Source organism: Equus asinus, chromosome 9 (assembly GCF_041296235.1).
Source record: "Equus asinus isolate D_3611 breed Donkey chromosome 9, EquAss-T2T_v2, whole genome shotgun sequence".
NCBI classification, from domain to species: Eukaryota; Metazoa; Chordata; class Mammalia; order Perissodactyla; family Equidae; genus Equus; species Equus asinus.
The window spans coordinates 96,101,653-96,171,923 of NC_091798.1; the positions used below are offsets into that span (position 1 = coordinate 96,101,653).

General features: G+C 49.8%; 1 protein-coding gene across 5 annotated transcripts; it reads left to right on the forward strand.

The window, feature by feature from the left end:
* Positions 1 to 9,518: 9,518 nt before the first annotated feature.
* On the forward strand, positions 9,519 to 46,900 carry ZNF496 (zinc finger protein 496). 5 transcript variants are annotated; one of them, XM_070517997.1, is made up of 11 exons: positions 9,519 to 9,652; positions 9,908 to 10,097; positions 10,314 to 10,488; positions 11,419 to 11,535; positions 11,862 to 12,288; positions 12,675 to 12,858; positions 15,884 to 15,960; positions 30,964 to 31,096; positions 31,468 to 31,575; positions 32,527 to 32,640; positions 44,246 to 46,900. In XM_070517997.1, exons 5-11 carry the CDS (start codon positions 11,899 to 11,901, stop codon positions 44,998 to 45,000), a joined length of 1,761 nt encoding a protein of 586 aa, XP_070374098.1. In that variant the 5' UTR covers positions 9,519 to 9,652; positions 9,908 to 10,097; positions 10,314 to 10,488; positions 11,419 to 11,535; positions 11,862 to 11,898; the 3' UTR covers positions 45,001 to 46,900. The 5 variants fall into 5 exon arrangements, with proteins under 5 accessions (XP_070374098.1, XP_044634018.1, XP_014682179.1 ...); XM_044778083.2 differs by lacking the exon at positions 10,314 to 10,488; XM_014826693.3 differs by lacking the exon at positions 10,314 to 10,488 and having other exon boundaries at positions 30,985 to 31,096.
* The last annotated feature ends 23,371 nt before the right edge of the window (positions 46,901 to 70,271 follow it).

Here is a 70,271-nt window from a genome sequence, read left to right on the forward strand (position 1 = left end):
GGGGACTTATAGGCAAGGAGCACGTGGGGGTCAGTGGATGGAAAATTACCAAGAAGAAACCTCAGGGGTGAACATCTGGCTAATAAAGCCACCAGAGCTGAGGGGATTCCTGCCAGGCGACCAGACCTCCCCGGGGCAGGGGGGTCGGGGGACAGTGAGGAACCTGCTCAGACAGCTCAAGGGAGATTGGATATCTGGAGGGTGGGCGTTCTGACTCAGCAGGATTCTTGCTAAAACTGGACAATGCAGAGATGAACATGGAAGCCCCAAATCAGGTCTCATTGAAAAAACGCTCAGAAAAGCCTGAGTAGAGTTTGCTTGAGGAGATAATCTTTGCCAATAACAGCCCTGCCTTCCCCTAGCAGAACAGAGCAGGAATTCTCAGAGGCAATGGCCACGTGTGCGCCCTTCTCTGGGCTGCAGGCAAAAAAGCGTGAGCAACCCTGGCCCACAGAGCGAGGTCCAAATTCTTCAGCCTGCTGTGTGAGTGCCTCCAGCCTCATGTGTGGGTTTGCCACACGGTTCCTTCCAAATTGCAAGTGCTTCCAAGAGGCCTCGCCCGTGTGTAAGCCTCTAGGATGCCCTTCCCTCCCACTTTTAGGCTCGTGAACCCAAAAGACCTGAACCGGCCATAACCCATGCCACTGTGGAGCCATTCCAGGCTGACCTTGCCGGAGGCCCTGGGCCGCCCGCCTGCTGGCTGCCCAGTCAGTTCCCTTCCACATGCACAGGCCCTCCTTCACTGTGGGCCTCCCTCCTGGCGGTGAACACCTCTGCAGGGATGAGGCTTCTGCATACCTGTCCTCCAGTGGGGCCTCAGGGCCTCGCCTGGGACACATTTTGCTCCTCTCCCAGAAAGGGTGTTGCTTTCCTCTTTGCATAACAGTCCTTTGTTCACTTAATTCATCTTTGGTTGGGTCTATGAGGTTTCAGGTCTTCCAGAATAAGCACCGCCTGCTCACCCTTGAGCCAGGCTGCTCTGAGTGGACACCCAGTAAATGCTAAATTGAATTAACTCAAAGAGGAGAAAGACTAGGACAGCATCTGTTGGTAATTATCTCAGTACTCCAAGGAGACGACGCACCATAGACCAGCAGAATGCAAAGGAGGAGATGGGGGGACCTTGTCAATTTGACCAGTCAGGTGTGGCAGAGAAAGGGCAGGAAAAAGCTGGAGCTGACAAGTCCCAGTTCTCATTGAAGGGTCTCAAATTTATCTACAAGAGACTGAACAAGAGACTGGAAATAATCATTATAAAACAAGCAGAGAAGTAACGTTGCAATGTGTTTCCTAACATTCAGGCCAAGTTCGTGGTGGGTGTTCATGGGTGTTTCCAGGCCTGTGTTAGTCCAGGGGCTGCTGTAACAAATTGCCACAAACTGGGTGACCTGAAACAACAGGAGTTTATTCTCTCACAGTTCTGGGAGCCAGAGTCTGAAATCAAGGCATCAGCAGGACCAGGCTCTCTGAAGACTCCTGGGGAAAATCCTTCCTGCCTTCTCTTGGCTTCCGCTGATGGCCAGCAATTGCAGTGGTCCTGGCCTCGTAAACACATCATTCCAATCTCTGTCTCTGTAGCCACATGGCCTTCATCCTGCATGTCCATCTTCACATGGCCTGCTTACAAAGACACCCATCACTGGATTTCAGGCTCACGCTAATTCAGTATGACCTGGTCTTAACTTGTTTACGTCTGCAAAGACCCTATTTTCAAATAAGGTCACATTCCCAGGAATTAGAGATGAGGACTTAGACATATCTTTTGGGGGGCACATTTCTACCCATTCAGCACCCTCACTGCCCCCCCGATTTGCACATGAAGTAAACTGAGCTGAGGGAATGGGGGTGAAGGGAGATTGGAAAAATTGGAAGGACCAGTAGTTGGAGAGTGTCGGGAAATTCCTGGAATAGGTCATGTGATGTTTAAAAGATTTAGTGAAAGTACCTGGAGTGTTCGAGGAATGAGGAATAATTGAGAAGTCTTCATGTTTAGAGCAAAAATATGTGGTGGCATCCAGCGTTCGAAAGCAGAAAAGTACCTGAGATACACTAAAATAAGAGGTGTTAAACCCTAAAAAGTTTAAAAGCTCACCTGCAGCTAATTGAGGAGGAAAGGGACTGCAGAATCGTGCCTGTTGAGCATCTCTGGCTCTGTGCTGGGACCCTCAGGTGAGTTGTGTCTGACCCATGTGAGCCAGTCGTGTGTCACTGTATCATGCACAGAGAACCTTATGCACTGCCTCCAGCACCTGGGTAACTTACACAGCAAGGGGCAGAAATGAGACTTCATTGCTCTTGGGACCGACCGAAGGGAGCACCCCCGGTAGGGACTCCATGGTTGTAAGACAAACTGCACTGGAGCGGGCAGGCTGGATGGAGGTGGAGGGGCCAGGACAGGGCTGCTCTCTGAGGGGAGTTTCAGGACACAGATCAGGGTGTGGGACCCCGGAAGCAATCTGTGCTCTGAGGCGGGATCAGGAGACAGATCAGGGTGTGGGATCCAGGAGGGGATCTATACTCTGAGAAGAGGATCAGGACACAGATTAGAGTAGGGGATCCAGGACAGGGTCTGTGCTCTGAGATGGGATCAGGACACAAATCAGAGTATGAGATCCAGGACAGAGTCTGTGCTCTGAGATCAGATCAGGACACAGATCCAGGTGTGGGATCCAGGAAGGGATCTATACTCTGAGATGGGATGAGGACACAGATCAAAATGTGGGATCCAGGACAGGGTCTGTGCTCTGAGATGGGATCAGGACACAAATCAGAGTATGAGATCCAGGACAGAGTCTGTGCTCTGAGATCAGATCAGGACACAGATCCAGGTGTGGGATCCAGGAAGGGATCTATACTCTGAGATGGGATGAGGACACAGATCAAAATGTGGGATCCAGGACAGGGTCTGTGCTCTGAGATGGGATCAGGACACAGATCAGAGTGTGGGATCCAGGACAGAGTCTGTGCTCTGAGATGAGATCAGGACACAGATCCAGGTGTGGGATCCAGACAGGATCGGTACTCTGAGAAGAGGATCAGGACACAGAACAGACTGGGGGATCCAGGAAGGGATCTGTGCTCTGAGATAGGATCAGGACACAGATCAGGCTGTGGGATCCAGCATGCAGCGAGCCCCTCTTTCCTGCTGGACAGGTTCCAAACTCTTCAGTGGTTCTTGGGGCTCCAGCTTCTGGGGATTCTGGTGAGAATGAAGCAGTAAGTGCAGGTGGTAAGCCTGCACATGCTGAACATATTGTGTGTGATGTCTTCCTCCCCTGCCCTCACGCCTGCAGCACTGCGTCCTTGGCCAGCGTGCTCTCCCTGAGCCTCAGTTCCCATCCTGAAATTCCAGGATCCTAGGATTCACCTCACCTGAGAAGGAGACAGAAAGGAGGAAACTCACACAAATGGAAACATCCGAAGAACTGCAATGATCAGGGCGTTTCCCTCCTACAGAAGCTGAAACCTGTCCAGGAGTGAGAGCGTGAAAGTGGGCGAGGCCTGAGAAGAGAACAGGCAGGAAGGATGGACCCATTCGAGCAGCTTCCTGTTCACAAAAATGGTTTCCCCCGAGGTCTCTGACCACGGACGCCCTGATCCATTTACTCCAGGGCTGAGCCACCCTCACCTTGTGATGGCCCAGGACCCCCTTCTAAGGAGTGCTGGATGCGGAAGTGACCCCCACTTGCCGACACCCTCTCTCCTCCTCCCCCTCCTTCAGCTGGAATCAAACCTTTCAAAAGACGCCTCCCTCCTGCCTGTATCCAGCCTCGCGCAGCCTCCTTGGGGGCCCTCCCCACAGCATCAGCACAATTAATCCGACTGTTTCAGTTCGTCTGGATTTTTCATACTACAGGCTGCTCCCTGGTGGTCTGGCTGGGTTGGCGTTAAGACTCTGATGCTCATGGACAGCTCCCCAAAACTGATGTTTGGGGTCTTGGTTTTGTTTCCTTGACCACAGCGCCCAACACGTGACTTCAAGGAATGACACCTGTCTCTAGTGACAACTGGGCCGTTTTGGAGGGACTTTCATTGAAGCAGTAGGCCTGTGTACGGTTCTTCAAGTCTTTTAGTCTTCAGCGAAAGAAAAGAAAATAGACGAGTGTCGAGCAGCCCTCTTGTGCAGTAGAAGGCCTGCAGAGTGAGAAAGTCAACTAAGCCAAGTTCCTGCCTTCGTGGGTCCTCACTGAGCCCTCTTCACAGGCCATACACAACCTCTGCTGGAGGTCGGGGCGCCAGGTCAGTCCCTGCTCTCCCATCTTCCAGAGCCTGCGAACAAGTCACAGGCATACTGGCAATGATATTATTCCCAGGACTGCCAGTAATGCCAGTTTACTGAGCATCTCTATGCCCAGAGCCAAGCTGACCCCTTTACAGCAGAGCTCAACACAGAGCCGGGGCCTGGTCACGTGCAGGCTGCGCTGGGGGCCCGAGGCTCCTGTTTCTAGTGAGGTGTCACACCTTCTCCTGCTGTCACGCCCCTTCCCCCTTCTCCTCCTCCTCAGCTGAGGGCCTGGGGTATCACTTAGGGTTCTCCAGAAAAACAGAGCCAATAGGATGCGTGTGTGTGTGTGTGTGTGTGTGTGTGTGTGTGTGTGTGGAGAGAGAGAGACAGCAAGATTTAATTTAAGGGATCGGCTCGTGCAGTTGTGGAGGCCGGCAAAGCCCCAGAGAAGAGCTGATGCGGCAGCTCAGGACTGAAGGCAGCTTGCAGGCAGGCTCCTCCTTTTGGGGGGAGGGCAGGTGGGGGCACCTCAGTCTTTACTCTCAAGGCTTTTGACTGACTTGATGAGGCCCAACCACTATGGAGGGCAATCAGTTTTACTCAAATCCACTGCTTTTAATATTAATCTCACCTAAAAAATATCTTCACAGCACATCTGGATTTGTGTTTGACCACACATCTGGGCACCCTGGCCTAGCCAGGCTGACACATCCGATGAACCAGCACACCCTGCAGCTTTTTTTCCCAGTGTCAGCGCATTCCGAAGAGCTCCACCTGGCCTTCCGCATGCCGCCCCATTCCTCTCCCGTCACTGTCCCTTGGCCCCGCCCAGCCTCTCTCTCCTTTGAGCCACAAACTATAATTTCTCCATCTTTAAGATGGGACCCACGTCCCCTCGGTCACTCCAATGCCACTTTTCTCCGCCCAGCTGTCTCCACTCCCTCATTCCCTTCTCCCTCCAAACTGTGCTCCAGCCTGCAGCCTCACCCCGCTGCTGGGCCCAGAGGCCTTGCTGCCAAATCCTACAGGCAGTGTTGTTGTCGCCTTATTTCCTCATCTAATCTGACCTCAAGGCAGCACTGACCACCGCCAACCACCCCTCTTTCTTGAAAGGCCTGTCTGAGGTTCAGAGGCTGCTCCGCGCCTTCCTCCTTCCTCTCCTTCCTCCCCCTCCACATCCCCCACCTTCCCAGTCTCCAGGGCTGGCTCTGCCCTGCCCGCCCTGCCCTGCCCTCTCCGAGGCTGCTTCTCTGCCAGCACTTGCACTGGTCCATCCCAGGGTCTCAACTCCTGCTCCGGCTGTGACTCCAGATTCCCCCCTCAACCTTAGCTTTCTCCCGAGGGTCATCACTACTGGTTGTTTACGCTTCTCAGACCCATCAAGTCCAAAACCCGCCATCGTCTCCAACTCCTTCCCAGAAACGTTCTTCGGTCTCCTAGCGCCTCCAGTAGCCCAATTTGGGCCAAACCAGAGCCGTTCCTCACTCCTCTAACACCAGGCAGCGCAACACAGGGAAATCTCTGCCACTGCCAGCCCTCTGCCTCCACCGGCCACCTGTGGAAACATCTCCTGCCTGCATTTCTGTGGCTGCTTCTAACCAGGCCTCTGCCTCTTTGCTCTTGCACCAGCCTGTCTGCACAGGGGTCATGTAAGGGAGCATAAGTGAGGCCATCTTGTGACGCTGAACGTCCCCAGCCCCTCCTCTGTGTGGCTACTCGCTGTTCTGCATTTACTCTAAAATAAGTCACATGCTCTCCTGATTTATGGACTCCGCTTACACATGTGCCGTCCCGATAGCTTGATAAATTAAAACTTTGTTGTATGAGTTCCCCTCCAGGAACAGGCTGACCACAGGTGGGAAACACACCTGCAAGGCATCCATCACAGCTGATGGAAGAGAACAGTGAAAGACCCTGAGTGCACCACACCTGAAGGAAACCCTCTCTTACTGCCCATTTTCCCTCTATAATGGCTTGTAATTCTTGAAGATGGTTTTTTGAGACCTTAGTCTGCCATCTCCCCGACTATGCCAGCTAATCAAATTAAAACTTCCTTTCTCAACCTCTAATTTGTGATTTATTGCCTCGATTGCAGTAAGCCCATTGCTCGGTGACAGTCATGGCAAAATGAAAGTGCCCTCAGGCCCCTATTGAAACCCTGAGCGTAGACCCTGCCATCACTCGGTTCCAGCCTCCCTGGTCTGGCGCTGTTCTTGCGCTGAGGGGCAACCTCCTGCTCCACAGCCTTTGCACGCACTGTTCACTATGCTGGAATACTCTTCCAGCATGCCCCTGTTCGGCTTGCCCTCCACCTGCTCTCTGTTCAAACGTCGCCTCCTGGCAGAGGGCCGGCCCGCCTGCCCTGAAGGTGCCTCCTTTCCCTGCTTCATCGTACTCTTGCTCAGCACCCATCACCAATGACATTGTACTGCAGGGTCGTTTATTACCCAACCCCCCTTCCAGCTTCCAGAGCCAGGCTCTTTGTCTACCAAGGTCTCCCCAAGGGTGGGGGGATTGCTGGCATGCAGCAAGCATTTCACAGAAATATACACAACCAGCAACTGTAACATAAAGGGAATGAACACAGAGTGTGAGAGAGCTGATGGTCCATCCGTGAGCAGGGTTCACAGACAGGGCCCTCCTTCTGGTGCTTTGCCCGTGGCATCTGACACCATCCCGTTTGGTGACGAGGAAAGCACTGTCCCATGGCCTCCAGTGCCCCCCAGCTCTCTGACACCCCTCTCCCCCAGCTCATTTGCCACCTCGCTGTGCCCCTGCCCCCAGGGTCTTTGCTGTCCTCGCGGTGGCCTCCACTTGGGACCGTGTTCTCACCCAGGCTTGAGCTTGACTAACTCCCTCAGTGGGGCTTGCCCTGCCCTCTTCTTTAATACTGTGGCCATCGCTAGCCTGTCCCCAGCACCCATTACCTGATGCTCCTTCCCTTTCCTTCTTTTTTTTTTTTTCCAAAGATTGGTACCTGAGCTAACATCTGTTGCCAGTCTTCACTTCTTTTTCTTCTTTTTCTCCCCAAGGCCCCCCAGTACATAGTTGTGTATTCTAGTTGTAGGTCCCTCTGGTTGTGCTATGTGGGACGCCACCTCAGCATGGCTTGGTGAGCAGTGCTAGGTCCACGCCCAGGATGCGAACCAACGAAACCCTGGGCCGCCAAAGCAGAGCACACGAACTTAACCTCTCAGTCACGGGGCTGGCCCTGCTTTTCCTTCTCTTCCGCAGTATGGACCAAACACAGCAGATCATGTCATTGATTCTGCTAACTAGTTGCTCCACTTCCTTCCCCTGTGCTGGCCAGTTGTGTTCACAGGTGTACCCTGTGAACCTGGAACGATGCCAAGCACCACAAGTACCTAGCAGGTCTCAGTATGTTTGTTGAATGACTGAATAATCCCACACATCCACCCAGTGAGATAGACAGCATCATCTGTTTTCTCGATGAGGAAACTGAGGCACAGGAAGGTCAGGTAGACTGAGATCACCTGGTCAGGAACTGATGGGGCAGGATCTAACCCAGGGGCTCTGCCTCAACCCACGTGGTGAGCAAAATGCAGAAGAACCCCAAGTCAGAGCATATTCTGAGTCGAGTTGTGCAGGGCCTCGTCAGCCCAGGGGAAGGAACTGGCCTGGGCGGTGGGGATTGCCCTGACACTGCGTGCTAGCATCTCTGGGCTCTGCATTTTACCTGCTTTAGGGCTGCACTGGGCGGAGCCATGAGCCCTGATTCCCAACAGTGAACAGCAGGTGAACCAGCCTGTCCCGGGCTGGACGCTCCGCAGTCTGGACCCCAGAGCAGTCCACAGGCCGGGTGTTTACTAAAGCACCTAAGCCAGACCTGCCATGGCTGATCCTGGACTCCTCCTTGGGGAACCTTGCCTCCAGGCCGGGGTGCCTGGCTGGTGCTGGGAGGGGCCTGCACAAGCCAGGGAGCACAGAGCCCAGTGAAGTCCAAGGCGGCAGCTCCCACTGGCTCCACGGGCTCCAGGGAATATCTCCTGCTTCTGTCGGACTCTCCTTTGAGCGAACAACACTGTTCACAGAGTTCCCGCCTTGCTTTGGTCTGTCTGCTGCTAAGGTCACAGAGTCCAGGTATCTGGCAAACCGTGGCTCCCAGTGACTCGCCTAGTCAGGAGCGATTGTCCGAAATCTGGAGGAGGGAGCAGGAGGCCCCCGCGCCCCGGGAATGAGGAGAGCAGCACAGCTGAGGGATCCTGTTCCTCAGTCACCCACCTTCTCCCCCAGGCCACTTTCTTTGGGGGACCTGGTTTTGTTCCGCTCCCCCTTGAAGGGTCTGAAGGAAACGAGAGGTATCTGCAGTCGGCTGTCGCTCTCTGCCGCCTCTTCCGTGGGAGGGTCCGACCTCAGGGCGCGGCAGATGGACGGGGAGGGCTGGTGGGACTCAGACCCGCTCAGGCGCGGCGCTTTCTCCCCAGCTCCGGAACCTGGATGGAGGATGCAGGAAGGCCCCGAGGACCCCTCTGAGCCTTTGGGCTGCGTTCAGCTTAGGGTAGCGGCAAGTAGCCTTGTCTGAAGGTCTGGAGGCCCTAATTCCTGCTTGCCCCTCGCTGCCACTTGACCACCTCTCTCCGCCTCAGCGCGAACAGCCACAGTCCTTCGCTTCAGCGAGCGACGAGCTCCTGACCCGACTCGGGGCCCGATCACCGCAGCCCCTTAGTGCGCTCCGGAGGGCCACGCGGGGGGCGGCCTTTCTTAACCCAACCTGCGCAAAGTGGCTCCCCCCCCCGCCCCCGAGGAAAGCGCAGGCTGCCACCATGGGCATCTCACGGAGGACGAGGCGGGGAGGGGTCTGCGCTCCTCCGGGCCTGCTCAGCGGCCGCGGGCCAGGCGTAGAGGAGCGGGCTGGGCTGCAGGAGGGCTGGGCCTGCCCGGGCGCGGGCCGGTGGTCACGGGCGGATTCCGAGGGCGGCAGCCCAGGGCGCGCGGGAGCCTCCTCTCCGCCCCCTCCCAATTCCAGCGTCCAGCCGCCGTCCCGGATCGGCCTTCCGGACGTCCCCAGGCTCCCGGAGGGCGGAGGGGAGGACAGCCGAGAGAGAGCTCCCCACTGAGCTGCCCGCCGCGCCTCCCACGCCCCAGCCGGGCGCCCCCCGGGCGCGCGTCTCCCCCGCCGGCCCACAAAGCCCCCGGCCCTGCGCAGAGGGGGCGCGCGCGGAGCCGGGCGGGGCGGGGCGCGCGGGCCCGGCCGGGCCGGGGGTGTCGGATGTCACCCCGCGCACACCTCGGCCGGGGGGCGGGGGAGCGAACCACTGAGATGCGGAGACCTCCCCGGTCCTAGAGCGGAGCAGGAAGTGTCCCAGGGGAGGGAGCGGAGGGCTCCGGCCTTTCCTTCCCTCCGCGTCCGGCGGGCTCCGCGGCGGCCAGGCCTGCGCGGCCCGCCAACGGGGACGCGCCGTGGGGGTGAGTGCGGCCCGTGCGCCCGGCCCCCGCCCCACCGCCCCGCGCCCCGCGCCCCGGCCCCGCGCTCCCCCGGCCCCGCGCCCATCCCCGGCCCCGCGCGCCCCCGGCCCTGCGCCCATCCCCGGCCCCGCGCCCCGGCCCCGCGGGCGCCGCCTCCCCTCCCGGAGCCGAGCGCGGCGGTCTGCGGGCGAGGAGAGGCAACGCCGATGCTGTTTCCCACGCGCCTCCATTTGCTCCCGCTTCCTCCCTCCCAAGCGGAGCTGGGTTTTCCGGATGAGCAGGAGACGGGGCTCGGCTAGCCAGGCGCGGCGTCGGCCCTGCGGAGGACCGCCTCGGGGAGGACGCCCGGGAGAGCGGGCTGAAGGATGAGCAGCGGCCGCCGTGGACTTCCGCCGCCGCACGAGGGACCTGAGTTAGACGCCGGGAAGGAGTTGCGGGCTGGGAGGTGAGGAGCCGGCGCCGGCGAACCTGGAGGCGTGTGGGTGCGGGTGTGGTGGGGAAGCGGGAGGGCGGGAGCGAGGGAAGGCTGCCCCTCTCCCCGGCCTGCTGTGCCCTCCGCTTTCCTTTCTGCTGGCCCGGCGCCGTCCCTCCTCCCAGAGCTGCCCTGAGACGCCCCGCCCCCTGCGGGAAGCCTGGGGACTAACGTTAGTTCATTCATCAGGCGTCACTCCCGAGCCTGCCACGGGCCAGGTGCCAGGGCGACAAAGAGGAGCGGGCCGTCTGGTGAGGGGTGGTCCGCAGAGCCCAGTGCGGGGTGCCCGCCAGCGGACTCTGAGTGCTGAGGGTGGGGCCGGCCCCAGCTTGGGCGCAGAGCTGAGGAGCCAGAGGCCCTGCAGGTGTGTGGTGGCTGAGCTCTGGGAAGGTGGGAGGTCGGGTTCCAGAGGCCTGGAGGAAACCCGGCTGTGGAGTGGCTGTAATGTGTCCCCTCAGGCACCGAAGAGCCTCTGATGCCAGTCTGTGTTTGCTTTTCCGTGGGAAGTAAGGAGATCCAGAGACCTGGGTTTTTCTGAATGCCATTCAGTGGCCTCGTTGCTCTTCTGGGCTCACTTGTCTTCCTGTGGAATGGGAGTGAGGCCTGTATTCCCTTGGGGGCCCCTGAGCTGTTGGAGGTTAAGGTGCTGGGTGGTGGGGAGCTTCATACAGAGCTGGTGTGGAGGAGATGTGAGGCGGGTAACCTGCCCGGGGAATCCCAGAGGCCAGAGGGTGGGGGAGGGTACGGTGTGATCCTGTTTGCGCTTCACTTTCCCTCAGTCCCACCGTCTGGACAGTGGCCACCACTCTCTGGTGTCACCCTGTGTGTTCACTGGGCAGGTGGAGGTGCAGTTGAGGGGCCTGTGCTGGGAGGGCCCCACCTCCGTCCTGCCTGAGGGAGGGCTGTGAGCTTCATTGTGGTTTGATGATGATAAGGGTGGGGAGGGTGGAGGCAAGGTTGAAGGTCAAGGCATCTTTAAATATATGCTAAAGCTTGCTATTCAGGCTCTGGAGGGAGTTGGGTGGAGGCTGATCTGAAAGCTGATGTTATTTCACTCTAGTAAACTCAGGATGTGGCTGCCTCTTTAACTCTTCCCCATCTCTTGTCTGGGTGTCCTCTCCGCTGTCTGCTTCGTCCGCTGCACCCCAGTGCAGACTCCGCTGGGCAGGGCAGACCGGCTTTGTGTGCGGCCAGCTGGTCCAGCTCTGGTCGGCCTGCCACCAGCAGTGTGCATTTCCCAGCCTGGGTCTGCTTGGAAGGCTCTCCTGGTGTATACCTGTTTTTGTCCTTCCAGCTCATTCTGTAAAGGTCTCCAGGGCAAGGACGGTGACTTTGGCTCCGAAGGCTCAAGATAGCGGCTTGCTCGGATCGTCTGTCTCAGGTCCTCTCCAGGAGGACCTGGCCACCAAAGGTACCACGAGGTGTTAATTACATCTCTCTTGTATGCCGACCTGTCAGTCTCCTGCTATGCTTGAGACACCAGGGTCACGTGGAAATGCCACTGCTTTTCTGCTTTGTTCGTCGGTCCCCTGGTTAGGGGAATCACGTAATGATGCTTTTGGGGGTCGAGTCCTTCCCTCTGTGTAAGGACCAGCCACACTGGCACTCCTCACACGTCCCAGGGCTTCTCCGAAGGGCTGGTCTCTATGGGCTTTGTCACCTTCCCCATAACCACCCCTCAAAAAACTACTGCAGGAGACCAGAACATTGAAGCCAGCGATTTCTGTTTGGAAATAGGCTCGTCTTCTGCTGCTGACCCCCATCAAATCCCATCATGCCCACAGCCCTGTGCCCCCGAGTCTTGGCTCCGAAGGAAAGTGAGGAGCCCAGGAAGATGAGGAGCCCACCAGGAGAGAACCCTAGCCCCCAGGGGGAGCTGCCCAGCCCTGAGTCCTCCCGCCGCCTCTTCCGCCGTTTCCGCTACCAGGAGGCGGCCGGCCCCCGGGAGGCCCTGCACCGCCTCTGGGACCTGTGTCGGGGCTGGCTGCGGCCAGAGAGGCACACCAAGGAGCAGATCCTGGAGCTGCTGGTGCTGGAGCAATTCCTGGCCATCCTGCCCCGGGAGATCCAGGGTTGGGTACGGGCCCAGGAGCCCGAGAGTGGCGATCAGGCTGTGGCTGCTGTGGAGGCGCTGGAGCGGGAGCCGGGGAGACCCTGGCAGTGGGTGAGCAGAGGGGGCGGGCTGGGCTGGGTGGGAGAGGGAGAGCAGGTATGCAGAGGGCTTCCACCCTGTGCTTGGTGCTTTGGCAGACTCACGTTCCCTGGCCAGGGAGGATTCTGTCCAGAACTACGTGCTTTGGTTAGGTGCACACTAGAATTGGGTTTCCCAAGAAAGCAGATTCTGTTCCCTAAAGGCCCTAATTTGGGGCATAGTTATGTCATCCTCTTTTGCAGCCCCATTAAAGGCCCAGGCTGAGCCTCCAGTGGTCAGCCATGGAGTTGATGGTCAACAGGCCCAGAAAGGGGTGTTGCCCATCCTGGCACAGCCACCTGCCCTCCCCTGTCCAGGGACCTCTCTGCTGAGCCCTGAAAAGCTCTCTCGGATTGCAGCTCAAGCACTGTGAAGACCCTGTGGTGATTGACGATGGGGATGGCCCTCCGGACCAGGAGCAGGAGCGGCTGCCACCGGAGCCCCAGAGTGACCTTGCAAAGAGCCAGGATGCCCAACCCGTGGCCCTGGCTCAAGGCCCTGGGCTCCCAAACAGACTACCAGGCCAGCTCAGCGGGGACCAAGGTAGGGGGTAGGGGCCAGAGTGGGTGTGTGTGGGGTGGGGGTCGCGGGGCGTTTGTACCCACCTTAGGTGCTTAGCAGTGGCTCTTGACGTTTAGAGTTCTCTCCTGTCCCCTGAGGAGCCGTGAACCATTTTCAGGGTCTAGTCCTTCCCTAGAGCAATTTGATCCGAATCTCGTGAGAGTGTCCTTGGTGGTGCCAGGTCCACCTCAGGCACCTCTGCTGTAGTTGGGTGTCTGAAGCTGCACCGTCTCAGCTCTCTGAGGCACATTTCTGGGCTTTGTTGGTTTGGGGGCAGCTGGGCATCATTGCTGTCCCAGTAGGACTTTGAGCGGAGCTGAGCGTGGCCATGTCCTCTTGTCCGTCTGAACGTCTTTCCCCAGCTAAACTCCTCCTGCTCCAGGATTGTTACGATCCTGAAAGGAAATAAAAAATGCTCCGGAGGGAACAGAGTGATGTGCTTAGGGATTGGGGCCTGAATGTCACCTGGACACGTCTGAATATCTGTACGGAATGCGCTGGTGGCTACAGGCAGGTGGCTTTAAAGGCACGTCTTGCTGTGACCGGGCATGCCTCTAACCCTCCAAGACTGTTTCCTGGCCCGTGCAGTGGAGATAACCATCATCCTTCCTGGGTTTCTTGAGGGTTAAAGGATTACACCCATACCATGCTGAGCAGGGGCCTGACTGTGGTGCTTAGTTGAAGGGGTCATTGTGGGAAGTTGTGGTGCCCACAGGTTGAAGGAGTGGCCTTTACAGTGTGAGGTCAGTGCGGGTGGACTTGCCACGTTGTGCTGTACTTACAGAGGAAAAGGAGAGCATGAGGAGGCCAGGAGTGCATTCGTGTGATGCGCAGAAGTTGTCCTGGGCATTGTAATAAGCTTTTCAGTTTAAAATAAAAACGCATACAGTTGGCCCTCTGTATCTGCTGGTTCCCCATCCACGGATTCAACCAACTGTGGATCGAAAGTCCTACAATGGTTACGTCGGTACTGGACACGTACAGAGTTTTTTTCTTGTCGTTATTCCCTAAACAATACAGTGTAACAACTATTTACATAGCATTTCCATTGTGTTAGGTATTATAAATAATCTGGAGATGATTTAAAGTATGTGGGAGGATGTGCATAGGTTATATGTAAATACTGTACCATTTTGTATAAGGAACTTGAGCACCCACAGATTTGGGTATGCCAGGGGGATCTTGGAACCAGCCCCCTGTGGATACTGAGGGACGACTGTGTTAAATTTCTCTGTGTGAGATGCTGTACCGACTTCCGTACAAATCAAATAAACTCTTCAGCCTCTCCTTGGTTAAAAGTCAAGACAAGTGTGATAGTCAGCTAGGGCCAAATGCTTCAGACAGAGATAAACAGCACGTGTTCATCTCTCACTGTCTGGAGGCTGGAAGTCAGAGGCCCAGGGGAGGGCAGGGCTGCTTCCTCCTGAGGCCTCTCCTGGGTGTGGAGAGAACCATCTTCTCCCTGTGTCCTCACATGGTCATCCCTCCATGTGTATCTGTGTCCTCATCTCCTCTTCTTATAGGGACACCAGTCATGTGGGATTAGGCCCCCCCCAGTGACGTCATTTTAATTTAATTACCTCGTAAAAGAGCCCCATCTCCATATACAGTCACGCTTGAGGTCCTGGGGCTTGGGACTTCGACATGTGAATTTTGCGGGGATGGAGTTCAGCCTGTAACCTCAGGCATAAGGGAAACAACCATCCACTCAAATAAACAGCTCCTGTGCAGGAGCCTGGGGACGCAGGCTGTGGGTGGCCCAGGGTGGCCCTGCGTGAGCGGCTTTGGGAACGCCCTCAGGAGGAGGGGAGGAGCTCGGGAACTGCCCCAGCCTGCCCAGCTGGTGCTTCCGTGAGGGTCTAGGTCTGAGGTAAGCCAGCGAGCAGGACAAGCTGCTGGCCAAGCTCCGGGCTGTCTCTCCCATTTTCCCTGAGCAACGATAAATGGACAAGGTCGTCAGGAGGAGAGCTAGTTATTAGGAAGCCCTTAAACATTCGGGTGACTTATTGGGATGAGCTTCCAGTAAAAGCCATATAGTTCCTAACTTGGAAGATCTTCCAAAAAAGCTGGATTCTTTTTAGAGGACAGAAGCTTTCCAGAGTGATCTGCAGAGTGTCCATGTACTCACTTATCACGGGAAAGGGGGGAGGGCTGGGGCTCATCCCCCAGAGGGAGGCAGGTGTGCAAGAGCAGAATTAAGACGTCCCTCAAATCCACACCTGCCGCCGGAGCCTTGGGCAGCAGCGTGAGGAGGCGCCTCACCCTGGGGCTCCCATGTGGCACTGCCCACTTAGCTGGCACCCAGGGTCTGGTCCCAGATAGTCACCCCCACCCCTGCCATTGGCTGACAGCTTTGCATCCTGGGTCTGAAGGTGAGGGCCGCTGGCTTCCGGATTTAGCCTTTAGCTGATTTCACACGTGCCCTGGGGTCAGCCCCCAGCATTTTCTTTGAACTGAGAGAGGAGAGTGTTGGTCTGTGAGGGGAGCGAGCACCTTCTGAAACAGCTCATTCGGCTCACTGCTTACGGAAGCCTGAGCCGGGCGCCGTTGCCAGTCATCGAGGGAGGTCAGAGCGGCTGTGGCCGAGGCCCCCGGGAGAGGGAGACGGTCTCAATCCCACAGCCACGTGTTCTCGTGATGGAGGGCACTGCAGGAGCACCCGTGATGTGACGACAGACTTCTGATGGAGCTTGCAATTTGTAAACTTAGAAATGTACAGATCTGTATGGCCCTGGAGTCCCACGGTGATCTTTCTTACTGACACCTCGATTCCCTAGAGTTCTAACCTTTATTTTCTCGCGTTGCGGATGACGAAGCTGAGGTCCCTGGACCTGTGGGCAGTTGCATAGCTACTTGTGGCAGAGCCAACTGGACATTCTTGGTAAAGCCCCGTTGTCGTGTCTGAAAGCAGAGTGAGGGAAGGTGCTTTCTCGGTGCATCATCTTGTCGTCCTGCGCGGGGGAGAGGACGCCGGGTCTCACGGGCGCCCCTCTCGTGTCTCTTTCAGTGCTGCAGGACGCCTCGCTGCTTCCGGAAGTGAGCTTGAGGGACGTGGAGCAGAAGGCCTCCCTCCAGCTGCCCCCGGTGAGTGATTTCCGTGAGAGCCCTTGGGAACCCCGTCTGCCTCTCCGTGAGCTGCAGGGTGGCCTTTCGGGGACTCCAGCTGGTTTGCTGTGTGACCGTCACCTTCGAGCCTTTGTGTAGACAGTGATGACGTGAAATAGATGCCCTCAAGACCCCCAGTCATGCTCCTGGGATCCTGGGGGTCCCCCCTGAGAGAAAAGAGAGACTTCTCCACTCTTACTTCACAGGGTATTTTTTATCTAATAACAATCGCAGTGACGTGTTTCAGAAATGCTGGGAAATGGAGGGAAAGCACACAGGTGATTTCACTGCCATCGGGCGGGTGCTGGTGGTGGTTGGGGGTTTCCTTGGTGTCCCCCCTCAGTGCTCCTGCATCCTCAGGGATGGTGGCAGGTGCCCTCACTCACCTCTTCCAGCCTGGCTTCTGTGGGAAAAATACCCCGTCGTTTGTCTTCCTTTCCCTGGCTGCCATGATGTGTGGTCACCCCAGTGGCATCCCCTCCCATGAGAGTGTAGCTCTGTGAGGGGTGGCCACTGTTTTGTCACTTGTTCCCTGGCAGACGGGAGACTGTCTGAAGGACAGACACACAGTAAACACGCTTTGAGCTTGCACTCAGCATTTTGCATTTGATGTGACTTCAAGCTTGGGGAGTGGGGCCCGGGATGGTGAGCAGTTAGCAGGGTGTGGGGGCGCATCTCCATTCCTTCAGTGCTGGACCCACAGGCCCTGGGCCTCAGCCACGTTTTAGCATCTGTTTTGTGCTGTTAAACACAAATGGTCCAAAGGAGGTAAAACTCGTAATTCTCATTAAGAATCGGTGCTTTTGACCAGTACCTCTTGCAAGGGGCTGCTATGAGTTTAGTATCTAATGAGCTTGGGTATTCATCTTTGAAGTTCCCCAGTTCCTATAAATGCCATAGTGAGCAGAAGATAGAGATTTTGATAAACTGGTGCTGTTTTATTAGTCTATTGAAGATAGTTTCTGCCCAGTGCACCAGAAGTCACCATCATGAAGGTCTTATTTTTTCTAAGTTTTTTTTTTTTTAAAAATTTGTTTTTAATTCTGGTAAAATACATGTAACCAAATTTACCATCCTAACCATTTTTACTGTACAGCAGTATTTCTAAGTGTTCAGTAGTGTTAAGTATATTCACATTGTTGTGCATCCAATCTCCGGAAGTTTTCATCTTCCCAAACTAACTGCTCACCCGTTAAGTAGTAACTCCCGATGCCCCCCAAGCCCAGCCCCTGGAAGCCACTGCTCTGCTTTCTCTGTGAAGTTGACAACTCTGCATTGCTCACGTAAGTCTGCAGTATTTGTTTTTTTGTGACTGGCTTATTTCACTCACCATAACGTCCTCGAGGTTCATCCATGATGTAGCATGTGTCAGGGGTTTCTTCCTTTTTATGGCAGAATAATATTCCGTGGTGTGTATATAATGCATTTTGTTTATCTGCTTATTCTCGATGGACACTTGGGTTGCTTCCACCTTTCAGCTACTGTGAGTAATGCTGCTATGAACATAGGTGCACATAGTTTTGTAAAAAATTGTTTTTAGATAATTATAGATTCACATGCAATTGTAAGGATTAACAGATATCCCTTGTACTCTTGATACTAAATGGTCTTGTAAAAGTGTAGCACAATGTCACAACCAGCTATTGACATTGATACATACAAGATACATAACGTCTTTTACCAGAAGAATCCTTCATGTTGCCTTTTACAGCCACACCTACTTCTCTTCCCTCCGCCCTCTCATCAGTCACTGACAACCACTGATCTGTTCTCCGTCTCCATAATGTTGTCATTTCAAGAGTGTTATTTAAATGGTTTGATAATATGTAACACTTGGGGATTGACTGTTTTCAGTCAGCATAATTCTCTGGAGGGGCGTTGTGCATGTATCAATACCCTCTTCCTTTTCATTGCTGGGTAGCATTCCACAGCATAGATGGGCCAGTTTGTTTAACCTTTCATCTGTGAAGGACATCTGGAATGGTTCCAGTTTGAGGCCATTTTGCATAAAGCTGCCATACCCATTTGTCTGCAGGTTTCTGTGTGAACTTCAGTCTTCGTTTCTCTGGGATGAATGCCCAGGTATGCAGTTGTTGGATTGTATGGCAAGTGTGTATTTCCTTTTGTAAGAAACCACTATATCCTTTTCCAGAGGGACTGTACCATTTTACATTCCCATGAGGAATGTCAATGATCAGCATCCTCCACATCCTCGCCAGCATTTGGTGTTATCACAAGTTTTTTATTTTAGCCATTCTGATAAGTGTGGGGTGATACCTCATTATGGCTTACATTTGCATTTCCCTAATGGCTGCTAATGTAGAGCATCTTTTCATGTGCTTGTCTGCCATCTGTTCATCCTCTTCTGTGAAATGTCTCTTCATGACTTTTGCCCAAGTTCCAGTTGGGCCATTTACTTTTTTACTGTTGTTTTGATAGCTCCTTATGCATTCTGGATGCTTGTCCTTTGTTGGGTATCTGTTTTGCAGATATTTCCTCTCACACCAGAACTTGGCTTTCCATCCCCTTTAACAGGGTCTTTAGCAGAGCAGAAGTGTTTAATTTGTACTAAGTCCAGTTGGGCAGTTTTTCCTTTTAAGGATCATGCTTTTGGTGTCAAGTCTAAGAACTCTGCCTAGTCCTAGATCCCACAGATTTTTTTCCTGTGTTTTTTTCCAAAAGTTTTATAGTTACACTTTTTACATTTAGTCCGTGATACATTGAATCCAGGATCTTGGTCCCTTGGCATTTAAGGCCATGATCTCTCATTTTCACATAAGGTGTGAGCCTTAGCTCCAGGTTCTTTTTTCCCCTGTGGACGTCCCATTGCTCCAGCAGCACTTATTAAAGGTTCTCCTTCCTCCGTGGAATTGCTCCTGCTTCCGTCACAGGTCAGTTGAGCAGATTTGTGTGGGTGCATTCCTGTGTCTCTGTTCTGTTGCACTGATCTCTCTCTCTCTGCACTAAAGCCTCACAGTCTTGATGACTGGGGCTGTGTAGAGAGTCTTGAAACGGGGTGGACTGCTCTGTCGCATTTTGTTCATCTTTCCCAAAATGATTTGAGCTATTTTAGTCCCTTTGCTTTTCTGTATGAATTTTAGAATAATCTTGTCCAAATCTACAGAGTCTTACTGAGATTTTGATAGGAATTTTGTTAATCTGTATATCGATGTGTGGAGCGCCGACATTTTTACCATCTGCGTCTTTCCTTCTGTGAACGGCTGTGCCTCTCCACTGGCTTCTGCCTTCCTTGGTCTCCTTGGTCAGTGTTGTGTAGTGCTCAGTAGACAAGTTCTATACGTGTTTTGTTAGATTTATACCTAAGGACTTCATTTTTTGAGCAGTTGTAAATGTTGTTATAGTTTTGATTTTGATGACAACATATTCATTTCTAGTATAAGAACTGCAATTGGTTTTTGTATGTTTGTTTTGTATTCTGTGACCTTGCTGGATTCACACTTCAGTTTAAGGAAGGGTTTTTTGTTTCTTTGTTTTCAAATAGAATTCTCTGAATTTTCTATGTAGACAATCATGCCATCTGCAAATAAGAGCAGTTTTATTTCTTTCTCTCCAATTTGTACCCCTTTATTTCCTTTTCTTCCCTCATTCTACTGTCTAGAACTTCTAGCATGGTGGGGAGAGCAGCCAAGCAGTGCCATGTCCGCACCCAGGATCCAAACTGGTGAACCCTGAGCCACCAAAGCTGTACTTAACTGCTGCGCCACCAGGCCAGCCCCCATTCTTTCACTCTTAATGATAATGTTCACTGTTCATTTTTGTAAATTCTCTTTATCAAGTTGAGGAAGCTCCTCAATTCCTATTTTTCTGGAGTTTTTATTATGTGTGGTTGTTGAATTTTATCAAAGCTTTTTTTGCTTCAATTGATATGTTGGTGTGAATTTTCTTTAGGCTCTTAGTATAGTGGATTCTGTTGATTGAAATTTGCGTATTGACCCAGGCTTGCATCCCTGGAATAAACCCCTTCTTGTCCTGGTGTAAAATTCTGATAGCAAAGTTTATTTGCTATTATTTTTGCGTCTCTCTTCACGAGGGCTCTTGGTCTGTGGTTTCCTTTTTCTTGGCTGTCTTTGCCTGGTTTTGGTGTCAGGGTCATGCTGGCTTCCTAAGATGAACTGGGAGGTGTCCCTCTTCTAGAGAGGCTGTGCAGAATTGGTGTCAAGTCGTGGAACATTTGGTAGAACTCTTTAGTGAAACCATGTGAACCTGGAGATTGGTGTGGGCGGTGGGAAAGTGGCACTGTAATTATAGATTCAGCTTCTGGGAAGGTTATAGGGCTACTCATTCTTTCAGAGTGGGCAAGTTGTGGGAGCATGTGTTCTTCAGAGAACCGTTTCCTTTCCTCTGAGTTGTCAGCTTATGCCTGCAGAGCAGTCGGTAGACTCCTTGGTCGACCTTCCAGTATCAGCAGGCTCATGACGTCCCTGCTTCGTTCCTCATATTGGACATTTGTGCCTTCTCTTTTTTTCTTTGTCAGTCTTGATAGAGGTTTTCAATTTTATCGATCTTTTCAAAGAACTAGCTTGTTGTTTCATTGATTTGTCTCTATTTTTCTGTTTTCACTTTGATCGATTTCTGCTCTCATCTTCATTACTCTTCATTCTGCTTTGGGTTTGTTTTGCTCTTCCCTTTCTAGGTTCTTGAGGTGGGAGCTTAGGTCGTTGATTGGAGACTTGCCCTAAAAGGTAAGCATTTCTAATGTAAGCACTTAGCTCTAGAAATTTCCCCCTCAGCACTGCGTTAGCTATGGCACACGGATTGTAATGCGTGTTTTTATTTTCATTCATTTCAGTGTATTTTTTAATTTCCCTTGAGTGTTTTTCTTTGACCCAAGGATTATTTAGAAGTGTGTTGTTTAATTTCCAAGGCTGGCAGATTTTCCTGTTATCTTTCTGTCACTGAATTCAGGTTTGGTTCTCTTGTGATCCGAGAGCACACTGATGCCACTTCTTCCACGTTTGTTGGGAGCGTCTCTGTGCCTCCATCCAGGGCTCTGAGGTCTCAGTGTACGTTGTGTGGGCGTCTGCGAGGAACGCATGTTCAGCTGCTGTCTGGTGGAGTGTTCTCTAAACGCTGATTGGCGGTGGTTGCTGTTGGCATTGTCTGTATCCTTGCTTGTGTAGGGGAGGAAGACATTTCGTCTTCCCAAATGGGGGTTCGTCTGGCCGGAGAACGAATTAAATTCATATGAGACAAAATAGCAAGAGAAAATTAAACAAAGCTTTATGAGGAACCATGGCCCGGGGCCTTTCTTCCCGAAGGAAGAAAGGGCACCGAAGAAGTGGGGTGCACAGAGTGGTTATATACCCCCAAACAGGGTGTTTCACATGTGATTGAAATGTCCCTCCCACAGTAGTCACAAGATTGCCCTGTCGGCCACAGTGCTTGATGGACACAGCAGGTAGTGGTCTGCTGTCTCAGAGGGTGTGGCAGAAGGCAAGTCGATTGTCCGGAGCTGGGCGGTCACAGGTGAGTGCAGCAATCAGTTCCTAGCCTAAGGAAAGATGCTTAATCCTTAAGAAATGCCAACGGTTGGGAGGGGGAGGGAAGTCAGTTACAGGAGGTTACCAGACTAGCACAATAAAATGCAGATTTTAAGTCCTTGCCTTTGGTATTCATTAAGAGTTTTTAGAAAGAAGGTCATCTCCTTTCTTCTTCCTGGTACAGAGAGGGAGGCACCTTTTACAGATAGAGATTTACCTTACAAATCTAAGTGTCCTAACAAAGGGCAAGTTCCATTCCTCAGAGCCTCCTTCCCTGTCCCAGTTTATCAAAAGCAATCAGCCTCAAATAATCCTCATGCCAAAGAGACATATCTTGGGGTGGCCAATTCCAGGTCCCCACACTTGTTTTCTGTCTGATTGTTCGGCTAGTTGTGGAGAGAGGGGCGTTCAGGTCTCCAACTAGAGCGGCTGACGGTCTGTGTACTTTCAGTTCCGTCAGTGTTGCCTCACATCCTTGGCCGCTGTCCGTGAGGTGCACAGACGTTTAGGGTTCCTGTGCCTCCTGGTGGGCTTGCACTCTTATTGTTGTGTGTGGCCCCTCTCTGGTCTTGGTCTTTGCTCTGAAGCCGGCCTTGTCTGGTGTTAGGAGGGCGACACCTCCTTTGGAGTAATGGTTGCATGATATGCATCTTCCATCCTTTTATGGCCGACCTGCCTACAGCATTACGTTTGAAGTGAATTTCTCCTAGATGGCTTGTAGTTTGGTAGTGTTTTTAATCCACTCTGTCAGTCTCTGTGTTTTAACTGATGCGTTTAGATTGTGAGTATTTTAATATAATTGTTGACATTAAAGCTTCAGTCTGTTTTTTCCCCCAGTTTTTCTCTTTTTTTCTGTTTCTATTTTCTTTTTCTTCCTGTGGATTACTTGACTATTTTGTAGAATTCCTTTTTGAGTTACCTAGTGTGTTGTCAAGTGTATCTTTATGTTATTAATGAAAAAACACTCTTATGCGCCTTCACCCTCCCCTTATAATACGATTGATTTAAATAGTTCCTGTGTCTACCTGTAGAACCACATCAGACAGTGTTACAGTTTTTGCCTCAACTATCAGAATTATTTAGAAAACTCAAAAGTTGCAGGAGGGGGCCAGCCCCATGGCCGAGTGGTTAAGTTCATGCTCTCTGCTTTGGTGGCCCAGAGTTTCACCAGTTTGGATCCTGGACGCTGAGCTAGCACGACTCATCAGGCCATGCTGAGGCAGCATCCACATAGAACTAGAAAGACTTACAACTAGGATGTACAACTATGCACTGGGGCTTTGGAGAGAAAAAAAAAGGGAAGATTGGCAACAGATGTTAGCTCAGGACCAATCTTCCTCACCAAAAAAAAAAAAAAAGTGCATAGGAATCCAATAAGCAAAAATAACAGGAGAAGGAAAGTCTATTATATTTACCCATATTCTGGCTTACCATTGTCCTTCTTCCTTTCTTTCCCTTTAGAGAATTTCCTTTAGCTATTCTTTTAAGATAAGTCTCTGTTGGCACATGTACTTATTTTTGATTCATCTGAGAATGTCTTGGCTCCCCCGTTAATTGCTGAAGGATGTTCTCATCAGCTGTAGGGTCCACATTGACAACTTTCCTTCAGCACTTGAAGAAAATGGTTCCGCTTCTGGCCTCCAGGGCTTCTGAGCAGAAATTGCTGCCATTTGAATTTCCGTGTCTCCTACAGGGAAGATACTATTTTTTGTTGACTACTTTTGAGATTTTCTTCTTCTATTGTCTTTAGTTTTCAGAAGTTTGTTATAATGTGTCTTGGCCTGCGTTTCTTTGGATTATCTGTTTTGGGTTTACTCTGCTTCTTGAATCTGTGGTTTGCATCTCTTTCCAAATCTGGGGAGTCTTGAGCCAAGTTTTCTTCAAGTGCTTTCTCAGCTCCACTTTCCTTCTTTCCTTCCGGAACTCTGACACAGATTGTAGATCTCTGGTAGCAGCTCCGCAGGTGCTGAGACTCTGTCCATGTTGTTCGTCTGTTTTCTCCCTGTTGTTCACACTGGACAATGCCCGTTTTCCAGTCCTCGAGGTGACTGGTTCCTTCCTCTGTCCTTCCAGTCTGCTGCTGAGCCGTCCGCTGAGCTCTTCATTTCACCATTGTGGTTTTCACTCCTAACGTTTCCCTTTCGTTGATCTCGCGCTCTTCTGTTTCTTTGCCGAGGCTGTTTCTTTGCAGGGGCTTTCTCTCTTTCCACGGCTTAGTGTGCTGGCGACTGCTCGTCGAAGCGTTCTGATCGCAGCTGCTGCTTCACACGGTCTCCCGTCTCTGCCATCCCGCTGTTGGCTTCTGCTGGCTGTCTTTTCCTTCACTTTAAGGTCTTTCTGGTTCTTGGTACAGCCACCGGTTTTCTGTTGGGACCTGGACGTTTTGATATTATGGTATGAGACTCTGGATTTTACTTAGGCCTTTGGTTTAGCTGGGTTTTTCTTTTGACACCGCTCTGGCAGGGGAAGACGAGCGGGGCCACCATGTCACTGCCAGGGGCGGGGAGAAGTCAGGTTCCCTCCTCGGTCTCCGTTGGCACTGAAGGGTGGGCTCCCGGGTGGAGCTGGGATTCTGGTTCTACACGTGTTGGGGTGTGTGTGTTTGTGTGTGGAAGGGCAGCTGGCGGGGAGGGAGGTCCCGGCTCCCCCCGGTCCTCTCTGAGACCACGCCAGTGCAGGAGTTGGGTGCTCCATGGCGGTGAGGGTGGAAGTCCTGACTCCTGCTTGCTCTCTGCTGGCGCCAGCGACGTGGAGGACTGTGTTTTTCCTGTGGCATGTGGCTGGAGTAGAGCGGTCCTTGTCCCTTTCCGGTCCTGTGGCTGAGGGAACAGGCCCTTGTTAGGGTTTGCTTTTACCTGTGCCCACTGGCGATTCTGGGTTGCCAGCTCCTTCAGCTTCAAGTTTTGATTTATGAGGCAACAAGAAAACCCAGGGGCTCACCATCGTGTCATTCCTCAGGATGCAAGGTCCCTGGCCGGCCCACCTTCCTCTCTCACCTCTCAGTCGTGTTGTTTGTGTTTTGGGTATAATGTCCTGGGATCATGGTTGTGCTCAGTGGGAGGAATTAGCGAAAAGTATGTCTGCTCCGCCTTCAAGAAGGCAGCAGAGGTCTCCTCTGAAAATCTAATTTTAAATAGACATATTTATTCCCCTATCCATTCTCGTTATAAAAGTTGGCAAGATCTAGAAAGCAGAAGGGCGTCGCATGGTCCCAGTTCCCTGACGTTCTCTCTGCCGTGGCTGGGCTCATGCTCTGGGGCCCTGCGTGCTGCGTGCGTGCTTCTCCCCAGCGTGAGGGCATCACCCCGTCGGGTCCGGAAGGTCCTGGGGATGCTGCCAGGTAGCCATGTGGAGTCGGTCAGTGACTGGAGTGTCGCTGACTGCTCTCCTGCCCTGGGACTTGGGTTTGTTTCTGAGATGCTGTGAGCATCTTTGCCCGCCTTGTTTTGGGGTCGAGTCTCTTTTGATAACACACATTGCTGTTTTTTCCTTCAGAATCTGCAGAACCAGACCCTCCGCGGTGCTGCCGTAGAGCAGTGATTTCTTTGCTGTTTCATCAGTAGTAGCGATTGCCTTCTTTTCCTCGTTAAGAGACTGTCAGGGAGGAAAAACACTTTTTCCTGTAGTTCTCTTAGGTTCAATGGCTAGGGCCCTGCAAACTGAACTGACAAAAGAGATTAATAGGAGAAAAAGATGTATTTCATCTGCTTATGGGTGCCTCACAGAAATGACATGAAAACTGAAGAAGGTGACCCGACCCCCAGGGTTATGTAGCATGTTCACCCAGGGCGGTAAGTTTACAGAGAAATGACGAGACACAGGAGAAGGGTTCTGCGCTTCCGGGGCGCTGAATCGTGGGAATGTCTGTACCCGTGGGCACCAGCGGACGATCGGGGTTGTGTGAGGTCTGTTGTGCTGTCTCGGGGATGGTGAGGCCAGCACTCTGCCTGGGCGTTAGGAGCCACTTTGCCCTTCTCGGTAGGAGAGGGAGCTGGATTCCTTCCTGAGGCAGATTTGTGGCCTGTCTTTGGGCAGACAGGGGAGAGTAGAGAACTTTTTCTTGGATCTTCTGTTTCTCAATTGCTTGCAGCTCAAAACAGTCCTTACCCCGATGCTTACCTTGGTACTTTGCGGGCAGGGGCCTAATCTGATCCCTTCGAGACCACCACCGAGTTTTCTCAGGTGAGCCGTGGCTCCCTGAGGCCTGTCTTCCATTCTGCGGAGCTTGTCTTTGCGGGACAGGCTCCCCCATGCTGGCCTCTTCTAGCAGCAAAGCCACGTAGGGATCCTTCAGATGCAGCCCCTCCGACTCCACCCCACCCCAGACGCGCTGGGGCAGAATGCGCATTTCTACCAAGATTCCCAGGTGATTCATATGTACCTCTGAGTTTGAGAAGCCCTGTTCCAAACTCTTGATTCATCTTCAGACATTTTTTAAATATTCTATTTATTTATTTTTAGCTTTTTCTTTGGAATTAATTTCAAACTTGGGGATGATTATAAGAGTAGGACAGAGACTTCCAAATACCCTTCACTTTAATTTCCCCATTCCCTCCCTTCTCTCCCTTGACCCCCTCTGTCTCACCTCCTACACTCTACACACATTTTTTTCCTCAATCTTTAGAAAGTAAGATACAGACATTCTTGCCCCTTTATCTCTTGATTCATGCCACGGGGCCATATTTCCTGAAAGCAAGGACAGTTGCTGACATAACCACAGCATTTATCACATTCTGGAAATTTAACACTTAAACACATCCAGGGTCATGCTTCTCATTGAGTCGTCCCGTCTGCAGCATTTCCTCTGGGTTTGCAGTGTCTGTCGTGTCATCGGTGATTCTGACGAGTGCAGACTGGACCTCGCCCAGGGCGGGTAACTGCCTGAGCTCCAGGCTGGGCTGAGTCATTCCCAGCGTGGCCACTTAGGAGGCAGCGAAGTCGTGCACCCCACGTGGGCTGTGCCAGCTCTGATCACTGAGGAAGGGTCTCCAGTGGTTGTTAATACAACGTATGTAGAGAATTTATGTATAATTGTCACACTGATACTTATGTTTTCATAGGAACTGTTTTCACTCTTCACCAAGATGATGACTAAAAGTGGTCTCTATGTTTTTACTTTTCTAAATCTATGTTTGAGCTGCAATTTGCATACAATACACCTGTTTAAGAGTAAAGTTTACAGAGTGTTTGACAGCGGTCATGTAGCCATCGCCCTCAAGATGTGGCCCGTCTCCCTCACCCTAGAAGCTCCCTTCCACCCCTTGCAGTGAAGCCATGCTCTCATGCCCAGGCCAGCACTGATCTCCTCTTTGTCACAGTAGATTTGCTTTTCTTGTTCTACAATTTTATATAAATAGAATCAAACAGTATGTTGTCTTCTGCGTTAGCATCAGTCGTGCGTGTATCAGAAGTTTGTTCCCTTTTTTTTTTGCCGAGGAAGATTCACCCTGAGCTAATATCTGTGCCAATCTTCCTCTATTTTGTATGTGGGATGACACCTCAGTGTGGCCACTGCCGAGTGGTGTAGGTCCACGCCTGGGATCTGAGCCTGAGCACCCGGTCCGCCGAAGTGGAGCATGCCGAACTTAACCACTAAGCGGTGGGGCTGTCCCCTGGAAGTTGGTTCTGTATCCCGTGGAGCAGGCCTGCACTGTACAGCTGCTGCTGGTCCTCCACCGACCTCTTGACAGATGTTTAGGTCGCTTCCATTTGGGGCTGGTATGAATGGAGCTTCTGTGAACGTTTATATACAAGTCTTTGTGGATGTATGTTTTCATTTCTCTTGAGTAATTAGCTAAGAGTGAAATTGTCACAGGATGAGTGTCTGATTAATAACATGAGAAATGGCTGTTTTAGAGTGGTCTACCCACAGCAAATGAGAGTTCCAGTTGGTCCACTTTCACCACCTCTTGGTATTGTCATTTTTAAAAATTTATATATTTTGGCCATCAAAGTGAATATCTCCTTGTGGTTTTAATTTGCATTTCCCTGTTGACTTGTGAAGTTGAGTATCTTTTCATATGCTTGTGGATCATTTATATATCTTTTGTGAAGTGTCCAAATACTTTCCCTATTTACTGGGCTGCTTGTCTTATTGTGTTTTAAGAACTTTTTTTTTTTTTTTAAAGATTGGCACCTGAGCCAACATCTGTTGCCAATCTTCTTTTTTTTCTTTTTTCTTCTCCCCAAAGTCCCCCAGTACATACTTGTATATTCTAGTTGTGAGTGCCTCTGGTTGTGCTATTTGGGAGGCCGCCTCAGCATGGCATGATGAGTGGTGCCATGTCCATGCCCAGGATCCAAACTGATGAAACCCTGGGCCACCGAAGCAGAACACGCCAGCTTAACCACTTGGCCATGGGGCCGGCCCCAGAACTTTTTAAAATATATATATTCTGGACAAAAGTCCTTTGTCAGATGTATGTATTGGGAATATTTTCTTCCAGTCTATGGCTTGCCTTTTCATTGTTTAGTGATGTCTTTGAAGATTAGACATCTTTAATTTTGATGAGGTCACCTTTATCAGTTTGTTTCTTTTATGGTTTATGCTTTTTGTGTCTTGTCTAAGAAACCTTTTTCTACCCAAAGGCCACAAAGATTTTTCTCCTACCTTTGTATCTTCTGGGAGTTGTATATCCGTACACTTTACATTTAGGTCCTTGATTCGTTTCAAGTTGTTTTTCGTGTGAGGTGTGAGGTACAGGGGTCATTTTTTTTCATGTTGATATTTGCTTGTTTTACCACCATTCACTGAAAGGATTTTCCTTTCTCCCCTTGAACTGCCTCAGCCCCCTTGTCACAAATCAGCCGTCCATGTGTGTCTGAGCGTCTGGGCTCTACTCCATCGGTCTGTGCTTTGGTCCTTCGTGCTGGGACCGCTGTCACTTTGTAGTAGGTTTGGCAGCTGGTTAGTGGGAGTCCCCCACTAGGAATCTTGTTTTTCACAATTCTTTTGGCTACTCTAAGTGTTTTGCCTGTCCTTATAAATTTTAGGACCAGCACATCAATTTCTAAAAAAAAAAAAGCCACCTGGCATTTTTGTGTGGAATTGCACTGAATTTATAGACCACCGAGGGCCAAGTTGGCCTCTGAACGGTGTGGAGTCTGCTAGGAGCATGTCAAACCCTCCCGTTCACCGACTTCTTCAGTGTTTGAGTGGGGTACATATTCTGTAAACATTTTTTGTAAGAATTTCATGACACGTGTTTGCGCACATCTCTCGTGATTTCCTTAGGAGAATTCCTAGAAGTAGGATTACTGGGTCACAGTCTCCCAAACCCAGCCCAGAAATGTGCATTTCCCCCAAGCACGTATAGGGGCCTGTCTTCTTCCTCCTCAGGGAGCCAGGAACATCGCACTTCTAGTCTTCTGATCAGATGGACTTGGGCAAAAAACCACAAAAAACAAGAAACCCCAAGTGATTGTAAACATGTGACTGTTGCTTTTCACTCATGTTCCTGATGATTGACATTTAAAGACACAATCTGTGTTTAGCAAGATTTCTAGGGCCTATTAGAAAGCTTTCACCACCAATTCCCAACCTTGACTTCACATCACCCTCACCTGTGGAACTCATCATAGTCTTTTCCTTGAAAAGGTAATGCTATTTCCTAATTCGGAAGACGCCAGATGATATTGCTGAACCAGTGTTCAATTTCTCGGGAGTTTAGAGTAGTTTCTCAACCACAGCTCTCTTCACACTTTGGCCAGACAGTTCTTTGGTGCTGGGCCCCAGAGGGGGCTGAGCAGCATCTCTGGCCTCCACCCACTCTATGCCAGTAGTGCCCACGCCCAGTGGTGACAGACAAAAATGTCTCCAGGCATTGCCAAGTATCCCCTGGGTGCAGAATCAGGCCCCCTTGGTTGAGAACCACTGTGCTAAAGTGTTGTGCGGATGTCGGAGTGTTAACTTCTCTTAGCTCTCATGCTGATGCACATGGAGGTTCTGTGTCCTGGTGCCTGTGGCTCTCCAGTGATCCAGGGCAGCGAGTAAACCTGCCACCCGCCCCAGGTGTGGGGCATGTGACACAGGCCAGTGCTGACTTGATGAATCCAGTCGGGAGGCTTGTATACCCTCCATGTTCATTGTATTACTCTCTGTTTTCTCTAGGTTCAATTTTAAAAAGTTAAAAGTGTGTATGTGGGGGAGGAGGAGTCCAGAGGTACCAGAAGACATTCATTGAAAACTTTTTTCCCAGCCCCGTCCCCCGACACTTGTCCCCCAGCCCCCAGGGCAGCCACGTGGCAGTAACTGGTAATCTTCCGAGACTGAGGCAGGTGTGAGGACACGGGTTTAACACATGAGGAATTCTTTTTCACTTTTTTTAAACAGATGTTAGTTTATTGTACAGTATTATATGGGCTGCATTTTCCCCCCCAAATTTTGTTTAGACGTCCTTTCCAATTAACTGTATAAAGGACTTTTTTTAAACCTCAAATGGAATTTTATTTTAAATACTTTGTGGTTGAAACACTTTGCAGAAGCTATGTGCCTTGTTAAGCCACTATCCAGTGAATGCTACATGCAGATGATTTCTATAACCATATGGAGAGAGAGATACTTACACATCCTAGTAGAAATGCTACATTTGTGTATTTCTGTTCTGGCATTAGACAGAAATGTCATCTAGACCAGTAATTCTCCATCTTTCACATTTTACTTCTTCCAAATATTCTAAAATCAAATAAGGTTTCAGATTGTTAAAAAATGAATAATTTTTCAATGACATTTATTGTTACCATCAATCTATTATCATATTAATATTTACGGGAAACTTGAGACCCTAACTTCATGCTTCAACCTGCAAAGATCTCTATTTCCATTTTCCAGAAGACTTCTTTATCTTTATGGTCTCCTGGCACTATATGGATATGCCATCATTTTTTAACTTGAAATTAATTTTTGACCTGTTCCCATGGTCCGTGACTCAATGTGTAAGAGAAGTCTGCCTAACCCTGGTCCCTGCCCACGAGGCGTCTAGACAGCCTCTGCACAGGTGCCTTTCCTGTGGCGACACCCCTCGGCAGGCTCCTCCTCAGCTGCAGAGGCCCGCGTCCTTTCTGGTGGGGTGCGGTCGAGCCCAGCAGGACGGTTTACTTTAGTTCCCTGCCTACGGGTGGGGCGTTTCTGTCTTCATCTCGTCGACGCTGCTGCACAGGAGCGGCTCGGACCTCGCGCACCGCTCGCGCGAAGGAAACTCGAGGCGGCTGGAGTCTGCCCACCTCGGGTGCGCGGTTCAGCCCCTAGCACTGCGTAGGGGGCCTGTCCCTTCACATCCCTGTCCACCCCGGGAGGCATCCCCCTTTGGAGTCGGCCAGACCAGCCGGGTTCGGGTGGAGCTCGGGCTGGCCTGGCCTCCGCTGGCCCTGCCCCCGCCGGGCGTCCTGGGCGCTGCGCTGCGCCCGCTGCTCCCCGCCTCGGGAGCGGCCCTCCCCCAGCTTGTCCCTGCACTGAGGCGTCCGTCTTGTTCTGTGGTTTCAGAACCGGGTTTCTCCTTTCAAGGACATGATCTTCTGCTTCTCGGAAGAGGACTGGTCCCTTCTAGACCCCGCCCAGACCGGCTTCTACGGAGAGTTCATCATCGGGGAGGACTGCGGGGTCTCGCTGCCTGCACGTAAGTCCCGACGCCCCCGTCTCCTGAGACAGGGAATGGGGGCGCACATCTGCCCTCGCTGTCCACGGAGGTCCCCTGTCACACTGCCCGAGGGCACGTTCCAGGTGGCCCTCCACCTGCCGCTGTCACCTGTAGACCAGGCTCCTGCTACAAGAGCGCATTGCCCGGCCGCTGTTCCCCTGGCCTCCTCACCTCGTGGCTCTCTCCATGTCGGGTTTTCTAAGCCCCAGTCCCACCGCTTGCCCTTCCGCCGTGTGTCCCTCTGGTGTCTCTCTCCTGGATCTGTCCCGGAGTCCCCACTCTCCACCGGCCCTGGTTTCCTGCGGAAACAGTTCACCGACGAGTGTGTATCCCTCCTCTTCTGTGAACAGATGACCCAGCTGCCCAGCTGGACGTCTCCCAGGGAGAGGAGGACGGGCCTCGTGGGGCACAGTTGCAGGACCTCCAGGGGAAGGACACAGCCCAGGTCTCCTACTTGAGTGAGTCGTAGTCCAGAGCTGGGTGGACGGAGCCGGGTGGAAGGCAGGCGGGTCCCTCTGCCGACTCTGCAGAACTCCTCAGCCTAGACTGGGTCTCCGTAGGGTGTATCTTGCCCGCCCCGCGCGCCCCCCCCCCCCCCTCGGCTCCTCAGAAGAGCGTGTGGGCTTGGACTCCCTCAGCCAGGGACCAGCGTATGACAGGAGTGTCTTCTCTGCTGTAACTCACTGCTCTTTTGAGCTGACGACCCAGTCACCCCTCCACACTTGAGTTGGATGCTCTCCAAGAGTCACTTAGGGGAGGAGAGGACGTTCCTCTGCTCGGCTGGGCACTGGGCACAGCGCTCTGTACACCCCGCCTGGCTCGTCCTTCCAACCACATGCTGCAAGTGGTTTGAGGAAACCGAGTCTGGGCAGGTGCTGGGGCCTGGGTGACGTGACCCGGCTCAGCAGTAGCAGTTACCTGGCCTACCCCTCCACCCCCCGCCCCAGCTTGCTGTGTCACCAGAACTGGAGTTTGCAACCACTGTGCTGTACTGTCTCAGGGTGTCTGCTCCTTCATGGAGAAGCTTCTTGGGTGTCAGCACAGCCCCAGGCCCCTTCCCCTTTGGAGCCACAGAGCAGAGCAGGTTCGGCTCACCATCCCCCCTGGAACAAGCATCTGGGGCCTCTGCTGTGGCTGGCTCCCCGTGCCACCTCTGCCCGGCAGGCTCTGTGCAGGCTGTGTCTCCGCTGCATCTGAAGGACCCTGGGGTCTGTGGGTGGAAATGAGCACAGGGCTGGCAGGTGGCTGTGCACAGTCCAGTAGACAGGGCAGAACTGGAGTCCACTTTAATTCTGTTTAGCTTCAGCCCAGGGCTGCCCTCGGATCACGGCCAGGCATCTGTGAACATGCCTCCCCAGCTAGTGCTGCGGCTGTAGGACAAATCAGTTTTTCCATTTTCTCCTCCGGAGACTTTTCCAGCCTCCAGCCATTCCAGGTAGAAGAAAGACGAAAACGGGAAGAGCCCCCAATGCCAGAGTTCCAGACCTGCCAGCAGACGGCGCTCGTGCAGAGCACCTGCCCAGGTAGAGGGGGAGGCTGGGGGTGCCTGTGTGCAATGTGCAGCATGAGTGTGTATCCATGTGTGGTGTGTGTGAGTGTGTGTGCATATGCAGCTGTGTACGTGTGTCCGTGTGTGGTGATGGAATGTGTGGTGTGGTGTCTAGTGTGTCTGGAGTGTTGCATGCCTGTGAGAGTGTGTACATGTGTGGTGTGTAAGTGAACTTGTGTCTACGTGTGTGTGCATGCACATGTGATGTGTGTCTGGTGTGGTGGATTGTAACACGTGTGATGTGTATGTGTGTGATGTTTGCATGTGTGTATAGTGTGTTTGTGTGTGTGGAAGTGTGCACTCTGTAGTGTGTGTGGTGTATGTATATGCACATGTGCTGGTGTTGGGGGTGGTGGGGTGGGGACTTGAACTCTCTAGGGTCCCTGCTGTCAGCTCCGGAGGTTCTCAGCTGCTTGTGCTCGTTGTGTTTTGCTAGGATCTCCCAGCCGGCTCCTGGCCTGAGCCCCTCCCCTCCTCACCCTCCCCTAGTGGGTGGAAGCTGGGTGCTGAGGTGTGTGTGGGCCTTCTCGGAGTATATGTCTTCCCTGAGCGTGGAAGGCTAGAATCTCTGGGCAGAGTCTTGGGGTTCAAGAACAGGTTTGCAGAATGCAAAGCTGAGGGACCTCAAGGGGTGGCTCCGGTGCCCTCGGAGCAGCCAGTGTCGAGACTGAGTCACGTGGGTAAAGTTACCACCTGCAGGGGCAAAGCCTGGAATCCGGCCTCAGGGTTCAGACGCCCTTCCAACGTCACGCCCGTGTCTCTGTTCTTGCTTGAACCCGTGTGTCCCGGTTTTCTGCAGCTGTGGAGACTGACTCCCAGTCTGCTTCACCCGTGATGCCTTTTGGAGGCAGGCTTTGTGGGGCGTTGTGGTGTTTCCACCCAGCCCCGTGCAGGGCTTGCAGCCCTCTGTGTCCCCCATTGCGTGTGGACAAAAGGGGTTTGATGTTCTTGTGAATCTATGGCAGATCTGGAAGGACAGTCCCCTCTATGCACAAGCAGCAGTGGTCACCCCGGTTTTCTCAGGAGCCTGCTCCACATGCAGGGGTCATCGCGTGTGGCCCATTCTTGCTCAGGCTGATGAACGCCTGGTGCACAGGTGCATTTTGAACCCTGTCTGGCTCCTGCCTGCCCACAGCCTGTCCCTTGGCCCCGTCAGGATGGTCATCGTCACGGGGTTTTCAACGGTGCTGTCCCTGTCCTCGGCTCTGACACACAATCTGTCTTGAAACGGCGGGAAACCGGGGGCTGCTCTCTGAGAACAGGGCAAGATGATGGATTTCAGAGAATAGACAGTGTTTTTATTCTGTAACTCCTGCCCGTGCCCTCTGACAGCAGGTGAGGGGCCCGCATCCCGCATCCGCCCTCCCAAACCGTCCCTTTGTGCAAATCCGACCAGCGCTTTATAATGCTGCCTTGGGGTGGAATGTCTTCTTGTTTGCTGCCTTTCCTTGCTTCTTTTTTCTCCCCCCTCCCATTTGGAAGCCTGTTGTGTCCCAGCACTGCACCGGTGTAAGGTCTTGCCGCGATTTTTTGCGTTGTGTCCTTGCAGCACCTTCTGAGGTGGGTACTGTCTTAGCCAGCACAGGTACTATAGCAAAATTCCGGGGGGCGGTTTAAACATCAGACATACATTTCTCACAGTTCTGAGTCTGGGAGGTCCCAGGTCTAGGCAGAGGTGGAACTGGTGTCAGGTGAGGGCTCTCCACCTGCCTTGTGGACAGCTGCCTTCTCCCCCTGCGCTCACGTGGCCTCTCCTCGGTGCATGCTCGTGGACACTGAGAGAGCTCATGTCTCTTCCTCTCCTTATAAGGGCACTAACCCCATCACAGGGGCCCCACCTTCAAGACCTCGTTAACCCTAAATACCTCCAAAGGCCTCAGCTCGTAGATGACCTTGGGGGTTAGGGCTTCAGTGTACGAATTTTGTGAGGACACACATTCAGCCCAGAATAGGCACATGACGTCTCTGTCTTGCTGCTGGCGCACCCAAGCAGGAGTCGCGTGCCCAGGGCCCCACGCTCACAGGCCATGGGTATCAGATTGCGGATTTGAACCTCTGCGGTCGGGCTCTAGGCCCGTGCTTTTTACTCCATGTTATCGAGCCATAGTGGGCTTTTTCTATGGATTTGTAGGAACTCAAAATTATGGGTCTGAATCTGTCGCCTCTTATGTATTTGCACGTAATTCCTCTCATTTCTAAACTTTGGTCATGTGTCTTTCAGCACATAAATGTCTTTTTTTCACATTTTTAAAATGCCAATACACTTATTCATCATCTCCTTTTTTGGTTTTATGTCTTGCTTGAGAGCGCTCTCCCCATCCTGACTCGTAAGAATATATTTTTGTACCCTTGTCGTTTTGTTTCCTACCATCCCTGCTTCCCTCAGCCCCTTCAGCTCCCGGCTTCCTTCCTGTGGGGTCAGGTGCCAAGCTGGGCCCACGCCGTTGCCCCTCAACACACCAGCAGCCTGGCGTTCCCCGGCCACACACAGCAGAGCCGCAGGCTTGGGCACCCTCCCTGTTTGTACTCAGTGCTAAGCTTAGCTCCCTGGCATTCCTCTCCCTTTGCGTCTTGGGTGCACCTCCGAGTCCCAGCTCATCCACTGGGAATTCCTCACTGCTGTGTGATGGCGCACAGCACTATTGCTGATTTATCCCCCCTTTAAGGAAACTCTGCAGTTGTTCCTGGTCACTTTGGCTGGTCTGAGGGGCTGTCGTCCCGTACGCACAATGTTAGTTTCTTGGGGCTGCCGTAACAAAGGACCCCAGCCTGACAGGATCCGACACCAGAAAGTGACTTTCTCACAGTTCTGGAGGCCGAAAGTCAGAGACTCCATGTGTCAGCCTGGTGGACTTCTCTTGAGGCCTTTCTTCTTGGCTTCTATGTAGCCGGGTTTATTTTTGTCTTTTTTATTGTGGTAACATTGGTTTATAACATATAAATTTCAGGTGTTCATCATTATATTTCAGTTTCTGTGTAGATTACATCATGTTTCCCACCCAAAGACTGATTATAATCCATCACCACACATGTGCACTGTCACCCCTTTCGTCCTCCCCGCTTCCCCTCTGCTAACCACGATCTATTCTCTGTCTCTGTGTGTTTGTTTCTTTGTCATTGTTTTAGCTTCCACATATAAGGGAGATCATACAGTATTTGACTTTCTCTGAGTGGCTTATTTCGCTTAGCATAAAACCCTCAAGGTCCATCCCTGTTGTCACAAGTGGCCAGATTTCATCTTTTCTGATGGCTGAGTAGTATTCCATTGTGTGTGTATACCTTATCTTCTTTATCCATTCGTCCCTTGGTGGGCACGTAGGTTGTTTCTGGATCTTGGCTATTGCGAATAAGGCTGCACTGAACATAGGGATGCAAATATCTTTTGGAATTAGTGTTTTTGTGTTCTTTGGATAAATACCCAGAAGTGGAATAGCTGGATCATATGGTAGTTCTATTTTTAATTTTCTGAGGAATCTTCATACTGCTTTCCATAGTGGCTGCACCAGTTTGTACTCCCACCAGCAGTGCATGAGAGTTCCCTTCTCTCCACATCCTCTCCAACACTTGTTATTTCCTGTCTTGTTAATTATAGCCATTCTGACGGGAGTGAGGTGATATCTCATTGCAGTTTTGATTTGCATTTCCCTGATTGATAGTGATGTCGAACATCTTTTCATGTGCCTATTGGCCATCTGTATATTTTCTTTGGAAAAATGTCCGTTCATATCCTCTGCTCATTTTTTAATTGAGTTGTTTGTTTTTTTGACATTGAGTTGTATGAGTTCTTTATGTATTTTGGGTATTAACCCCTTATCACATATATGGTTTGCAAATATCTTCTCTCAATTGTTAGGGTGTCTTTTCATCCTGTTGATGGTTTCCTTTGCTGTGTGGAAGCTTTTTAGTTTGATGTAGTCCCATTTATTTTTTCCTTGTGTTTCCCCTGCCTGAGTAGACATGGTATTTAAAAGATGCTGCTAACACTGATGTCAAGGAGTGTACTGCCTGTGTTTTCTTCTACGAGTTTCATGGTTTCAGGTCTTACATTTGAGTCTTTAATCCATTGCTTTTTTTGTGTATGTGCACTTTTTTTTTTAATTGAGATAATGGTTTATAACATTGTGAAATTTCGGTTGTACCTTGTTATTTGTCAGTCACCATATAAATATGCCCCTTTTGCCCAACCCCCCTTCCCCTCTGGTAACCACTAAACTGTTCTCTTTGTCCACGTGTTAGTTTATCTTCCACATATGACTGAAATCAGATGGTGTTTGTCTTTCTCTGTGTGGCTTATTTTGCTTAACATCATACCTTCAGGGTCCATCCATCCAGGGTCATTGCAAATAGAATGATTTTGTCTTTTTTTATGGCTGAGTGGTATTCCGTTGTGTATATATACCATATCTTCTTTATCCAATTGTTACTTGATGGGCACTTGGGTTGCCTCCACTTCTTGGCTATCGTGAATGATGCTGCAGTGAACATAGGGATGCATAAGTCTCTTTGAATTGTTGATTTCAAGTTATTTGGATAGATACCCAGTAGTGGGATAGCTGGATCATATGGTATTTCTATTACTAATTTTTTGAGAAATCTCCATACTGTTTTCCGTAGTGGCTGCACCAGTTTGCATTCCCACCAGCAGTGTTCCCTTTTCTCCACAGCCTCTCCAACATTTGTTATTTTTTGTCTTGGTGATTATAGCCATTCTAATGTATGTAAGGTGATATCTTAGAGTACTTTTGATTTGCATTTCCCTGATGATTAGTGATGTTGGTTGTCTTTTCATGTGCCCGTTGGCCATCTGTGTATCTACTTTCGAAAAATGTCTGCTCATATCCTCTGCCCATTTTTTGATCTTTTTTTTTCTTTAGTTCTATGAGTTCTTTATATATTTTAGAGATTAAGGCTTTGTCAGATAGATGATTTGCAAATATTTTCTCCCAGTTGGTGGGTTGTCTTTCCGTTCTGTTCCTGGTTTCCTTTGCCTTGCAAAAGCTCTTTAGTCTGATGTGGGTCCCTTTTGTTTATTTTTTCTTTTGTGTCCCTTGTCCAAGTAGACATGGTATTCAGACCTTCTAAGACCAATGTCAAAGAGTGTGTTTTCTCTGTTTCTGTATTTCTATATTTTCTTCTAGGAGTTTTATGGTTTCAGGTCTTACCTTCAAGTCTACTGTCCGTTTTGAGTTCATTTTTGTGCATGGCAAAAGATAATGATCTACTTTCCCTTCTTTTGCATGTGACTGTCTAGTTTTCCCAACAGCATTTATTGAAGCAACTTTCTTGTCTCCATTGTATGTTCTTAGCTCCTTTGTCAAAGATTAGCTGTCCGTAGATGTGTGGTTTTATTTCTGGGCTTTCACTTCTGTTCCATTGATCTGTGTGTCTGTTTTTGTACCAGTAGCATGCCGTTTTGTTTACTATAGCTTTGTAGTATATTTCTAAGTCAGCAATTGTGATGTCTCCAGCTTTGTCTTTTTTTTCAAGATTGCTTTAGCTATTTGGGGTCTCTTGTTCCCCATATAAATTTTAGGATTCTTTTTTCTATTTCCGTGAAGAATGTCGTTGGGATTGTGATTGGGATTGTGTTGAATGTGTAGATTGCTTTAGGTAATATAGACATTTTAACTATGTTTATTCTTCCAGTCTATGTACATGGAGTAACTTTCCATTTCTTTATGTCATCTTTGGTTTCTTTCAATAATATCTTATAATGTTCATTGTATAGGTCTTTCACTTCCTTGGTTAAATTAATTCCTAGATATTTTATTCTTTTTGTCTGATCATAAATGGGATTGTATTTTTGAGTTCTCTTTCTGTTAGTTCATTATTAGAGTATAGAAATGCAACTGATTTTCTAAGTTGATTTTGTACCTTGAAACTTTGCTGTACTTGTTGGTTATTTCTAATAGTTTTCTGATGGATTCTTTAGGGTTTTCTGTATATAAAATCATGTCATCTGCAAACAGCGAGAGTTTCACTTCTTCATTGTCTATTGGGACTCCTTTTATTTCTTTTTATTGCCTAATTGCTGTGGCCAAAACCTCCAGTACTATGTTGAATAAGAGTGGTGAGAGTGGGTACCCTTACCCTGTTCCTGTTTTCAGAGGGATGGTTTTCAGTTTTTTACCATTAAGTATGATGTTGGCTGTGGGTTTGTCATATATGGCCTTTATGTTGAGATGCTTTCCTTCTATGCCCATTTTATTGGGTGTTTTTATTATAAATGGATGTTGGGTCCTGTCAAATGCTTTCTTTGTGTCTATTGAGATGATCATGTGATTATTATCCCTCATTTTGTTAATGTGGTGTATCACATTGAATGATTTGCAGATGTTGAACCATCCCTGCGTCCCTGGTATAAATCCCACTTGATCTTAGTGTATGATGTTTTTAATGTATTGCTGTGTTCAGTTTGCTAGTATTTTTGTTGAGGATTTTTGAGTCTATGTTCATCAGCAGTGTTGGCCTGTAATTTTCCTTCTTGGTGTTGTTCTTGTCTGGTTGTGGGAACAGGGTGATGTTGCCCTCGCAGAATGTGTTAGGAAGTGTTCTGCCTTCCTCAATTTTTTTAATAGTTTGAGAAGGTGCCACATATGAGTGAAATCATATGGTGTTTATCTTTTTCTCTCTGGCTTATTTCACTTAACATAATACCCTCAGGGTCCATCCATGTTGTTGCGAATAGGACAATTTTGTCTTTTTTATGACTGAGTATTCCATTGTGTGTATACACCACATCTTCCTTATCCAGTCATCAGTCGGCGGGCCCTTGGATTGTTTCCGTATCTTGGCTGTTGTGCATAAGGCCACAATGAACATAGGTGTACATAAGTCTCTTTGCATTGTTGATTTCGTGTTCCTTGGATACATTCCCAGTAGTGGGATAGCTGGGTCATATGGTGCCTTTCTGTTCTTAATTTTTCGAGGAATCTCCATACTGTTTTCCATAGTGGCTGCACCAGTTTGCATTCCCATCAGCAGTTTTTCAGGGTTCCCTTTTCTCCACAACCTCTCCAACATTTGTAATTTTTTGTCTTGGGTCTTGTTTTTTAATCCACCCCACTACTCTGTCTTTCGATTGGAGAATTCAGTCCATCTACATTTAGAGTGGTTGTTAATAATATGAGGGCTTAATGCTGCCATTATATCTCTCATTTTCCAGTTCTGCATTTCCCTTGTTTCTCATCCTGTGTATTTCAGAATATCCATTCAGTTTGTTGGTTCTCTATGATGATTTTCTTAGTTTTCTCTTTTTGTCATTTGTGTCTCTGTTCTGATTATTTGTTTAGTGGTTACCATGAGGTTTGTATAAAAAATCTCGTAGATGAGATAGTCCGTTTTCTGATAGCTTCTTATTTCCTTAAACTAAGCCAATTCCATCCCCTTCTTCTTCCACTTCTACGTTATTATTGTTGCAACTTATTCCATTTTGTATTTCGAGTTTTTGGTTAAAATGAAGTGATTATAGTTTTTTGTTGTGTTTTTTTTTGAGAAAGACTGGCCCTGAGCTAACATCCGTGCCCATCTTCTTCTACTTTATATGTGGGATGCCCACCACAGCCTGGCTTGCCAAGCGGTGCCATGTCCACACCCAGGATCCAAACTGGCGAACCCTGGGCCGCTGAAGTGGAACATGTGAACTTAACTGCTGCACCACTGGGCCGGCCCCAATTATAGTTGTTTTTGATGCTTTCCTTCCCATTATCTTTAATGTTATAATTAAGTGTTTGCTAACCTGTTCTGATAGAGAGCTGCAACTTTCTGATTTTGTCTACCTATTTATCTCCTTGCTCAAGGCTTCGTAAACCTTTCTTCTTTTTTGTTCAGGTATGAGGGCCTTCTCAAGCATTTCTTGAGCCAGGAGGTGGGGTGGGGGTGGGGGGGTGGCCTTGTGGCAATGAACTCTCTCCACTTTTGTTTATCTGGGAAAGTTGTTATTTCTCCATCATATCTGAAGGATATTTTCACTGGATCTGGTATTCTTGGCTGAACGTTTTTGTCTTTCAGAATATTGAATATATCGTTCCACTCTCTCCTAGCTGCTAAGGTTTCTGCTGAGAAATCCACTGAACGCCTGATAGGGGTTCCTTTGTAAGTTATTTTCTTCTGCCTTGCTGTTCTTAATATTTCTTCTTTGTCATTAATTTTTGCCAGCTTTACCACCATATGCCTTGCAGTAGGTCTTTTTACATTGATATAGTTAGGAGATCTATTAGTTTCTTTCCCCTTTATTTCCAACCCCTTCCCCAGGTTTGGAAAGTTCTCAGCTATCATTTCTTTGAACAAACTTTCTGCTCCATTCTCCTTCTCTTCTCCCTCTGGAATGCCTGTAATCCTTATGTTGTATTTCCCAGTTGAGTCAGATATTTCTTGGAGAGTTTCTTCATTTCTTTTCAGTCTTAGTTCTCTCTCCTCCATCTGAAGCACGTCTGTATGTCTGTCCTCCAGACTGCTGATTCGTTCCTCCATAATGTCTGCTGTTTTATGCAGGGGGTCCAGATTTTTATCTCATTCATCGTTTTTCATGTCCAACATTTCTGATTGGTTTTTCTTTATAGATTCAGTCTCTTTTGTGAAGAAGTTCCTGATTTCATTGAACTATCTGTATTTTCTTGTAATTCGTTGAGTTTTTTTAAGATAGCTATTTTGAATTCTCTGTCATTTAGATTATAAATTTCTGTGCCTTCAGGATTAATTTCTGGGTGCTTGTAGTTTTCCTTCTGGTCTGGAGATTTAATGTATTTTTTCATACTGTTTGGTGTGGATTTGTGCCTCTGCATAGTGATAGTATCTGGTTGCAGCTTCCACCTGCCACCACTGAGTGGGAGTCAAGAGCTGTGTGTTCTGAGCCCACCGTGATCCACAGCTCGCTCACTCACAGCCATGGCTTTTCTGTCTGTGTGGGTGCTCTGGCTGACTGGCTGAACTGGAGCACCGGACAGGGGGAGGGGCGCTTTCTTTCACCTGCACGATCCCAAGTGCATTCTCAGTCTGCCCTCACTGTCTGTTCTCCTGGTGTGCTGGCTTGGAGTCACCCCCGCAATAGCTTAGCCACCTCTGGGTGGGGCTTTCCCGTGGGCTGTGAGGGAACTTGGAGAACAAGGGTGTCCCTGTGGAGGGCCACCCCCTCCCCTATCTCCCTTCAGAACTGCATGTGGTCCGGAGCCCAGGGTCACTGCCATTGGGGGAGGGAGAGCAGATTCCCCTTACCTCTTTCCACTTCCCTGGGGATCCAGCACCTCCACCTTCAGACATGTGGTTGCATGGGTCTCTCAGATGTCTTTTGTATTGTGTGACTGTCCTCTGTTGGTATATGAATGTCCTTTTTGTTGTATCTTAGTGGGGAGAGCTCACTCCACTGTGTTGCTGACATCACTCTCTTTAATCTATCTTAGTTAAGTTTTGTGTATGGTGTTAGATAATGGTCTACTTTCATTCTTTTGCATGTTGCTGTCCAGTTTTCCCAGCACCATTTATTGAAGCAATTTTCCTTTCTCTATTGAATGTTTTTGGCTCCTTAGTCGAAAATTAGCTGTCCGTAGATGTATGGTTTTATTTCTGGGCTCTCAGTTCTGTTCCATTGATTTGTGTGTCTGTTTTGTGCCAGTGATGTGTGAAAGGTCTTCCTGTCTCCACAGCCCTTACCGTGCTCTGAAAGGATTTTCCCACCCACACCTGTTTAATAGTTACCATACTGTTTTGGTTACTATTGCTTTGTAGTATATTTTGAAATCAGAGAGTGATATACCTCCACCTTCGGTTTTTTTCCTCAGGATTGCTTTGGCCATTTGGGGTCTTTTTTTGTTCCATATTAATTTTAGGATTCATTGTTCTATTTCTGCGAAAAATGTTTTTGGGATTCTGATTGGGATTGCAGTGAATCAGAATGCTTTAGGAAGCGTGGACATTTTAACTATGTAAGTTCTTCCAGTCTTTGGCTCAGATCTCTGCCCATGCTGGGGCCTGTACCCTCAGGTGACAGTGGCAGCCTTGTGGACCTCTCAATTGCATTCTTGGAGGCATTCTTCCTGTTTCTTAAAGGATAACGTATGTTCCAGCCAGATACCTCTACTGACCTGTTTGGTGGAATCCCAGAAGTCTGGCAGCCTTCCTTCAGTTCATCCTGTGTCTGTCCTTTTCAGTCCAAACTGACAGTGTTTCTGCTCAAATAAAATTCTCAAAAACATAGTTGGTCTCCCATGCGGTTGACAGGGGTCCCGTCCATCAGACCAGAGGGTCCTCTGCAGATCGTCCCTGGATCTCCGCATCTCCATTCCTGGCTCCTCCTGAAATGGTTGATCAGATGCATGGGTCACCCCCATAATCTCTTGAGCAAATGGTCATTCAGCCACATCCTTGGTGTCCTCTCCAGAACACACATTCTCATTTTTCCAATGTGGATGGACTGGGAGTTTTCTAAATCTTCTGGTCTCCCTCTGGCTCCCCAGTTTCACATTCTTCCCAAGCCCCTCCCCCTTGTTTTCTGATGGATAGACAAAGGCCCCATGGGCTCTGCCACTGCCTGGTGTCTCTCCTTCTCTGTGGCTTCTGGGTCTTCCTGCCCTCAGCTTCCCTGACTTACCAGAACTCTCCTCCCTCCAACAATTAAGTCCAAAATAACCGTATTCCTACTAATGTCTTAAGGGCCCAGCACTACTCCCCGCCTTGTAGACCTGAGCCCCACATTTCACAAAAGGGAGGAAGCAGAGGCCCCAGGGGAGCTGTGCAACAGGCTCTGGGCTACAGGCCAGGACCTCACGTGAGGTTCCTGCTGCCCACCCACCTCCTCCTTGTGGTACCGCTTTCCAACATCACTCGGGATCCATTGAGTCAGCTTCAGTCTAGGTTATGAAGTGCAAAACATGTGCACCCACCACCACTGGTGGCTGCTGGTGGGCCTCAGATGTGACCCTCGGAGGGAGAGGTGCTGGTGGGGGACTCAGTGACCTGGCGGTCTGGGTCCCTTGAACGCCCTGACATCTGACAGCATAGCAGGCTCAGCGCCCACTTCACCCTTGAGTTTGCTTATGTGTATAGTGGGGTAAATAATGTGTTATTGGGTTGTGTCAAGGAGCACATGGGACTGTCAGAAGTTGCGCACAGCCCTGGAGCATTGACATGCTTAGGACCTGGTGGCCACCTCACCCTGCTCTCCACTCGTGGAATCTCTGGTCTTCCTCTCTCCACGGCCCTTACTGTGCTCTGAAAGGATTTTGCCACGCCTGTTTAATTAGGCAGTGCCGAGTGATGTGTGAATGGTTAAGAGTTTACACAGATAAATGGAAAGTCTTAGATCTTGGAGGGGTCTCAGTGGCTAGAAAAGAAAAAAAAACAGGTTGTGGCTGTGGCTGACGGTCAAGGGCTTTGTGGAAAGGGCGGGGAGGGGAGAGGAGAATGGGAGGACGGGTGGGCTCGGTGTGGCCCATGCTAAGGGTTTCCTTCTCAGGCTGCACCAGACATCCCTGCAGGGGGAAGCTCTCTTGCAAAAGGACCCATGAGAACCCTCCTGGTGGGGCTCCCTGGGGCTGGGGTGTGGCCTGGGCAGCACTGCTGACCTCCACGTTGTTTTCCTGTAGCCGCAGGCAATGCTCCGTCCCTGGAGCGCAGCCTGGACGAGGAGGTGACCATCGAGATAGTCCTGTCCAGCTCCGGGGACGAGGACTCCCAGCTCGGCTCCTACTGCACCGATGAGCCGCGGAGCCCCCCGGAGAAGCCGCACAGCCTCCCTGCTTCCCCCCGGAGTGGCGCCGAGGGGGCCGAGGTGCAGACCTCCTCCAGGAAGTCCTACGTGTGCCCCAACTGTGGCAAGATCTTCCGCTGGAGGGTCAACTTCGTCCGGCACCTGCGGAGCCGCCGGGAGCAGAAGCCGCACGAGTGCTCGGTGTGCGGGGAGCTCTTCAGCGACAGCGAGGACCTGGACGGGCACCGTGAGACCCACGAGGCCCAGAAGCCCTACCGCTGCGGCGCCTGCGGGAAGGGCTTCCGCCTCAACTCGCACCTGCTCTGCCACCGGCGTGTCCACCTGCAGCCGGATGGCCTGGCGCCGGTGAGGAAGAGGGAGCAAGCGGAGCCGGGGCCCACGGGCGGGGGTCCTGGTACCCTGCTGGGGAAGGGCCCGGCCAAGCTAGGCTTCCAGTGCTGTGACTGCGGGCGGGGCTTCCAGCGGCCCGACCACCTGGCCCGGCACCGCAGCGCCGTCCACGAGAAGAGCCGGGCGCGGCCCCTGCAGTGCCGGTACTGTGTTAAGAGCTTCTCGCACAACTCCGACCTCCTCCGCCACCAGCGCCTGCACATGAAGCGCCGCTCCAAGCAGGCCCTGAACTCCTACTGAGCTGGGCCCGGCCTGCAGGTGCAGCCTGGCCTGCAGGTGTGGGCCCAGGTGCCGTCCCAGGTGCGATCCGCGGTCGGGTGTGGCCCCAACCTGGGCCAGGTGCATCCACTCATGCCCGGTACTGCCTGGGCCCCCCTCCCCATGGTGCACGTCCTCTGGGACAGGGCCCACTTGCTCCTGCCCTGTGCTCTCAGGTAGAAATGAGATAGTGGCCAAGTGAGCATTTGTTCTGTCTCTGCTGTGCCAAAAAGCAGGGAGGGTGTCTCACCACCAGCCCTGATTCTCCCTGTTTCCGGGTCTCACAGAAGCCCATCCAGTGCTTCCCCAGTGGCTGGGGGACTGGCTGCCCATCCAGTGGTGACCCTGGGGTGTGTCCTTCCCTGCACTCTCCCGTCTGCCCTAACTGCCTTCCTCTCTGACAGCAAGGAGCGGCAGGTGGGGCGAGGGCAAGGAGGGAGGCTGGGACCGGAGGGGACGTGGGGAGCAGGGCCGAGCACACCAGCCAGGCCACGTCATCCGAAGTCTGAGTCCCTGTCTCCATCTGGCCACAGGAACGCTCCACATTTCTCAGGCGGCCCTTTCAGGCTTGGAATCCTTGGGGGTGCTTTCCGGAAGGGAAGCGGTATCATACTCCTTTATTTGTGATGGCGTCTGGTGCTAGGGATTGTGAGCTCATCAAGGGCAAAGCCCACGTTTTAGACTGTATGTTGCATCCCCTCCCCAAAATGTCGTGTCTTTGTACCTGCAGGCCCTTGGTCAGTAGTTGTGGGGTGGAAGTGGAGCCGTCATCATCTGAAAGGCACTTAAGTTCCCCTTCCCATTCGGTGGGGTTTAGGAATGGGGAGCTCAGCCTCCCTGTGGGGCTCTTCCGTCTGGGCGAGCTGAGCAGGGGAGACAGAACCTTCCGTGAAGTCATGCTCTGCACGTGTGTTCACTTGGCGTGTTGATTGTGTGAGTCTGCTAGGGCCGCTGTAACCGAGAACCAAAAACTGGGTGGCTGAGGACAATGGAAATCACGGTCTCAGTTCTGGAGGCCAGAAGCCCCAGATCGAGGTGTCAGCAGGGCTGGTCCTTGTGCGGGAGAGATCTGTTGCAGGCCTCTCCTCTGGCTTCTGGTGGTCGCTGGCAGTCGTTGATGTCCCTTGGCTTGTGGAAGCATCACCCCATCCCTGCCTTCATCTTCACGTGGTGTCCTGTGTGCGTGTCTGTCTCCAAATGTCCCCTTTTATAAGGACACCAGTCATGTTGGATTAGGACCCACTCTGCTTACCACAGTATGTTCCCATCTAACCTGGTTACACCTGCGTGACCCTGTTTCCAAATAAGGTCACTTTCTGAGATACTGGGGTTAGCACTTGAATATATGAATTTTAGGGGGTGGGGAGCCACAATTCAGCCCACAACACCAGATAATCCTGATTCGCAGATGAGTCAGTACAGACTAGGGTTAGCTCTCTGTTCCATTGGAATAGGATTCGGACCCCAGCTTCTGCTTCCCTGCATGATAGTAGCCTGGGATTCTGGACTGAGAGTGACCATAGGTAGCGAAACCTCAAGCAGTGAAAACTGTGGTCTTGTTCCCGGAAGACAGTGTCGGCTGGGCTCTGACGGAAAGCTTGGGGCTGTGGAGTAGCTGTGGCTGGACCTGGAAGCCAGCGGCCAGGCGGGTGTTAGAGTGTTTGTGTGTCAGGCCCGTCGGTGCGCAGTGAGGCCGGGTAAGTGAAGGCAAGGCCGTTGCTGCTCGTCACCCACTTCATCGTCACATTGAGACGCCGCTGCCACAAACCCGGTGAAAGTGTCACAAGGTTTTATAATTCGATTACTGTGCCCATGTAGACACATCTACATGCCCAGGAGCAGTAAATGCAATAAAACATTCGATCATACCCTGAACAAGAAATACACCGTCAGGCTCTTGTTTCTAAGTGGTTTGCCTCTTGTGTTGACGTGCCAGGAAAAGGGAAAAGGTGAGTCTCTAAGCCGACGGAGGGAATTCCAAATAGAAACCAGACTGTGTGTGCCCCCACCTGTGCCCTCTTGCCCAAGGGTTCCATGGTGGGAAGGCTGTTTACGTACCTGCCTCGGACATGTGTCAAAAGAGGAACATTACTCTCCTCGCTGGTGTATTTTACGTGTAAAATCTGATCATAAGAAAGACACAAAGGGAAAGTAACAGAACTGAGACCCTCGAGGAGACTGCATCTCAAGTCCCATCACATACTGTGAGGGAGCCCCCCATGCACTGCTCAGAGCTGACCAAGGCATCCAGCCACAATGTCCCAAGCCACATTGCCACTAGATTCGGAAACCCTCCTGGGTGAGGTAGCTCAAATCCCAGGTTCGTATCACGCAGAAGAAGCCTGTGGGCTTATCTGTACTGGGGAAGCCCCAGGTGGCACTTGGCTTCAGCCAAGAAGAGCTGACCCCCTTGGTCCCTCCCAGGGGCTGGGCAGGCTGGTGAGCCACGTCTCCACCTTGCCATGGAGCCTCGCAGACCCACGTCTGAGGAGCCTCTGCCCACTGTTCCTCCAGTCCTTGTTCCCACAGACTCAGGTGCCAAATAGAAACTGCCTGAGCTAATGTTCACGTTAGACTTGTGGTCAGAGCAGCGTCTGCAGTGCGGAGGAAAGATGGTCTGCTGGCCTGACAAGGAGCTGCAGGGGGAGCCTACTGAACATGGGCCTCTGGTCCTCGGACAGCACCTCCTGAAACTTGGGCACATCTGGTCACTGACCTGACCCCTCTCCGCAGCGGGGGTGTTTCACGCTCGTGGTCCCACCACAGCTTTGTAACTCAAGCTCAGCCATTCTCGGGTATCCTCCGACTCCAGGACTTCCCCCAGCTGGGCAAAACAAAGATGAGGCCAGTGCTGGGAAGTCCCTTGTCAGGCTGAGTCACACCGAGGTGCAATGGAGAAGGTCCAGGCCACACCTGCAGCCTGTGGGGCTTCGTCCAAGTGGCTCTCTCCCCGTGAGGTGGTTTTCCCCCTTCTGCCAAAAGCAGAGTTTGGGTCAGGCACAGGCCCTTGTGCTTGCAGTGTAATGAGGGGACTCGATGATACTGTCACCTCCCCAATTCCACTAAACAAGCCTAGGTGCATTTCCCATTCACAACCAAAGTTGATGCTGTGTTGTCAAAGTGATGGTCAGTGCTCACCATTGCTCCGTGTAAACAGGCCGTGTCAGGGAACATGCACAAGAAGGCAGGCCGGCCAGGGAAGGAGCACTGGGAGGAGAGGGTGACCAGGCCCTCCCGCAGCCCTGGCCGCATCCAGGGCACCCAGTGTCCACAGGCTGGTTGTCAGGGACCGTGAACTCATCAAGGGCAAAGCCCGGGGTCCATCTGTACCTGCTTTGACCATCCCATACCAACCGGGAACTTTATCCTCTCCCTAAACCATAGCCTGCACCCAGGGCACCATGACTAATGTGCATATAATCACCAGGATACATTGAAGCCAGAGAAATTCCTCATAAGATGCAGAACTGTGTTAAGAAGAGATGGGAAAGCGGATTCCTCAGTAATACACGTGGGTGGGAAAGCTTACCTCATACATCCTGGCCACAGCCAAGGACGTCGCAGGCAGTGGTGACCTCTGCGGGCCCTGGGCTGTCTCAGCACAGAGCCTCTTGCCGGGAGATGGCCCATTCTTCCTCATCTGCTGAAAGGCGGGTTGGCGTGGTTGTGTCTCTACCCGCCTACTGCACACAGGTCTTGCTTCATCTTGTCAAACATGGAGAGGCAGCGGTACCAGCCCTGAAAACGCTGGCAGTGAGAGAAGGCGCAGCTCAGACTGGGTGGGCGGGGGTGGGTGGGGGGGTGGGGGGGATGGTGGGCATGAATCGAGCACCCGCCACGCTGGAGCCCCTGGAGCGTCTGTGAGCTGAGGGGACGGGTGGCCGCCTCACGGAGGGCAGATCCAGAGTGAGATGTCCAGATATTTTTAAGCATTTTCCCGAGTGTTTCTGGAAGAAGATCTGGAGTGGGAAAGAGTCTGAAGTGGATTCACACCAGCACACTGCATCTTCAGCAAACGCTGACCTTGCGGGCGGGGAAGGGTGGCTGGACCACACTGAGCTTGCTCTCTCTTTCAGCCACTCGTATTTTTCTAAAATGGCTGATGTCAAGACGATATTCTGTGGTCATGATCTGGAATCCTCACCAGCAACTGCCTTTAACCATCTGTGCTCAAGAAGTCAAAAGTCTGACCGGATGTGCACACACCAAATTCATAGCAGTGGAACCCCCTAGATGGGAGCGCCTGGGGCCCCAGCACCCTTCAGGCAGTCCCTGGTCCCTGTGGGAATTTTCACGTGGCTGCTGTTGTGACAGCAGATAACTCTGGCTTGGGCATTCTCTCTGTCTACGAGAAGGTGTTGGGCAGTCTTGCGCTCAGAGATGGGGGTGCAGGCCCCGTTGTAGTAGGGAAAAAGAGATACCTGGTGCGTCTCTCTCAACACTGTCCCCACTGCTCATCACAGAGGGCAGAGACCTCACAGTGTCCGTCTATTTACATCGTCAGCTCAGTGGTACAGAATGGGACCTTGACCCTTGGTATGTGCTGTGTAACGCTCCCCTCATCACCTCTGCCCTCCCGAGAGAGACTGCACTCCCACTGGAGCGGGGTCTTGGGGAATAGCTTGTCCTGGAACCCGGGAGAGCCTGTGCTGGCCTGGCTCTAATTCTCCGACACCAACTGAGGGCCCAACAGTTCACTTCCACGCTGACACTAGCCACTGGAGGTGGCGCAGACCCCGAAGGTTAAGGGCAAAGTCCTGCACAGGACAGCCCCCACTTCAGATGCCCACTGCCAGTCTCAGGGGTCACTCACACTTCTGCTGGGCTGGCTACAAATCGGGGGATTCCAATGACCCTCTCAGGTTTGATTATTCATTGGAACAACGCACAGAACTCACTGAAAGCTCTTTCCTTGTGATTAGATTTTATTGTAAAGGATCTGACTCAGGAACAGCCAAATGTTGGGGGTAGCACTTCGTGACGTCTGGAGGGTCCCGATGCACAGCTTCCACGTCCTGCCAGCACAATCAGGAAGCTGAGCTGAGCTGTCCGGGGTACTTATGGGGTTTCCATACCCCACCCCACGTTGACTCCATCTGCAGCCCCCTCCCCAGAGGTTGGTCTGGCCCAAAGTCCCAACCCTTTAGCCATGTGCTTGGTGACCAGCCCCATCCTGAAGCTATCTACCCTTCTCCCCACTTGAGTCCCATTAGCAGAACAAAGATGCTCCTATTTCTCAGGAAATTTCAGGGGTTCTTGAAGTTCAGTGCCAGGAACGAGGGGCAAGGACCAGACCTGTTCTTTGTTGTGCCACGAGCCGCAGGGAGGGGCCTCCCTCAGAAAGGACTCTCAGGATGCGGCCCCATCCTGCTCACATGGTCAAAGCTGCGGCCATCTGTCCCAACTTCCCTGTCACCCCGTGCTGGCTGCTACCCACTGGGGCTGTTCCCTTAGGGCCACGGGCTTGCTGGTCTCACAGAAATGCTGCTGTTCCCGGACACCAGTGGAGCTGAAAGCCCGGAGCTGCATGCACCCTGGAAAGGGGGTTAGTGGAGGGGCTGCTCTTGTTAGGACTTATGAGTGCTTTTGACCATTGCCATTTCGGGCAGATGAGGACATCACACAATGATAGACAAGGAGAGCAAAGTGGCCTCCTAGGTTTTACTTAAAGATGGTGGATTCCTCCCTAAGGATGGGGCTTCCTGTGGATGGATGCCACTTCCTCCCTTATCCTGGACACCCCGTGCTTGCCGAGGTGGCAGCACTGCAGAGCGGCCAGTGGGTCAGCTTCATGGTTCCAGTGTCTAGATGGAGGATCACGTGCGGAGATGGGGAAGGAAGGCAGAAGGAATGCACGCAGATGAATGTTCTCCTGCTTCAGCCCTTCGAGTCCTAAACATTTGTAACCAGAGACAACCCTAAAAGAGAATTTGGGCAAAATGCTTCTTCATGCCCAGGGAGTTGGGCTTGTGTGATAAGGTGTCGCAGCTGCCTGGGCTTGATGCCAGGTGATTCCAGAGGTGCTATCTTCATCCGCTTTCCTGTCTCCACAGCAGAGGGTGCTCGTCTCCTCTGCCGGTCGTGCACTCTTGTAAGATGCACAGGAGGGTGAATGGGGTGTGAGGAGGACGGTTAAATGCTAGACAACAAGCACTGAGCTCTGTTGCTCTGGCCGGAGACCCCTGGGCCGCAGGAAGCCGGGTCGCTGTGGCTCCCATCCACAGCTGACTTGCTCGGTTTGTGGAAAGCTTCCTTTGGATTCCAGCAGTTAGAGGCGGGCGCTGGAGGCAGACACCTGGTCTCTGAGCCGTGACCCAGCCGTGCCTCCTCCAGTCTGCAAAGGGAACTCTGCAGAGTCGGGGCTCTCACTGGATGGTTTTTAGCCCAGGTGCGTGTTTGCAAATCCTTCACTGGCCTAAAGAAGAGAAATATACGGGGTGAGCACATTCATTCACTTAGCCATGTTCACCAAGAGTTACTGTGATTGGAGTGCTTTCCCGTGAGGCCCACACCCTGTGTGGAATCTTCCGGATGTTGCATCACAAACAGCTGTCAGCAAAGCAGTGCAGGGGGGCAGAAAGGCTCCTGCCCTCCAAGGAGGTGAGCATCAGCAAGCCTCTGCTAGCCTCTCGCTCTGAAGCAAGTCAGGTGCAGAGGTCACAAGACGTGAAATAGTCGAGGCCCGGCATGTCTACTTGACTCCGCTCCCTACTCCCAGGCACCGGGTCTTCCCTGCGTTTTGAATCACTGCACAGTTTATCCACAAAACCCTTGGAAACAGGTGTGCTTGTGCACAGCTGCCAGCGGGGGCACAGTATAAAAAGGTGAGGGTTAGAAATAGAAGGAAAAGGTAGAAGACGAAATCTGCCTCCTGGAGGCCAGAAGGCATTAGGACTGAGGCTCATGAGTGCTGGGTCCCGGTCCTGAAATCAAGCTCCATGCGTGATCCTGGATGCCCTTCCTGGGGCTCCCCACCTCCAGTCACCACAAAGGCCATCCCTCACTCCCCAGCGAAGCTCCGTGGGCCTCACTCCGAGGAGCGAAATCCCAAGTGAAAGCAAACACTCTTGGGAGAGTATTTGCTCCCAAGAGAAATTCAAGTTTTCTGAGAATCTGGAATAAGCAAGGTAACAACAATAACAATTACAACCTGCAAGTTAAATGGGTTAAACACAGCCCAGGGGGCAGGAAGAGGAGACCCCGAGAACTGGAGGGTGTGAGGTGGCCGTGCCCTGGGGTGAACTGTGTCCCCAAAGACCTTCCACGTCCCAACCTCTGGAACCTGTGAACGTGACGTTATCCGGAAAAAGGGTCTTTGCTGGTGTGATCAAGTTACAGATCTCCAGAGTAGGTCATCCTGGATTACCTGGGTGGGCCCTAAATCCGATGGCAAGTGTCCTCACAGGAAGAGGAGACACACAGAAGAGGGGACATGGGGAGAAGTCATGAGAAGGCAGAGGCAGAGAGGATGACGCAGCCACAAGCCAGGGATGCCTGGAGCCCCCGGGAGTAGAAGAGACAGAAAGAATTCTCCCCTAGAGCCATCAAGACCTTGATCCCAGACTTCTGGCCTCCAGAACTGGGAGAGAAGGCCCCTCTGTTGTTTTAGCCAGCCCGTTTGTGGCTATTTGTTCCAGCAGCTCTAGGTTTCACCAGCTCCCTGGGGCTCCAGACGTTCCTCGGCTTGTGGCCGCATCTCTCCAGACTCTGCCCCCGTCTTCACAGGGCTTCTCCTCTCCGTCTCTTGTAAGACTTGTAAGATTCCACCCTTGTTGCTGGAATTAGGGCCCACCTGGGTAATCCTCAGTGATCTCATCACAAAATCCTTATCTTAATTATATATGAAAAGACCCTTTCTCCAAAAAAGGTGACATTCACAGGTTCCAGGCAACAGATCTTCACAGGGACCCCATTCAACCTACTCCTGTGGTTGTCAAGGGTCTGATTCTTTCAAGGGAGGATTAAAATCAACAATCTCCTGTGGTTACAGCAAATCAAAGCTGCCCTTGACATTCTGGTTTTCCGTGGTAAAGTGATGTTCCCAAGAATATGATTCTCTTCAGTCAAGAATCCAGAGTGTTGGGGGCTGGCTCCGTGGTCGAGTGGTTAAGTTTGCGGGCTCTGCTTTGGCAACCTGGGGTTTGTGGGTCCGGATCCTGGGCGTGGACCTACACACTGCTCATCAAGCCGTGCTGTGGCGGCATCCCACATAGGAGAACTAGAATGACCTACAACTAGGATACACAGCTATGTACTGGGGCTTTGGGGAGAAAAGAAGAGAAGAATCAGTGTTAAACCTGAAAGAGACAATGAGTTACCTGAAACCCTTCTCAGGAGGCGGGGACTGATGTGGGCTTGGTGAATCAAGGAGTCGAAAGAAAGATTTCTTGGACTCTCAAGGTCTGGCAGTAGTGCTCTTTTGTTCAGAGAATAGCATGGAGTACATGGGGACAGGGCCCGTGGGCAGTAAGAGCTGCAATGTGTTGAGGGTTAGAGCTAAATTGATAAGGCATGGGTATGTGAGTTATTTCTTTACAAGACAAAGAAAAGATGATGAAAAAAGTCATTAACATGGTATCAGTGAAGGTGGGGTCTGGTTATTGGGTGGTCCTATAACTTTAGATAAGAATCAGATCGGATTAAGTCAGGATGTCCTATTTTTCCTGGAGGATGATACAGATCAGTATGTAGGGCAGGACACCTTGGGCTTCTCCCTGGGGCAGCCTTGATCCTCATCAGGGACCATTTGGTTAAAATTTTTATTTTTTGTTTGTTTGTTTTTAAAGATTTTATTTTTTTTCCTTTTTCTCCCCAAAGCCCCCCCCCCCCAGTACATAGTTGTATATTCTTTGTTGTGGGTCCTTCTAGTTGTGGCATGTGGAACGCCACCTCAGCGTGGCTTGATGAGCAGTGCCATGTCTGCGCCCAGGATTGGAACCAACGAAACTCTGGGCCGCCTGCAGCAGAGCGTGTGAACTTAACCACTCGGCCACGGGGCCAGCCCCAGGTTAAAGTTTTGTCTGGGGTCACAGACAAGTGGGGAAAGAACCTGGTGGGCCAGGATCCCAGGTTCTGCTCAGGAAGTGGCGAGGACCTAGGTGGAAGAGAGACGGGACATGCCTCCGTGTGTCTGCCAGGATTCCCCAGAGAGAAGCGGCACTAATGGGATGCGTATACACAGAGACAGATTTATACTGGGGAATTTGCTCCCATGATTGTGGGGGCCGGCCAGTCTATATCTGCAGGGCGGCCGGCCGGCTGGAGGCCAGGGAAGGGCTGCAGTCCAGTCTAAAGGTGGTCTGCTGGCTGGATTCCTTCTTGGGGAAGGCCAGTCTTCATTTTATTAAGGCCTTTGTCTTAGTTTGGGCCACTATGACAAAAATACCATAGCCTGGTGGCTAAACAGTGTTTCTTAAAGAAACGCTCATTTCCCATGGTTATGGAGGCTGAGAAGTCCAGGATCAAGGCCCCACAGATCTAGTGTCTGCTGAGAGATTCCTGGTTCAAGGATGGCTGTCTTCTCACTGTGTCCCATATGGTGGCAGGGGTGAAGGAGCTCTCTGGGTCTCTTTTATAAGAGCACTAATCCCTTTCATGAGGGCTCCATGCTCATAACCTAATCATCCCCAAAGGCCCCACCTCCTGACATCATCACACTGGAGATTAGGTTTCAATGGGTGGGTTTTGAGGGGACACAAACATTCAGTCCATAGCAGTCTTCAACTGATTGTATGAGGCACACCCACCCTATAGAGGACAATCCACTTTATTCAAAGTGTGCTGATTTAAATGTAAATCTCATCCCAAGAACACTGTCCCAGAAATGTCCAGAATAGTGTTTGACCAAACATCTGGGCACCGGCGCCCAGTGATGTTGACGCATAAAGTTAACCATCTCGGAGTCTGTGTTACAGAAGCCAAAACCTTGCTTTCCCAGATATCTGCTGGCCAGAGTCTTGAATGAGTTAAAAACTTGGGTTCAAAACAAGCCCTACCCCCAGTTTCACGGCTGAGCAGGTCCAGAGCCAGCTCTCCATCGCGAGAGTGACAAATAAAAATGGCAAGTTATAGGATATATTGGAATATATGAAGAAGCCATTTGGTGTAAACCTAATTCGGCCTGACCTTGTCTTTCCAAAAGGGCCTGACCACGGCTGTTGAGCATGCATTGTATATCTGCTTTAGACATTTCCTATGGCAAGAGCAAAGGCCCTTGAGATAAAGGTGCAACTTCCCTCCCCCTCCCAATGTTGGCATTTCCTTAAGGATTAAGCATCTTTCTTTAGGCCAGAAACTGATTGCTGCGCTCACCTGTGACCGCCAAATAGACTTGCCTCCTGCTATGCCCGCCGAGATAGCAGATCCACTACCTGCTGTGTCCATCAAGCCCTGTGCCGACAGGGCAATCTTGTGACTATTGTGGGAGGGACATTTCAATCGTATGTGAAATATGTTTGGGGGTATGTAACCACTCTGTATACCTCACTTCTTTGGTGTCCTTTCTTCCTTCTGGAAGAAAGGCCCCGGGCCATGGTCCTCAGATTTTAGCTCAGAATAAACTCTCCTGAATTTTCATTTATAGATTGGTTATGGATTATTTTTGTCGACAAGAGTAAATCTGGGTCTGGTCACGAAAGAGCTCTGTCCTAGCCCCTTGATTCATCCTGTGCTGAGATCTCAGTGTGCTGTTGTGACAGGACCACCTGAGCCAGCCACAGGCACAGCTGGGGCAGCCATGGGTCAGGGCCACACACAGCCCTCGATGCCCCATTCCAGCCAAGGAAGACTGACCCTGTGGCCACTCTCCAGTCCCATCCGCGGCCAGGGTCAGGCCACCCGCCTCCCCACTGACCTTGTGCATCAGCCTGGGGAGGAAAGGAGAGGGTGACAGGTGAACCCCGTATCATCTCTGTGTGCACAGGAGGGTCTCAGGACGCGAGTTTTCATGGAATGCTCAAACCTCGATAGGGCAAGGATTTGGGAGCCAGGAAGATGAACCTCAGAGGTGAGACAGACCTTCACTGACGTTCTGAGATGCCATGTGGGGAGATCTCTGCACCTCAGCTGCAGAGGCTACGCTGGGCCCACCTCGAGAGGCCCCATGAGCTCTGGTGAGCCTGAGGTCCCTGGCTCCCCAGTGCCCCACAGCAGGCTTTGGGCTGTACAGGACAGCATAAGAAGCGGGCAGGTGGACATGATGCCCCTGTGAGCTCCTGGCCTTGGAGGTGATGTTTATAGAGCCACTGGGCACCTTAAAATCGGCAGGCTTGGCCCACTCAACTCGTTCCGTTGAGGCGGAAGCTGAAGCCAGAAGAAGTTTAAGTGACTGTTCAGTCTGTGGGTTAGTGGTGGGACAAAGTGCAGGTCCTTGTACCGGGGCCCCCAGCTCCAGAGCTCACACTTGCCTCCAGGTTCATAGCCAGCTGCGCCTCCTGCTGTGTAGACCTGCATCTCATGTGGTCCCTTGCTGGTCTCTCCAAGCCCATTCTGTGCCTGGCCTCTCCAAGCCCATTCTGTGCCTGTTCTCTATTCACTGGCACTGTCCAGGAGAAAAAACTTTTTCTTTACCCTTCTATTCAGTAATTGGGGGCCACAAATTAAACTGACAAAAGATAGACAAGCAACAGAAGAGACAGATTTTTATCCACTTGTATGCAGGAATTCACAAAAATGTGACTCAAATTGGTGGTTAGAATTTGGGTCTTACACATCATCTTACTAGGAGGTGGGAGGAGCAGAGGGCACTTTTGGGGGAACAAATAATTGTTTAGAAGGGTGGGAGGGGAGCACTTATGGAAATACAAAGGACTTTTTTGAAAGATAAATGGGCCCTTAGGAGAACAGACAGAGGCCTGAAGCTTGGGAGGACCGCGTGGGTGTGGCAGGATCCTGGTCTCTCTCCTGTGGTGTCAGTCTGCCGTGGTTGGTGAAACTCCCGCCACGGGGAGGGGATTTGGGGCAGCTGAGTTCTTTTGGGATACTCTGCTTTTAAGCTGTTGAAATAAATCTCTAGGCAGATGGAGCCTCTCCTGCCGGTGTCACGTCAGGACACTGAAACGGAGATGACTTTCGGGTCCCTGTGAATGCTCCGCTTGACCAGAGCGCAGTGAACCCGGTCAGCCCGTCCCCAAGGCCGGGCCAGCTCTCGGCCTTCTCACTCCGGACAAGGACTCCGCGGCCCCAGCCAATCAGATGCTATTTGTCTCTTCCTTGTTCTCGATTCTTTATCCTATTCGTTATCCTTCTTCCCCTCCATCCCGTTTTGCAGGTCTCTCAAAGGAGACTGTCCCTTAATGAAACGTGCAATACAGTTTGTATCACCTAAATTGTCTTTCTTAATCATTTTTTAACAAAGGAAATAAGGGATTTCAGGAACTATAATGCCTTCAGTTCGAAATAGCTCTTACGCCACCGCGGCAAGTGTGGGCAGCCCGCCCTGCGCCCCTGTGGCGCGGACCCACCCGAGGCCCGCGCTGCCCCGACTCTGCGCTCCGAGGGCGCCCGGGGCCCCGCCGTCTGGACTCCGCGCGCCGCCGACCGCGTCAGGTGCGGAGGCGGCCGCGAGGCCTGGCTTGTCTCCGCTGCCCCCGCCCACTCCCGTGGTCTCCCCTGGGGGGGATAAATGTCAGAGACGCGGGCCCTCTCGCGCCCGACGGACCGCCCAGAATGTGGCACACGGGCTTTTGTTTGTCGCTTTCCTGGGCCGAGGCGAGACTTTTTTTGAGCAGGGTTTTAAGGACAAGCAGAGAGAACCAAAGCTGCTTTTCTGCAGTTTCTCAGGCACATGAGAGGAAGTCTTATCTGAAGCCAGACAGCTGCCCCTCCCCGCCGGGCTCAGGTCCCTGCGCCCCGGGGAACGGCCCTGGGGCGGTGGGGCTGCTCCCCTCCCGCACAGGGTGTGGCTGAGCGCAGACCCGCAGCGGGCTGAGCTTCGGGCTCTGGATAGCAAGGTGGAGTCACGATAAATCCAGGGAAGAAAAAAGTCGCTTTCAGTAAGATGTGAGCCTGCATTGAAATGGGGCGAGGGAGGACACAGTCTGCGCAGGATACCAAGCAACGGGCTCGCTCTGCTCCCCGGATCTGAGCCAACAGCCACAACGGGCTGGGGATCCAGAAAGGAAGTTTTAATTTGATTAGCCGGCGAATCGAAGACCGGTGACTAATATCTCAAAAAACCATCTTCACGAATTACGGAGTCGAGAGGTGGTTGTATAGGGAAAACGGGCAGTGAGAGGGCCTTTCCTTCAGGCGTGGTGGGCGCCAGGGTCTTTCACTGTTCTCTTCCGTCGGCTGCGATGGATGCCTTGCAGGTGTGTTTCCCGCCTGTGGTCAGCCTGTTTCTGGAGAGAAACTCATACAACAAACGTTTTGATTCATGAAGCTGTGGGGCAGCGCATGCGTAAGCAGAGGCCATAAGTCGGAAGAGCATGTGACTTATTTTAGAGTAAATGCAGAACAGCAAGTAGCCACACAGAGGAGGGGCTGGGGCCGTTTAGCGTCACAAGATGGCCTCACTTAGCTCACTCAACAGGAGAGGCTTGTTTAACCTGGAAATGCTTGGGAGCTGCCCTCCCCGCCCGTCCCTCTTGGCCACCTTGCTGGTAGCCAGTAAGGGAGGGACTTGTAAGGGCCAGGACGGCTTGGGGACGCCTTGGCTTGGCTGCCGTGGGCTGATGGATGTATATCAACTCCAGGGTGCCACCTGTAGGGGAGGAAGACATTTCCTCTTCCCAAATGTGGGTTCGTCTGGCCAGAGAACGAATTAAATTCACATGAGACGGAATAGCAAGAGAAAATTAAACAAAGCTTTATGAGGAACCATGGCCCGGGGCCTTTCTTCCCGAAGGAAGAAAGGACACCGAAGAAGCGGGGTGCACAGAGTAGTTATATACCCCCAAACAGGGTGTTTCACATATGATTGAAATGTCCTTTTTACAATAGTTACGAGGCTGTCTGTCAGCACAGCCCTTCATGGAAATGGCAGATAGGTCTGTTGTCTCAGTGAATGCGGCGGGGTGGTAGGTGTGTTGCCTCGGGCTGGGGGGTCACAGATGACCGCTGCAATCGGTTCCCAGCCTAAAGAAAGATGCTTAATCTTTAAGGAGATGTCAAGGTTGGGAGGGGGAGGGAAGTCAGTTACAGGTTACCAGACAAGCACAATAAAATGTAGATTTTAAGTCCTTGCCTTTGGTATTGATTAAGAGTTTCTAGAGAGAAGGTCATCTCCTTTCTTCTTCCTGGTACAGAGAGGGAGGCACCTTTTACAGATAGAGATTTACCTTACAAATCTAAGTGTCCTAACAAAGGGCAAGTTCCATTCCTCAGAGCCTCCTTCCCTGTCCCAGTTTATCAAAAGCAATCAGCCTTAAATAATCCTGATGCCAAAGAGACATATCTTGGGATGGCCATTTCCAGGTCCCTACACACCTCTCTCTCCTCAAGGGGGCAGCTCTCTCTGGGATCCCAAAGCATTGCTTTTGGGTCTGGTTTGTTCCAGCAGGGCTGCAGCAGAGGCTCGGTGGTAGAGGGGAGGGAGGGGTCCATTTCTGCGTGTCTGTCCTTGTGCACTTTTGTCTTGACAATTGCTGAGCATCCTAGAGTCATGGAAACACTGACTGCAGATGTCTGGGAGGGTTCAGCTCGGGCAGCTCTAATCTGCCCCTCGCAGCCTCTGCCTATCTGTCTGTTTTTCCTAGAGGCTAGGAGTATGGTGGAGAGACCAGGGAGGAGGCCGGGCTGCGTTCTGGTCCCACCGCCTCTGTGTGGCCCTTGGCAGTTTCCTGGGAGTCACTGAACTGCTCTGAGCCTCAGGGTGAAGCGGGGTACCTGAGGGCTACTGTAGATGGCCTCTTGACCTTGTTCCCAACACAGACATGGATGAATCTGGTCAGTTTGCTGCTTTCCCGTTTAACCTGAGGGGTGACTCGGTCTCCAGGATTTGTGAGCTTGTTGTGCAGAAGAGAGAATGCCTTTGGGGAAGTTGTGATCACCAGATGGCCGGCCTCCAGCAGCCAGTGCAGACTGCCCGGGGGCTTCTTGGGAGTGAACCCTTTGTTTTGCGGAGCTCCTCCTGCCCAGCCCCTTAGCTCTATAAAGCTCCCCTGCTTTTTGCTCTGGTAAAGGCAAATTTGAGTGAATCCATGCTCCCACCTTCTCGGCTTGGCCAACTCGAATAGGGCCTTTTTCTGTCTCCAAGCACCGGTGTCTTGGTGTTTGGCTTGCCATGCATCAGGCACACGAACTTGAGATTAAGAGGTTTGGTAACAAAGTGTCTTCCACTCTGAAGAGACTACAAGACTGTAAACAAACGTCCACCAAGTTAATGGCCTTACAGTCGCCCCCATATCTACCTTTGAAGGAGGGCTCCCATATGGGTCCTCCTGGGGTTGACAGGATGGCAGGACACTTGAGGGATTTTCTGGCAAACTGATACATTATTCCGTTACACAACCATGGGAAGCTAAAATTAAAGTTAGTAGAGAACTTGCCAGATTCTGGTACATACCAAAGCCTGCACATGGGATCCTGGAAAACTGGCAGAAACCAGCGAAGGGTGAGCAATCTTTCTAGAGTCCCCTTGATGCGGGGTCGGTGAGCCGAGGAGTCGAAAGAAAGATTTCTTAGACTCAAGATCTGGCAGTAGTGCTCTTTTATTTAGAGAATAGTGTGGAATAGCATGGGGGCAGGACCCATGGGCAGGCAGAGCTCCTGCTGCTGCCCCCGCTGGCATGGGGACAGGACCCACGGGCAGGCAGAGCTCCTGCTGCTGCCCTGAGTTGAGGGTTAGGGCTAATTTTATAAGGCATGGGTACGTGACTTATTTTTACTGGAAAAAAAAGAAAAAGAAAAAGATGATGTAAAAAGTCATTAAATGATTTCAGTGCAGATGGGGTCTGGTTATTGTGCGGTCATATAACTTTAGATACGAATCTGGCCATATAGATCGGCATGCAGGTGAGGATGCCCCGGGCTTCTCTCCCTGGGGCAGTCCTAATTCATACCATAAAAAAAGTCCACTGGGTCATATAGTTTGGCATGTAGGCCAGGTCACCTTGGGCTCCTCTAGCTGGGGCAGCCTTAATCCACATCACCCTCTCTCAAGTCTGTCCCTAGTGCCTGGTCAAGAGAAGAAAGTAAAATTCACGTTGTCCCTTCCTTTAGTGTTTGTCCTAGCTGAACTGACAAGACATCTGAAAGGATTTTTTTCAAAGTAACTCTGTGGTCAGAAATTGGCCAGATTGAAAGCTGATATTCAGAGCCTGATAGGAACTTCTTTTCTTCTTCTCTCAGCTAAATGTACAGGGGAGTGGCGGGGGGGGGGGGGGGGGGGATCTTCTAAAGACTTTGTGGAAGGATTTACTAAACATTCCGAATGTTCCAGCTCTAAATCTAGAACGTAGAAATCCTTTTGATTTTCATCTTAGTTGAAGATCTTCTCCTTAATATAAAAAAAAAGCAAACTGAGATAATGTAGTCGGACAAATGGATCAACCTATGTTGCAACCTGATTCCTTGAGGAATTAATAACAACTGTCCTTATCTTACGAATCTTTGCAAAATAAGAAATGCAGCCTCAGAAACAATTCAAAGTCCACCTACCCTTTTTGCCAATCCCAAAACCTCCCTTGTTTACCTCAAAAGGCTTGTAAGTATTGTTAAAATTCTAGCCTTAGGAAACAAGCGTCCTTCTTGGAGGAACTTGCGTTCTTCCCTGTGCCTTTCAGATGTAAATGTTTTGCCTCCAGGAACTCTTATCCGGGCCATCTCTTTGAAATGCAAACTTCAGAGAGGTCATTCTTATAAAAACCAAATAAACAAAAGGGAGAAAGACCATTCAGAATTTAGGCAAATGTCTTCTCCACAAATATTAATAGAAAGCTTTAACCATCTGAGCAGGTAATCTTAACTCATTCCATCTTGCAAAAATACAATTTGGATCCAACTTCTTTTGTAACTAGTGAGCTTTGTATTATTGTACCTGATTTATGTCTACAATTTTACAAGAGAAGCTATAAAGGTCTCTGTTTATGTCTGTCTGTTTATGTGTGTCTCTATATATGTGCTGCAGATACGTGATATTTTTCTACCTCTGGATGATACTGTTAACATTCGTTTGTAGAAGAGATCTATCTAATTGGCATAAAAACAAGCAAGCACTTATATGAATTAAGGATTCCTAAAATTCTCAGAAATAGAAAAACTAATCCAAATGTTTTTCAAGTCCACACGATCTGGGGAAGTATTTGGTATTAAAGCTAGTTTAAGGTTGTTAGTTTAGTTAAAACAAGTATGTCTTCAGTTGTCGGCATTCACAATCATGCAGAAATGCAGCTTTTTCTACCTGGGTTTACTAGTCAAATAAACTCATATTATCACCACTGCAGAATCTGTCAGCAAGAGGAATAACTTGGTACGATGCAATTTTCATGAGTAACCTAAACGTAATTGTTGAGAAGAAGTAAATTAAATAGATGTAAGTGGGATAAAAGTTTTTGAGTGAACTTTCTAAATAGTTTCCCCAAGTCTTTTTGGTAACCTGAAATTTTAAAGTTTTGCTTAGTTAAATTAAATGACAGGTAGTCATTGAATATCTAGATTATTTTCCAATAAAATAGAATACTGAAATAGTAAATCCTGAACATAGGTTTCTCTACTTTTGCTTCTTATTACTGAGAAACTTAAGATATTTGGGTCTATTAGTAAACATGTTTTGTGCTACATTTAAAAAAGTTTTATGAGGAAGATTATACTTCTAGAAATTATGAAATGTATTTACGTCTACCAATCCACAGAACGCTAGTATAAGAGACAGTCTATAATTATTTATTTCTTTTCACTAGAAAATAAGGCTTACGAATTCTAATATGTATAATTAGAGCTACTGGAAATAAGAAGGGAACCATCTCTGCGTGCGAAGAATGTAGGATATGTGTTTTCAGTAAGAGAAGGTATGAGAACAGGGCATCATTTTTGTTGAGAAAAAAGAAAGTAGTGTTCCAAAGTGAGGCTGGTTATTTCAGAATGAGAAAGAGGGAAAAAAAGACATAGGGCAAAATCGTAAAAGGTTTGTGGAAAAGGAATCTTGGGAAAGGAATTTTATGCATGGCCAAGTTGGATAAGATTGAATTTGTTATAAAGGCTTTAAAAATAAGCTTCAATATCAATAGCGTGCTTATGTAAAACTAAACCTTAATTTTCTTTCATCTGCTAAAAAGACAGGTTTCCTTAGATTATTGGTCTGCTGTTAACAAGAAATCGTAAGCAAAGTTTTTCTTTACCTTTCAAGTAACTGCCTAGAAAACAAAGCTTCTGTATTTTGTCAAAATAATTTAAATGTTTCATGTTGTCTTTATCATGTTTTTGTTTACTTAAGAAAGTTGAGTCTTCTCTATTAAAAGAGCTACGGTTTTTGTTTTGTTTTTACAACTATTTACCTTTCTGTATTTACTTGTGAAGTCTTTAACTGTTACTATGATTAAGTGGATAACTAAGTTTTGTTTCACAGTGACCTATAATCCTATTTGACTAAGTGATTAAAACCTCTTGATATTTTTGAAAAACTTCCCAAAAATGAAATTCTAAATAAAGTCTTTTTGACCTGGAAGTAACTGGGATTTTCCAGAGGGCCCCTGGAACTTGTCAAAAGATTTGTTGTCTCTCCTTATAAAAAGAGAGATGTTAAACTAATTAGGTTTAACTGATATGTTAAATTACATGGGAATCATGATCAAATAAGAAGCAATACTAAGGCTTCTTTATGTTATATTTGTATAGGTATATGTCATAAGTGTTCCAGAAATTCTATTCCTGGAAATCTGATTTGTCCTGATATAACGTTATCAGTCATAATACCAGTTATTATCTTAAAATGTTGTATATCACTGAAATAACTACATTTCCATGTCAAATAAACTGTCATCAGATCTCAAACAATGGACATTTTTAAGTCTTTTGTCATTTCCAGATAGTTCTTGTTTTACTCTGATGTTTTTGCAAAGTGAGACACATGGAAACAACTTTACCAAGTGCTCCTGACCACTGACACTGCTGCAAAATTAAAAGGCATAGAACCTTGGGTACCATCTCACAGTGGAAGAAGGCTGTGCCTGACCTCTGGTCCTGTGCAAACTATGGACACCTCCAGATCAAACTGACTAGGAGAAGAAGTAGCTGACATGGGGTAGACTGCTTCCACCCAAGATGCCAGATCCAGTCTTCATACTTCAACTAAACAGGAAACCCTTTCTTCTTCTCTTTCTTTCCTTTACTCTGGCATTGGCCTGGAAAGATAACACCATCATCCATATCTCCCAGGCCATTGCTAAGGGGGGAAACCTGTCAGACTGCTGGATTTGTCATCAAAAACTGCAGTCTGTCTATGATGCTAGAGACCCTCTGATCTTCCCTGTGACCAATTTCTCTTCTATTCCCAACGTCCCATAAATTACAATTGACCGCTATTAGAAGTTATATACAGAGTCTGACTTTTACAGCCAGGACATCCAGGGCCCTGCTTTTACCTTTCTTCAATTATTACTGTACATGCTCATTTAGACACAAATACCTAAGCAAATCGTAGTATGTTTGCACCCCAAACTCTCATGATCATTTAGTCAGATCGGCCCCCAATCATGCAAAGAGCTCACCAGCAGCCCTCATCTTAGCAAGAAATTTAGGACAATTTTTTATTTCAGGCTAGGAGATTTACTTCCTGGATGTGCCAAAAACCCTAACTGACCCTGGCTTGCACGGGCAAATGCGACAGTCCCTGTGAGTGAATCCATTGCCAGTGCTGCCTTAGCAGGAGTGATTTGTGCCCTGACAGGATTTGCCTTTGTCTGTGGTGGTTATCATTTTCCTTGGGCCTATGAATATGTAGATGGCTGCTGCAAAGGTGGGCAATGCCTCTCAGGTACATAACCGTGCCCCTAACTGTTCACAAGCTGAGAAACCTCACTGGTCAATGCCCCTGAATTTACACCATTGACTTAGAGGGGACCTACCAGGTGGCAGTCAGGATTTAGGATTTGCTTCCTTTGGCAGGCCCCTACTTCCCTGGTTAGGAGTACGTATGAATTAGGCTATGATCAAGAACCTCTCCTTAACTCTTGAAGGTATGGCAGAATCCACTGCTAAAGCGATTGATGCCCAAGAAAAATCCTTAGACTCTCTGGCCAAGGTTGTTCTTGATAATAGGATAGCCCTTGATTATCTTTTAGCTGATCAAGGAGGTGTCTGTGCTGAGGCCAACACCACCTGCTGCACCTGGGTTAATGCTTCTGGGGAAGTTGAAACTCAGCTATATAAGATCACTGAACAAGCCACTTGGCTTAAGAAAGCGACTCCTTCACTGGGGTCTTTCTTTGACGTATTTGGTTTTGATTGGTTTGTGTCTTGGGGACCATGACTTCAAAGGGCACTCCAGACATTGGGCGTTATCCTGCTTATAATAATCGTGGTGGTCTCCCTGGTGCACTGTGTTCTCTCGAAGCTTCAAATGCATGTTCACAGCTGCTAAACCCCAAGCAAATGACCTCCCTAAGACTGGAACATCAGAAAAAGGATGAAGAGAACGACTGACTTAAAAATTGTGAACCTGAAGTTCTGACCTGTGACTACCACACAGAGGATCAGCAAAAACTGTACGATCTTAAGAACAGTAGCTGGAAGTGGCACTAATGCCTGAAATTTTGGTCACACCTCTTAGTTGGGCTGAGAGTCCGATCAAAGGGGAATTGTTAAAAAAGAGACAACAGGCCCCAAATGGGGTCACTTGTGCTAAGCCCCATGTCACCAAATCGAGACTCAACACCTAGCTTGACTATAGTTTCAGCCTCCCTGAGGAGTGGGATCTTGGACCTGTCCATCTGGAATTCCCTGGTCAGCATTTGTGAGGCAATCCCCCTGATAGACCCCTGCTGTCCCCCAAAGGAAGGTGACCTTGTCACAAACAATCCTCTCTTTGCTAGTAACTTCCTCACCCCGCACCCTGCTGCCTATAAACGTCATTATGAGGGGCCGGTGGTGCAGTGGTTAAGTTTGCGCGTTCCGCTTCTCGGCGGCCCGGGGTTCGCCGGTTCAGATCCCGGGTGCACACATGGCACCGCTTGTCAAGCCATGCTGTGGCAGGCGTCCCACGTATAAAGTAGAGGAAGATGGGCACGGATGTTAGCTCAGGGCCAGTCTTCCTCAGCAAAAAGAGGAGGGTTGGCAGTAGTTAGCTCAGGGCTAATCTTCCTCAAAAAAAAAAAGTCATTATGAGCAGCTCCTCAGAGCTCCTTTCTCCCTGCTAGACGGGATGCTGCCAGATTCGTGAATTATCGAATAAAGCCAATAAGATCTTTAAAATGTACCCAGTTTAATTTTTTTAAAAAACACATGTAACACAAGGATACATTTTACAGAGTGTTTATTCAATTTTCCCGACTTGTCCCCAAATTGTCTTTTTATTGAGGTGAAATTTACATAACATGAAGTCCACCATTTTAAAGTGTATGATTCAGTGACATTTGGTATCTTTACAATGCTATGCTACCTCTGTGTATAGCATATTTGCAAAACATTTTAATTAACCCAAAAGAAACCCTGTGAGTATTTTTTTTTAAAGATTGGCACCTGAGCTAACAACTGTTGCCAATCTTTTTTTTTTTAAATTTTTCTTCTTTTTCTCCCCAAAGCCCCCCAGTACATAGTCGTGTATTTTAGTTGTGGGCCCATGTAGTTGTGGCATGTGGGACACCAACTCAGCATGGCCTGATGGGTGGTGCCATATCTGCACCCAGGATCCAAAAGCCTGGGCCGCTGAAGCAGAGCACACGAACTTAACCACTCGGCCAGGGGGCCGGCTGCCAAACCCCCCGACCTGTGAGTATTAATTAGTCACCCACCATTCCTTCTTATCTCTATCTCTGGGAAACTCCAATTTGTTTACTAATCTGCACTTACTTATTCTGGATATTTTATGTCAGTGAAATCATACGGTGTGTTTCCTTTTGTGTCTGGCTTCTGTCAGGTAGCATGATGTTTCCTAGGTCTAGCCATGTTGTATTTCATTCCTCTTTTGGCTGAATAATTTTCCACTGTATGTATATGACACATTCATCCATTCATCCTTTGATGGGCATTGGTTTGTTTTCAAACATTTTTCTTTTTCTTTTTTTTCAGGATAAAATATACAAATATATTTTATTTATTTTTTATTGCATCAACATTGGTTTATAGCATTATATAAATTTCAGGCATACATCATTATATTTCGATTCCTGTGAAGAGTACATCACGTTCATCACCCAAAGACTAATTACCATCCATCACCACACACATGTGCCTAGTCACCCCATTCAGCCTGCTCCCTCCCTTCTTCCCCTCTGGTAACTGCCAATCCAACCTCCCTCTCTTTGTGATTGTTTGTTCTTGTTGTTATCTTCTACTCATGAGTGAGATCATACAGTATTTGACTTTCTCCCTCTGACTTATTTCACTCAGCATAATACCCTCAAGGTCCATCCATGTTGTCGCAAATGGCAAGATTTCATCATTTTTTATGGCTGAGTAGTATTCCATTGTGTATATATACCGTATCTTCTTTATCCATTCCTCCCTTGGTGGGCACCTAGGTTGCTTCCAAGGCTTGGCTATTGTGAAAAATGCTGTGATGAACATAGGGGTGCATGTATCATTATGCATCTGTGTTTTCAAGTTCTTTGGATAAATACCCAGCAGTGGAATACCTGGATCATATGGTAGATCTATTCTTAATTTTCTGAGGACTCTCCTTACTGCCTTCCATACTGGCTGCACCAGTTTGCACTCCCATCAGCAGTGTACGAGAGTTCCCTTCTCTCCACATCCTCTCCAACACTTGTTTCCTGTCTTGTTAATTATAGCCATTCTGACCGGAGTGAGGAGATACCTCACTGTAGTTTTCATTTGTATTTCCCTGATAGTTAATGATGTTGAACATCTTTTCATGTGCCTGTTGGCCATCTGTCTATCTTCTTTATAGAAATCTCTGTTCAGATCTTTTGCCCATTTTTTAATTGTGTTGTTGAGATGTATGAGTTCTTAGTATAATTCAGATATTAACCCCTTATCTGATATATGGTTTGCAAATATCTTCTCCCAATTATTAGGTTGTCTTTTCGTTTTGTTGATGATTTCCTTTGCTGTGCAGAAGATTTTTAGTTTGATGTAGTCCCATTTGTTTATTTTTTCTAATGTTTCTCTTGCTTGGTCAGACATGGGACTTGAAAATATGCTGCTCAGACTGATGTCATAGAGCGTACTGCCTATGTTTTCTTCTAGAAGTTTCATGGTTTTGGGTCTTACATTCAAGTCTTTAACCCATTTTGAGTTGATTTTTGTGCATGGTGTAAGGGAATGGTCTACTTTCATTCTTTTGCATGTGGCTGTCCAGTTTTCCCAACACCATTTATTGAAGAGGCTCTCCTTTCTCCATTGTATGCTCTTGGCTTCCCTGTCAAATGTTAGCTGATCATAAACGTGTGGGTTTATTTCTGGGCTCTCGATTCTGTTCCATTGATCTGTGTGTCTGTTTTTGTGCTAGTACCATGCTGTTTTGGTTACTATGGCTTTGTCGCATATTTTGAAATCAGGGAGTGTGATACCTCCAGCTTTGTTCTTTTTTGTCAAGATTGCTTTGGCTATTCAGGGTCTTTTGTTTTCCATATAAATTTTAGGATTCTTTGTTCTACTATGAAAAATGTTCTTGGAACTTTGGTAGGAATTGCATTGAATCTACTGATTACTTTAGGAAGTGTGGACATTTTAACTGTGTTAATTCTTCCAATCCAAGAGCACAGAATATCTTTCCATTTCTCTGTGTCTTCTTCAATTTCTTTCAACAATGTTTTATAGTTTTCACCGTACAGATCTTTCACCTCTTTGGTTAAGTTTATTCCTAAGTATTTTATTCTTTTTGTTGCAATTGTAAATGGGATTGTACTCTTAATTTCTCTTTCTGCTACTTCGTTGTTAGTGTATAGGAATGCAACTGATTCTTTTTTTTTTTAATTGAGTTAATGATAGGTTACAATCTTGTGAAATTTCAGTTGTACGTTATTGTTTGTCATTCATGTTGTAGGTGCACCACTTCACCCTTTGTGCCCACCCCCAACCCCACCTTTCCCCTGGTATCCACTAAACTGTTCTTAGTCCATAATTTTAAATTCCTCATATGAGTGGAGTCATACACAGATTATCCTTCTCTCGCTGGCTTATTTCACTTAACATAATTCCCTCAAGGCCCATCCATGTTATTGCAAATGGAATGATTTTGTTCTGTTTTACAGCTGAGTAGTATTCCATTGTATATATGTACCACATCTTCTTTATCCATTCGTCTGTTGATGGGCACTTAGGTTGCTTCCACGTCTTGGCTATTGTAAACAGTGCTGCAATAAACATTGGGGTGCATAGGACTTTTGGGATTGCTGACTTCAGGCTCTTTGGATAAATACCCAGTAGTGGGATGGCTGGATCGTATGGTAGTTCTATTTTTAATTTTTTGAGGAATCTCCATACTGTTTTCCATAGTGGCTGCACCAGTTTGCATTCCCACCATCAGTGTATGAGGGTTCCTTTTTCTCCGCAACCTCTCCAACATTTGTTGCTATTAGTTTTAGATATTTTTGTCATTCTAACGGGTGTAAGGTGATATCTTAGTGTAGTTTTGATTTGCATTTCCCTGATAATCAGCGTTGATGAGCATCTTTTCATGTGCCTATTGACCATCAGTATATCTTCTTTGGAGAAATGTTTGTTCATGTCTCCAGCCCATTTTTTGATTGGGTTGTTTGATGTTTTGTGGTTGAGTTGCGAGAGTTCTTTATATATTATGGATATTAAGCCTTTGTCAGATATATGACTTGCAAATATTTTTTCCCAGTTAGTGGCTTGTTTTTTTGATTCAATCCTGTTTTCATTTGCCTTGAAGAAGTTCTTTAGTCTGATGAAGTCCCATTTGTTTATTCTTTCTATTGTTTCCCTTCTCTGAGAAGGCATGGTGCCCGAAAAGATCCTTTTAATACTGATGTCAAAGAGTGTACTGCCTACGTTTTCTTCCAGAAGCCTTATGGTTTCAGGTCTCACCTTTAGGTCTTTGACCCATTTTGAGTTTATTTTGGTGAATGGTGAAAAAGAGTGGTCAATTTTCATTCTTTTACATGTGGCTTTCCAGTTTTCCCAGCACCATTTGTTGAAAAGACTTTCTTTTCTCCGTTGTATGCCCTCAG

What these genes read in the sequence shown, in the direction of transcription:
- ZNF496 (XM_070517997.1), top strand. Translation starts at nt 11,899, where the DNA reads ATGCCCACAGCCCTGTGCCCCCGAGTCTTGGCTCCGAAGGAAAGTGAG. An exon ending in AGCCCAGGTCTCCTACTTGA is followed by an intron (nt 31,576 to 32,526) that starts GTGAGTCGTAGT and finishes TCTCCTCCGGAG; the next exon opens with ACTTTTCCAGCCTCCAGCCA. An exon ending in CGTGCAGAGCACCTGCCCAG is followed by an intron (nt 32,641 to 44,245) that starts GTAGAGGGGGAG and finishes GTTTTCCTGTAG; the next exon opens with CCGCAGGCAATGCTCCGTCC.